The sequence below is a fragment of the Camarhynchus parvulus genome, chromosome 4 (assembly GCF_901933205.1).
Source record: "Camarhynchus parvulus chromosome 4, STF_HiC, whole genome shotgun sequence".
NCBI lineage: Eukaryota > Metazoa > Chordata > Aves > Passeriformes > Thraupidae > Camarhynchus > Camarhynchus parvulus.
This window is the reverse complement of record NC_044574.1, coordinates 24,476,279-24,548,367: the sequence shown is the minus strand read 5'-3', so window position 1 is coordinate 24,548,367 and position 72,089 is coordinate 24,476,279. Positions and strand designations below refer to the sequence as shown.

Below are 72,089 nucleotides of genomic sequence, written 5' to 3'. Positions count from 1 at the left end.
CTGGTGTCTGAAACCTTGATCAGACATTGTCTAGGCAATCTAGTAAGCCGTAAAAAAGTCATGAACCATGTTAACAGCTAAACAGTGTGTATGGTTATAGTGTAATGGCCAAAACCATTTTCTTGGTTTTGGCTTATTTAATGGCATGCATGCTGTCTCACTTTCCAACACAGACCAAGAGAATTGACTCCAGCTTAGCAAAGAGAAGGTGTAAGAGTGATCTTACCAATGTATATAAGTAACTCCAGGGAGGGTGCAAAGCAGCATGTTCAAATGCAGCCAGCATCATTTCAGCAGTGCCCACTCACAGAACATACAGCAAGGGGCACAAATCGAAGTCTAGGAGGTTGCCTCTGAACACTGGGAAATATTTGTTCACTGATAGGGGGTAACTGAGCACTGGCAGAGGCTGCTCAGGGTGGTTGCAGGGTTTCCATTCTTAGAGATATTCAGAAATCATCTGGATACAGTCCTGGAAACCCTGCTCCAGGTGACTGTGCTTGAGCAAGGAGGTTGGATAAGACAACAGCCGGATGTGCCCAAGCTTCCAACACCAAGCTTTCTGTGATTCTATGCCTTTGTTCTGTTGAGGGTAGAAAAAAAGACATATGTAATTTGTCAACCCCATACAAGAGTTTAATGGGTCATAAATGTCTTGTCAGCTGCATTTTGGTGAACCTTGACCAAAGAAAAAAATGTGTCTGCACTTGTGTGTTAAGCTCCAGAGAAAATCATATGTAACTGTATATTAAATTATACAAAAATTCTATACAAGATACACGCCCCATGAATAGTAATTCAGATGAAATATACTGCAAAAGACACTTTCCATCTGTTCCACATGTAGTTGATGAGTTATGTACAAAACTAAAAAGTTGAAAAGCATTTATCTTGCCTGTTTTCACCTCAGTGAAAATAAACAGTGATAAGAAATCAAGTATGTAAAGGGCAAAAAAAGAGAAAAATATCAATACTGGGAGAGAAAAAGTTTAAAAATTACTGCAGACCAGTTTTCAGCTAACTTAGAAAAAGGAACAATCTATAAAATCAGAGTACATTTGGCTGAGGGGATTTATTAGTCCTGTTATTAATAATTGTTCATATTAACATAGCTAATAACACCAAATCCTACTATGCCAGTGTTGGGGCTGAAATGTTATGCTATGCAGGTGAGGGACAGCTGAGGGGGGGGACAGGGTCCATCAAAGGCTCCCCAAATAGTGCAAGATGTGATGCAACAGAGCCACAGGCTTGCGAGGGACAGTGCCAAACTGCCCCCCTGCAGGGGAGGTACCTGGGCATTCCCACCTGGCCCAAATGTATATTAATCCATGGGATTCTATACTTTTCAGCAGGAAACTCTCACTGCCAAGAAGACCAGATGGGGAGAAGCAACAAGACATCATTTGGACCCATGGAGAGGTGATACGTTCCTACTTCATCTGTCTCTGTCACACCCCCTCCCCCCCCACACCTTTTCTATGTCCTTCTCTCTTTCTCTTTCTTTCTCTTCATCTCTTTTACAGTTAAATAAAACATATCATTTTTTATACCAACATTTAACCCCATTTAGTTTTAATCATATTTTGGGGAATATTGTGAATGTCAGGATTTGTAATCCACTGAGAGATCCTCTGGGATTAGGCTGGGTTGTAAGAGCTAGATCCTAGAATACATAGGACAGAGAAACATTTACATTGTAACAATCCATTTCTTTCATTTACAATTGTTGGAGTATTACATGATTAGAAGACCTAAATAAGAGTAGATTCCTCATTAAAGAAGAACCTAAACTATTTCAGCAACTACATCTCTTGCTTCCTCTGTCCCATCCCACACCTCCAACATACAGCTTTTAGAAAGGCCTCTCCAGTTACTGTGAATCCGTTCCTGGTATTTTACAGAACTATTTAAGATCTCATTCATCACTGTGATTGTTCATGAACTTGTGTGCAGGAATAATTCAAAGGCATGATGTCCTAAGTTTTGCTCAATAATCAATTGATGTTCTTTAGCCATAGCCAATGCAATATAGAAGCTCTTTCCTTTCATGTACCTACTCCAGCCTCCAATCCTTGATGAGTGCTTTACCAATACTGTCAAGAAGATAAGATTTCTTTACTAGCACAGAATTCAGATCTCTTCTCTAGGTAGTCAGACTTTATCAGTTGTTCCAAAAAACATTTCTACTCCCCTTTGCAGTAGATTTACAGCTTTTTTTATCTGATTGCTGCCAAGATCCTGACAGAAATAATTTATTAGCAAATTCTGCAATTCCTACATTATTTCTTGCACAGCTCTGCCTCCCAAGCGCTGTTGTTAGCCATATATATCTATGACCCCTTTTCTTTTAAAGTTGCTTTTCTGCATACATCAGTTTTGGTGGGTCACATGGGTTTAAAACTGTGGCATCAGTAAGAAACTTATATTTCATTGCAATAGTCTTATCAGTACTTAGTTTTACAGTAGTAAAGAACCAAAAGTACTTTTAGTTTTAGTAAGTTTTACCACTGGAAAAATAATACTGTAAGTTGCTTATTTAAGTGTTCCACTGGTAATACCTGAGACACTAGCAACTCCCAAGAGTAAATGTGGAATTTTTGAACCCAGGACCCTGATTCACTTCTGGGAGTTTCTACAAAGTCAGTTTTTGTTGTTAAGCTGTACATCACTTCTGCTTGACAACAGAGAGAAGTCAGTGAGTGCTGTGAATTAGGGAGGGTGTGAATTCTGAGTTTCTTCAATCCACCTCCTTATCTGCTCATCACAAAGGTTAACTTTTTGCTCAGAAGGACAGTAAGAGAGAGAGAAGCAGAGACATCTTTGTTATACATATGGCAGTCTCCTACTTTTTTGCTCTCCTAAATAAACTTATCTTTTTTTTATCCTGTAAGTGGTAGAGGGAGTCTGGGCCCCATGAGTATTCTCCCTGGAACATGTACAATTAATTTCAAAATAAATTATGGAAGAATTTGTCTCATAGATAATGATAAGAGGCAGAGCAGGTGAGTGGGAAAGGTATCATATCACTTGAATGGTAAGCTGATCTCCCCAGATTCTGTAGTTAGGAGGGGAGAGAGCAGTTCCTGTAGAGTGGAAATCACAACGTGTCTAACTCACACGCTCTGATGCTCTCTATTCAGGAGGCTCTCCAGGCAGTGCAGAGGCCTGGGAACAGCAGCAGCTGGGTGAGATGGATAGTTACAGTGAGAATGTTCTCACCTGGAGCCAGTGCTGAGTAAATCACATGCTGTAAATTCAGTCTGTAATTTATTGGCAACCAGCTTTTCAAAGGACAAGTCATCCATGGCTGAAAAGGAAACTGTGCACACGTTCTTTTGTAGACAATACTGCAATGTTAAACCCAACTTTTATGCTACACTTTTCATCCACTGATTTCAAGGAATTCACAAAAATAGATGAACACAAGTACTGTTATAAAAACCTAGACAGCGCATGATACAAACACTACTCATTCAGAAATTCTGTTGGAAACCTCATACAACTCTCAAATCTCTGGGTTTCCAGCCAAGATTTATTGTCATTATTCAGCTGACTTATTGTAACAAGGAAAACTAAGCAACACTTTACAGCATTGACTCCTTTAGAGGAAATTACATTACAGATATAACTAGGGATGGATGTATGCTCTACATAACAAATACACATCAAAACCCAGAGGAGATTCTGATTTATGATTAATTTCTCTGCCTACATTTTTATACTACATTCCTGGTATCTGAGAGCAATAATCACTAGTAAGGGTTCAGGAGTGGCCGATTTTTGGAAAAAATTTCAAAATACCAAAAATAGATTCAAATTTGCACAAGATAATCTCTTAAAGATAACTAAATTCCAGTTTGAATTTCAGAATCTAACCAATGAGAATTGAAAACCCAAACAAAAACTTATACATTTGTATGCAAAAACCATGGCTCATTTGGTTGCTGCAGTAGGCAATTTACAGTAAAATAAAAGTGTCCTTTCCATATCAGACATGCATATAACAAAATAATGCCTTACTTTATACCCACTGAAACCTCGTTCAAGAATTCAGTAGCCTATGGAGTCACTAAAGTGCTGAAGCTGATGACCTAAATAGGCAAGAAGGAGAGAACAGTGCAGCAATAAAACCTTACTTTCCATCAGCTGCTTGTCAGTGCTGTGCTGCTGTAACAATGACCAATGATGGCTTTGAAACTTTCACACACTGCTCTTATAATGTGCCACAATAAATCACAATCTAGGAACTGAAGAACTGCAGAGAAGGTACAACGTGATAGCACTGACACCATATATTAACTTCTCAAATAGCATATAACTCCCCTCTTATCAGGATGCCACCAGCATTTGCATACTCTCCTGTTGGAAAGTTAATGTCACAAAGAGAAAATCCTGGAAAGTTTCCTGAACCATTTTGCTTTCTTGCCTTCCTTCCCTTTCCCAGACTGAAAGTGTGGATATGCATGTTGAATCCCAAGTCTCTCAGGTGCTCTTGTCACGGCAGGACCACTCCAAAAATTGGCTAAGAACTCTGAGCATTTTCTTTTCCCTGCTGTTAGCCTCTAGCGCTGCATTGAAGTGGGGTTTGTGAGAAGCTCCCACCCTCTGTGCTTGCTAGTACATCAAATGGAAACCACTGACCTTGAAAACTGAACCCAGCACAATTGTCACACTACAGAAAGCTCTGCTGATCTCTTTGTGTCCCTCACGTGCACCCTTCAGTGTATGTTATGGCCTTCTGCATGTGCCAGATACAGCTCTACATGGACTATAGGCACTACAGACCTTCACATTATATCCAAGAGCCTGTCCTTTCCTTCCTTGTGGCCTTCATGCAGTAAAAACTCCTCTTGCAAGAAGAGCCCTGCAGGACAGGACCGGTTGACTAAGCCTGGGGGCAAAAAGGAGAAAACCTTGGTCTGAAGGGGAACTGTTGATGAGGTCCCACTGCACTCAGTACCTGACTGCTGGGAAGGCTGGAGGTACCTCTGGAGCCAAGAAGCATAAATTAATGATATAAAAAAAATTAATGGAAATTAATGATATAAAAAATGGAGAAAAAGCTAAATCTTTACCAATTGTCAGGCATCTCATGACCGCTCTGCTGGGTGGATGGGTGTTTCCAGCATGTCCCTACTTTAAAATCTCAGTGTCAGTGACTGCACAAGGCTCTTGTCAGAGAAAACAGCTGAAGTACATTCTTCAGGTCAGTACAAGCTTGAATTGACAGCAGACTCACGGACACGTTTTCTTTCTTACTGTGCTTCCATATGACCAACACATCCCATAAGACCTAAAAAATTTGCCACAGGTTTTCTGAATACTTTACTTTATGGCAATTTTTGAGCACTATCTATTACTGTGTGAGAGTAATAGTGAAAAAATAGCAAGATGTCATAAAATAATTTGGACACAAATGCAATAATTATTATTATTCTCAAGTTACTTTCCATATTACGGCACATCACTGGTTTCTGAATCACTAAGCTGCCCTCCTCTTATCTACCAGCACTTGATAAATTATAGGTAATTCCCTCTTATGCTTGCTACTTTTCTGCTAAGCCAAAAGAAAATCTTCACCCCTGACCCTGACATATCCCCAGCCACAGTTCTATAAACGATTCTGCTCATCTTTTTCCACATTGAGCACAGGTGTCAAAGATTGGAAGCACACTAGCTCCATCTGCTGAAACTCCTTCTGCAGAGCGTTACACAGATATCCTGGTTAAGAAATTTATTGTCATCATCCAGCTGATATAGAGAGATGAGTACTGAAAGGAGATAAGATTGCAGTGAAAGTTCCTTTGTCAAAGTTGACTCAATAAAAACATAATCTATTAATTGCCTCAAAATCTACTTTGTAGGAATGCAGTCTTTCACAGAGAGAATAAACAGCTTCATTACAAAAATGAATCAATAGTCTTTCAATTTCTTGATTTTGCTCTCTTCCATTTATGTCAACACTCCTATAATTACTATGCAATTTTTAACCAGATTTAAAAGATTTTAATCACCAAAGTAACCTTTATATTGTGATCATGTCGGGACAGGCTGAACTAAACTTTGATTCAGAGGATTGTGTCTTTTCTATCTAAAATAGGTTTCATGTCAAAATGAATACTTTTCTTGTTATTCATGAAAATTTTCTAAATTGACTGTGAAGGAAAAGTAAGTGACAAATTTTCACCTCCTACCCCCATTAGAGAAAGTTACTTGAAGTACTGTTAGGATGAGAGTTCTGCATAGAAATCACTAAAACTTCTCTTTTTGCAGCTTATATTAAAAAAATGGGGGGTGGGGGGTGGACCACAAGAAAATAAAGAAAAATATAAAAAAAGCAAACAGAACAAAATAAAGAATTCCTTCTTAGGCGATCTCAGGTTGATATGCAGCCAGTAATTCACATGACACTGAATCCAGATCAAGAGCTAGAGCACCAAAGATGAAGGAAGTATTTTTCTTACTGATAAGTTCTCACAGTTTGCAGAAATGCTAAACAATAATTGTTCCCCACTTTAAAATAAACTTTGAAAGACCAGACAAAAACCCAGGATCATTTAAATCCTAATGAAAGGCTTTCGTTAATCAACTGGAAGATATCTCAGTGAGGTAAAGCAACCCTACTGGCATATTGTTTTCACATGCAGTTGTTAATGAAACAATTCTGTTCTGTGATAGCCTTTCTGTGAAGAAGGCCCCAAGATCCAGCTCAAGTGTGGGAAAACTTAGAGTTGTCAAGAACAGGAGATTACTGGGCAGTGCAAATCAGTCCTGTGCTGTGGGTGTTCTGTGCCCAAGTCCTGGCTGGCTTCTGCCCACAAGGGCAGCAAGAAGGATGGAAAAGGCTATAGACCTACAGTGGGGAAAAAAAAAATGACAACCACAAAGGCAAAGGAAATAACATGCACAAAAACTGAATAGCAAAGTTTTGATTACTTCTGAGCAGCACACCCTTAACCACAGACTCTGATGTAGCTTTCCAAAGCTTTAGCCTTGCTAAGGTACATGAAGGGCTTTGTTCTGGCATCATTTCACTAGTGTATCTGTGAACTCACAGAGGTTATTAATATTAAACACACCCCACATGTAGGATTGGCTTATTAGCTCCTGCTGTACTTACTCAAGCTTCTAATTATCAAGATCTGTGCTTAGTGTCTTTTCTGTTAGTTGGGGGGTTGTGTCCCACAAGAGGTGATGAGAAACTTCTTTCTGTGCTCAATCTTCTCCACCAAGTTTTAAGTAGCTGTTTGTAATTTGTTTTTAAAGTGTGTTCTGGTGAAGTGTCTGATATTCTGTGAAGAAAAGTCCAGAATAAACTTTTTACAGATATTGACTTTACTATCTTTGGGACTACATGCATACTTGTCACAGCCCAGGTGTTAATCTGGTGGAAAATCTAGGGCATTCAGTTACACAGTTAATTAGCATATTTTACTCAGCCATTGTGCTAATTCTAATGCCAAGCAAGCTATATGTAGGGTGGTGGTGAAGCTTCTCAGTAACCTCTGGGTGTTTCCTTTCATGAATATCTCCTATTTAAGATAGAACAAGATTCCACACAGTGGGAGTGACAGCTACTCCCGAAAACTCAGTGTGGGTCCCTTAGGCTGCAGTTGAGGAAAAGGGACATAAAAGAAAATGAAAAATATTATCCACCAGACATAAAAAAACCCACAGTAACTGCTTTAAATATTCCTTCTGCAACTGGACCTTTCTAGGGTTCAGATGTGACATCCAAGGTATCTCCTGTCTTCCATGATTTCAAAGGTGACAACAGTCTCGCATCATTACCAAAGGAACCAGTTTCACCCAGGAATGGGCTCTGAGCTGTAAGGTGTCCCAAATGCAATTACTCTGCCATATTCCACAGCCTGCAGAGGTTACATCCATCCCACACACCAGCAGCACAACAAGTGAGGGTGAGAAGTAGTTTTGTTCCTTTGTCACTTATAGGAAGATACACATGGATTTAGTGGCTCTCAGCAGCCCAGCCCTTTTTATGGGGGAATGGCCTTTCTTGATCAGACTGTGAATAGATACCTAATGAGGGAAACCAGCATTTAGGCTTGGCAGCACCTTGGTTGGGAAATAAGTGGTTGAAGTTAAATATATTTAAGATCAAAACCTTTGTTAAATAAAAGCTTGTGATTCACAATGAAAAGAGAAAAATTTTAAAAAAAGAAGAAGAGAGAGAGAAAGGGAGAGAAATTAGAGCATTATGCAGTCTCTGTTAAGAGAAGTAATTTGTTTTGTTTCTGCCTCTGCTTGTTTTTGACAGTGCTCAAGCTATATGTAGGTTACCAGGGTGTAATGGGTTTGTTTGGTCTGCTTATTTAAGAACAAGCTTTTTGTCAGATAAAAATAAACCTATCCAAGCAGTGTGGTCTCGTTGTTCATTTTACATTTTATCTTGAGCATTTTTTAATGTTTCCCTATTGTGCACATTTACATCCTAGGCCTTACCAGGCATTTGTGTGGCCTTTATGTACTTGAAGATTTCTGTGCTATTGGTAGAATTTCTTCAGTAATGATGTTTAAAGGCGTAGCTTTTTAGACAAGCTCTAGCCAGTCTGTCTCTCCAACCTCAGTAAAATTATGACTAATACATAAAAGTAAGAATTTTGCTGTGTTTATGTTAAAAACAAACACATAAAAATGGGTCTAACACAACTTATATAACACAACTTATATATTTGACACAACTTATATATTTGCATTAATGGAGGCAAGTCATATTTAGAAGACTACTTGTATCAACTCTGAAGTCAAGTTTGGACAGTGTGGGAAATCAGTACCTGGCAAATGCATGAAGAAAGGGAAAAAAGCCATGGAATCAATAAAGCTTATGAGCAATCTATTTGCTGTGAGTGAATAATCAAAGCTAAAGATCTTGATGAAAAAAAGATAATTCATATCTGTATAAGGAGAACTAAGGTATCTGAAAAGGAATTTAAAATAATGATAAGGAAAAAAAAAAGCTAGAAACTTTAAAAAAAGCATATTCAGTCAGGACATGGAAGGGCAAATGTATTTGCAAGGAATCTGTTTGGTTTTTTTCTTTAACGTTTCTATTTTTCCTTGTGGTAGTATTTTCTGCTTCTACTTGAAGCATCACAGAATGTTTTTGTCCATTAACAGCAAAAATGTTTACCCTGACAAATAGATAAGTAAAACCATGGGAAAAAAATTAAAAAAAAGAAAAATAGCTGAATAGATTAGCGGATGAGTCAACTAAATTAGTAATTTAGTAAATATCAAAATAAATATCTGAGCAAGATTTAAGTATTAGAAACCAAGAGCAGGCTTCAAAGAAATTAAGGACCTGGTACATACCCGTAATAAAAAAACAACTCCACATAAACACTCATGTGATGCAGCGCTAAAAAAAGAGCTGGGAGTCACTTGATACTTAAATTAGCAATAGGTGTATGAGAAATGAATTTATTTTTAGCTTTGCCAAGACTGACATTAATATTATGAAACTGTGTTTAGTTTAAATGTCTGCATAGTAAAAAGGTAGCTAGGAAATCTCTAGATGAAAGAAACATAAATGATTTAAAGGCTGGAGAAATTGCCTTGCAGTGGGAGTTGGAGAGCCCAATCTGTTCAGCCCAAGAAGAGGGGCTTGAGAAGTGGCTTGATTACAGCTTGCAAGTGCCTTCCCAGTAATAAATTATGTATTAAGAAGATATTTAATATGGGGGGGTCATAATAAGAACATATGGACAGAAAGTAATGCCAGACACTTCTGGCATGATACTTTTCCAGCAATGAAGATGATTAATCATTATAGGGAATCTTAAGGGAAATGGTGAATTTTTAATTGTTTCATGTCTTTGTATGAAGACTAAATGTCTCTCCTAGAGATATAAATTTGTTAAATGCAACCTGTTTGGTGTCAGGTAGGTGAAAGAAAATTATTCAAGATTTTGTAATGTCTATAAATCCTGAGATCTATACACTGGGACAAGACCTGTGCAATGTCTCTAAGGCACAGAGTTCTGTTTTCTATCCTGAAACTATTAACCTACATGGAAGGATGTATTTGGCTATACTTGTCCTTCTTTGGGGAAGTCCAAAAACACCCAGTGATGATAACAGTTCATGTGTAGTACCAACGTTACATTTTGTGTTACAGTGAAATCCCCTTTTGAAACCCCCTTTTTCATTTGTGCTTCTCTAACTCTCCCTGCTTATCATAACAGAACAAGTTTTGTAAGTTATTATATCACAAACTTTCAGTTTGGAGTTTCAGTAAGCCTTGAACCTCAACAGATGGAGATAGATCATAAAAAATTAAATATCTTCCTAGCTAGTTACATGAATTTTATGAAGAGTTAGGAATGTTCCCTTGTAGCAGTCATTTTTACTTGTGCACTTCTTGTGTGCATGTGTGTATTTGTTTTGTTTTACAGTGGAGGCCTGCTCTAGGATTGCTGCAAAGACCAAGAACTATTCTCCCTCAAGACCTCTAGATACTGAAGATTAAGAAGTTAGCACTATTTATTTGTGTTTTCAAGTCATCCCAGGTGGCAGTAGGTAGTCTTGATTGATTGTGTGTTTATAATCAGTCTTCAAATGCTGATCTTCACATCTTGCTGCCATGGAATAAGGGTAATAAAATTCATTTCTTGCATGGATTCTGTGTTAATGGACAATGTTCTTTAAAACACTCCAGTGGGTTTCATGAGAAGTATCTTCACAGTATCTTTGGCAATGCTCAAGCTTACACAGACAAAAAATGCTGGTGGTTGAACTCAATATAAGGTAACTGATACCAGTTAAAACAGTCAACTTACTTCAGAGCACCACCAGCAAAAATTCAAGTAGATGACTGGGAGAAAGGAAGGAGAAAACTAGAAGACTGTTTCTGCCAGTAAGAGGAGGAATATAAACCTTCTACTGTCACATTTGTTCTTTAATTGATGCAGCATTCAACCCATTTCTGTCCATATGAAAGAGGTAGAATATCCAGACCAGCTTGCAAAGGGCAGAGTGCCTCTGGTGTCTTCCCTGAACTCTGTGAAGAATTTAAAGATGTTCTACATATGGACTGGGCTGCAGTATATCCGATTTTGGTTGAGATGAGGGGAACAGCAGAGTCTGAGGAAGAAAAGTAAGCAGACTCATCTGGATGAGAGGCTTAAGGCCCTGAAAATAGTGGTCATAAAGCTGTACAGCCAAAGAAAAAGTGTGTTTTGGAAATGGCTTGGAGAATGGGAGATTGAGTCAGGTATAAAGCTATGTGCTTCTCAGAAAACGGGACAAGAAGTCCTGAGTGTGTAATTTTGAAAGGAAAACATTGGAGTGCTCTGGAGATATGAAACACTGTGAATATACAGAACAGCCTCTTTTTAAAGGTTTGCTGGTATGAAATGCTGGTACTGTGGCTCAGTTAACTGAAAAAGAAGACTTTTTATTTTTCCTTGCATGCATAAAACAAGAAAGTAGCTGCTTGGGGGAAAACCAGCACATTCCTAGTTCTGCCTGCTGCAAGCAAAGATTCAATGGCTAATTGGGCTTCCGAGGATGTGAAACACACCAGTGGGAAATTACACTATGACAATCATGCTGCAGGAACACAGCCAGCTCTGAAACATCTGTCTTTTCCCAAATTTCTCCAAAGCCAATTAAATTCCCTCACAACCAGCTGGTCCCAATGTGACCCCACACTGACTCAGTCAATGCATGCTGACCTTTTTGTGCTGGGGCAAGGCAGTTCTCATTTCCACCCCTCTCACACAACTTGCCCAGCAATATCAGCCCTGCTCATGTGGAGTTCCTTCACTGAAGCGCCATTGCCTCCAGTGTAACACCAAGGCTGTGCTCAAATTGTCTTCAGTCTTCCTTTGTGCTTTACTGTGTGATCCAGATAACTTACTGTGCACAGCCAAAACCACCTGGTTCTTCCTGTGTTGAGCTACAGTTGTTATATTGCTGTCAGTGTCCTCAAGAAAATAAATGCTTGATAGGAAGCACTTTCCAGTGCTCAGTGCCAGCAAGGCCTTGATTTTAAAATCAGTCACTGGCACATGTGCCCTCCTATTCACAAAAACAAGGGCTGGACTGTGACAGTGGTCACAAGGGTTCTTGGTTGAGGGAAGAGACGAGAATGTTGACTCCATGTTCAGAGGGCTTGATTTATTATTTTATGATATATATATTACATTATGACTATACTAAAAAGAAATAGAAGGAAAGGTTTCCAGAAGCTAGCTAGGCTAAGAATAGAAAAGAAAGAATGATAACAAAGGCAGCTGGCTCTGACAGAGACCGAGAGCCAGCTCTGCTGTGAGTGGTCACCGGATCCAAACATCCACAGGAGACCAATTACGGACCCACCTGTTGCATTCCACAGCAGCAGATAATTATTGTTTACCTCTTGTTGCTGAAAATTCTCAGCTTCAGCAGGAAATATCCTAAGAAAGGATTTGTCATAAAAAGGATGTCTGCAACACTGGACTGACTGACCAATCCCCACCTAAACACCATTTTTCACTTCAGGTGACTTTCTGTGGCTTTTTTGTGGATTTCTGCTGGTTAAGGTCACTTGCCCTTTGACTGGCTGTCTTTTCAAAGTCATGTAAAAATCATTTGCAAAGGTGCTGCTGGTCATTTTATTTTCTAGCAGACAGCAAAATACTCAGTATAATGGCTCTGTTGTCTTTCTTCTCCCATGCATCAATCAATTAAGATCACACAGTACAGAAAGTCTCATAGCATGGTAATATTCAATAAGGTCATAGTCTTACATTGATGAAGTTGTTAACAAAAATGCAGGTGAATTTAGTCTGGCAAGGGATGAAACTGTTAAAGGCAAAATGTCCTCCAGTTCGTCCCTTAGGATCAGCAGGTTTTACACCCAACAGGTTTGCCCTACTCAGTGGTGTTTCAGTGGGAATTACAGGAGCCCAGTGTGCCATACAGTACTTTTTGTCTTTAAAGGGCTGTGCCTGGTCAGAGCAGAGTTTGGTGATGGAGGAAGGAAAAAAAAAGGAACATAAGTAACAATGCTGATTTGAAATTAGGAACAGAAACAACTTTTCTCCTCCATATAGGAGAGCCTAAAGTCGTTGTATGCCTCAATCTGAGTAATTACTATTAAAACATTTATCTGATATGAACTTATCTTCATTGCCAAATGAACCCTGCAGTAGCAGGATTTGTTTTTACAGGGGAAAAATAAAAATTATCATAAATATGTTATTCCATACAAGCACATTTTATTTTACCTTTTCATCTGTGGTTCATAATGTCATCAGTGATCAATATATTTTCACACTTTCTCTATTTACAGTAATTATTTTTATAGAGAGACAGTTCTACCTTGATAACTTCCTGCACAAACTCATCAACTTTTTTATAAGTGACCACATCTTCCCAGAATACAGAAATGCCCTGTAAGGATAATGTTTTAGTTTGGTTCTGTTTTCAGAGCCAAGTCTGAAGGCAAAATAATCTCTGTCTTACCATATCATGATCAGTCTTTTTTATTGGACTCTTAGAGACCACAGAAAAATTATAAGCTCATATAAATATAACATTATTTGTAAATATTCTAGTTATTTATTGCATTTTCTCCAGTAAATATATTTAACATCAATTTTAAGGGATGATTCAGTGCCCTAAAGAGCATGCACTCTAAATATGAGAATGATGATGCATAGCAAAGCATTAAAGGGAAGGCTTAAAGAGGCCGATATGGTTGCTCATGGTGTAAATTTTTTTTTGTTTATATCTGTATTCATAATTATAAATGCTATACCAATAGTATATCTATTTTATATATATATGTGTATTTATCTATAATTAATATACTTATATTTGCATATATTTACAGTTGTCCAAATACTATAGATTCACTCATACATTTTCAAACCTGTTTACATCACTCAAATAATCATGAGCATTTAAAAATTTATTTTAGTGCATTTCTGCTAGCCTAAATGCAGTAATATTTTCATGGGTCAGAAGAGAAAACACCACAACAACAATTTAGTTGTTTGCTTCTCTGGTTTGGAAAAGCTTGACTCACTGAAGAAAACTATTTCTTTGAAGCAATCTCTTTTAAGCTATGTCCTAAAAACACTGGAGTAAAAGAAGTAGTTCCCTTTTGAGTTTATTCATTATTTATCCCTTTAATCTCAGCCAAGGGTGCCTCTCTTTCTGTGTAACTGCTTGTGAATGAAGGTTCTCAGCTACTGCTGATGCTCACCAGACTTCTTGTCCAGTGGCAATGCTATTTGGGTTGTCTCAGTGTAATGTATTTCTTGTGAAAGAGAGGAGCCCTTTTCCACAGGCAGCTAATTACTCTTGGGACAACATAAAAGCACTGTTCCAGAACTGGAGGCTTTGTCCTCCACTTTAACCTTATGGTGTCCTGAAGACTTTTGGGGGACAACATATTCTCTTTCTTATTCAAACAGAAATTGTTTCTCTTATATTATTACTGTGCCTTTTTTCTTATGATTCATTTTTGAGCAAAGTGACACAAGCTTTCTGAATAGGGAAGCAGGGAATTGTGCTGCCAGCAGAGAAAGCAGCAGACAAGTAAACAGATCTTTCTCTCTTACATCATGGTACACAGATTTAGCCCTCAAGAAGCAAAAGCAGCTTTGGGAAAAGCAATGACAATTTTGCCATCACAATAAAAGAGAGTTTGAAGATAAGCTTACAGAGCTGAATTGCCTGGGACACGAACAACTGGGACTGCAGAAAACACTCTTAAGCAACCAGCAAGTTCAGGCAGTTTCCTGCAGATTTTTTGATTTTGTGCATTTTTTTATTGTCAGAAAAGACAAAAATATGACAAAAGTGTACTGTAACACTGTGTAAGAACATGTCCATGGTATCACTAGATGTCTCAGTGTGACCACAAATTTTGCCCAGCATGTGAACAATATAGTCATTAAGAAGCTTTCTAACCATTTTAAATTGCTTCTGGTATCTGTAAAACTCCTGACAATAAAATGCTTTTAGGAAAGAAGTTCACTGATAATATACAACATTTCCCACATGGACATCTACCTACTCTGCTGGGTTCTCATTTACAGCAATATTAGGAAGAACATTTTCCTGGGCTGTCCTCCAGGTGCTGTTTTCATCAAACTTGTGGTAACATTGCTTTCCTGTATATTGTTGGCAATATTTCTTCTAATCCCTGTGGTTCACTGCCAGCACTACAAGCCATGTATTTCTTACTTCCAGAAATGGCTGTCCTGATGTGAAAGCTCCTAGCACAAACCCTACAAAGGAGTTTTTGACTCTATCTCTGCCTACACACAGATTTGTGCTTTACAAGTGAGCAAAATCAAACATGAGGAAGTCGTAAGAAATGGTGCAGATTTAGAAGAGGCATTAATCTCCATCTTGCCAAAGACAGATTCTTTCCTACCTTTTCTCCACCTTAATAATTGAAGACAGTGGTGAGAAAGCAAAGGGGAGCACTTCAGTTCTCTTACGTCCTCACTTTGGACCTTTCTGAAAGGTGCTCCAAGAAATCCTTCAAGAGGTGCTCAGGCTAAAGACACTCAACAACTCTGCCAATAAGCCTGCATTTGCCAAAAGGTTAAAGAAGTGAGAAGGGCAACTTTGAGCTTTTAGAATTTATTAGATGGGGGGATTATTATTTTTCACTTTCTTCAAGCTTCTAAACTTATGTGACATATTCCAAATAATCATTCTAGTTCTGAAATAAAATCTCATCTTCTGTAATTAGGATAAGCTCTCCTTTTTACTGTGAACAATCAAATTTATTGCCCTACTAGTAAATCCTGTCTATTTTTTTCATTTTTGTTTTTTAGTTCAAGATGAGGAAAAGTAGACTTTGCTCGTAATACCTACTTATTTCACTATGTTTCAAGGATTTAGCAATTGACAAATTATCTCTTTTCATTCCCTGATTCTTACTATGTTATCCCTGAGGAGGGAAAACTAGCCAAATCCCCCATATATTATGAAAGATTGTTTTTGATTTCTAGGTCTGTAATAAATGTGTGCCAAAGCTGACAAGGTACATTAACAATTGAGACCAGTGTTAGTTTTGTTTTGTTTTGGTTTTTTTTGACAGTCAATATTTTATTTGTCTTACACAGACATCATGACTTGCTGACATAACGGCTCCAATGTGTGTCGTATTGCAGAGGCTACATAGTTCCCCTGTGTCATATTTCAGATTGATATACTGGGTAATGCAATAGGCCAGGGCCTGCTGTAAATTCAGGCGCTATGGCCATGTGAGACAAGAGGTGTGAAAGATTTAAGCAGAAAGTATTTTCTTCCAAGAAAATACACACAAATATTTAGGAACAAGTGATGCTATGATTATTTGCATAGCTTTGGCATCTGAGATATGGTACTGGATCAGCTGGAACCCTCTCAAAGGGGTTTTATTCTACTGCATCATTAAAATTCAGCCAGCTCATCCAACTTGTGATCTCTTGTGATATATGATATGCACTTAAATCATGAGTTTAGAGCAGCTGAAATTAGAGAGAGCAACCCCCTAGATTAAGAGAGGTGGAACCAGCATCTACTTTTCATCAAGAACTTAAAATCCAAAGGAAATCATCATCAATACAAAACAGGAATGGTTTCACTGCCTGTTCAGTCCTGCTCATCATACTTCCCATTTGCAGCATTCTCCATCCTGCTTATGTATATATCATGTAGCATGGTTAGAGACATGCAGTGACAACTTTTGGCTAATCATTCTTCCTCAAAGATATCTCTACTTTCCCTAGAATTAAATAACACTGCTGCCCCTTTGGTTGTAATGCCAATTACTTTAGGATTGCTTTATAAGTCTTTCAACATATTGTGAATTGTTGTGCTGTGCCAGAATTTCTGTTGCATTTAATCCAGGAGACATGTGATCTTTGCATGATTACTGTGTGCAGGCTGTCTTTTTCCAGCAATATTTTTCAGGATTCCATGACCTTTCCCCATGAAGTAAAAATAGACCAACAAATTACTACCTCCAGATCAAATAACTTTGAAGGCATCTAGGCAACATTTCTGCCCAGTCTGTCTTATCTACAGCTATTACTGTGTACAATCTTAAATCCTTTCTCTCCCTGAAGAACTCAGTGCTGCTGAATATCTATTCTAAAACTGCATTTCCATGTTCAGTTGCTGTAGATCTCCTACAGTAATACAAATTTTGCAGCAGAAGGTACAGCGCTAAAAATCTAAACTTGCTAGAAACTCAATAAAAGGCTGCATGGCATAACTTAAAGAAACTACAGTATCATGTATCATATTTTTTCCCCATTAAAATTTCATAATCTCACTGTCTCTTCTGGTTTGCCTAACAGACTACTACTAGTTTAGGGTACTCTACTCAGTCCTTTCCTCCCCAGAAACAAAAAAATTATGCATAAATTAAGTTATATTAAGGAGAAAGGACATGGCTTCTGGTGTAGCTATTATAAATTTCTTTGTACTGGATGGTGATTTGTTCCAATATTATAGGACAGAAAGACAAAACTAACCAAATAGCAGCACCATCATTTCACAGCAGGAACATTCACAGTTAATATTAGAATGCAACTCAACTTAATTGTTTTTTATTACAGGCAATCAGACCGCTGTGTCACCAGAGATGTGACTTTTTAGTGCAGTTGCACATCAAAGCTGCTTAAATGCCATTTTGGAGAATGGTCTTAGTTTCAATGAGCATTTAACATGATCACTGACTCTCAACTGAGGCAGCAATTTCCATTTGTTATAAGGTTGTGATAAATTTAATCAGGTTAATTTTCCCTGTTATTAAAAAAATGAATTCATTCTAATGGGAAGAAAAAAAAATTTGTCCCATTTACACAAGGAGACTGTGATGCCAGTAGTGCTTTGCACCAAAGGAACCTTTTCACTATTTAAACCATTAGGAATTTAACTGTTATGTAACTTTGATACAGGACACAAAAGTTTTGCTTCTTTAATTATCTTAGATGGATTACTGACACTGTAGAAATTAGAAACAAATCAAGGTTACCTAAAGGAAACTGGTCAAGAAGCCAGTGCCAAAGCCAACTTTCACCATGTACTTCAGAGGGACACTTTCAGAGTAGCAAGATTGACTTGGATTGTCTCATAGTTGCCTTCCAGAACAAAACCCAACAAATTAGGCAAGATCTCATCATTTCATATAATTCCCAACCCAAGGAGTAATGAGTCTGAAAGCTATCCTGCCCCAGCATGGACCAGAATGGCACTTCTTTGTATTTTCTCTCAAAAAGGGCAAATCCAGATCTCTGTGAAAAACTGAAGGTTCTTTGGCATAAAAGTAAGAAAATTAGTGAAGAATATCCATAATAGAAAGAAAACCTAAGAAGCTAGCAGACACAGTAAAATGTAACAGAGAGCCTTCCAGAATTTTAGAGAGGAAGGTGTGAGGTCAGTGTAAGACACTGTTAGGTTGTGCCACTGAGAACACAGTGGGAGAGAAAGCATTCAATTTGTTATTGAAATGAGATACATATAGGCAAGAGAAAAGAAAGGTTGTGAAGAATCTTATGCAGTGACTGAAAGCCTGGAAAACTACCAGATAAATGTATGGAAAATATTTGTAATGACATGATTTTTATTGCTATTAAATGACTGACATGAACTTACGCATTTGTGAGGGGAATTTTATTTGTGGTTATTTTAAAGATATATGAAAGAAAAACCTGAATACACAGCTTATGTTTGTTCAGGACAAGCTTTTGTTTTTTCATTTTACTTAACAGGCTGTTTCAGAAATTTAGGTGCTGAGTTGGTATAATACCTTTCATCTGTAAGAACTGGCATTTAAGCATTTCTAGGTGGAATGTTACTGGAGAGCACTCGAGGTACATAGCTGAACATGGGACCTTGTGAGAAGTATTGTCCTACAATGTCCATGAATGCACATGCTCCAGGATAAATCACTCTGACTGTTCTTGCAGCATATCAAGTACTACTAGAGATCTTTTACTTTGTAAGTATAAACACTGCTACTGATTAAATACATATTTTGTATAGATAAAAACGCTCCTCTGCACATTTCTTTCTGAAATGAAGTGGTTACTGAGAAAAGAGAACTGGAAATATACAAGCTCTGATTCTAAACAGAATACTTCAGACTGCATTTCATTTTCTTTTTATTTTCAGTTGTGAAGGTGTTTCTAATTTGAAGTTCTTTTATGAGCTGTAGGTCTATACACATTTACTAGCAGGAATTGCTAAGCTTAAAATAGATGGTATAAAGTAAAATGCTAAAAGAAGATACTTCAAAACTGTGACAGAAAATCAGGGTAATCATGTTTGGATTGGGTAACATGACAGGTAGTTGAGTTTATTTTCTGAAACACAGAAACCTCAGCTAAGATCTATCATGTGTTCCTAGTTATGGCACAGATTTTGGCCAATTCACAGAGGGACATAAGGAGAGCTGCCAATATGTGCTACAGCATCCAAAATTCACTCACAGTGGGCTGCACAAGGCATGGCTGCATGTAGGGCATAATACAATACCCAAAATCTCTGCTGAAGTGCTGCAGTTTTCCCCAAGTCTCACACAGGACCAAAAGTGCTAATGGAGAATGTGAACTAGTCTGCTCCAGTAGAGTCTAGAGAACACGTAAGTATTGTGCCAGGAACAGGTTCTTCCACTTCTGAGAATTTTGTAATGAAAATGAGAAGGGCATGTGGCATTGTGAGACTAGCAAAACAAATTCCTGAGTACAATGACTCAAATATTCAACTTATTTTCTTCAGAAACAAAGGAATAAAAATGGGGCTTTACTTTTATAAGTTTTGGTTTTAACTATGTGAGGGCTTAGTCCATAGCTGATGTCACCTGTGGTAAATATAATGGTTTCAGTTATTCATAATCTTCCTTCAAATGTAAGCAAACATTATGAGCAGATTACACATATAACAGGTTCTAGGACAAAAGTGCAGGAGAGTAGGAAGCTAAAATGTAGTTAGTTAATAATTCTTTATTTGGTTGATTTCATTTAATAGCAAAATGCATAAACTATTTCATCCCTGAGGGGTGGTAAATATTTTTCTTTCAACTAGATAAATTATCCAGCTAATGCATGTGCCATCATTAAGTTTCTTCTCTTGCAATCAAGGTGAGAGTTGTCCTTCACGGATAAGATGCATTTTCTAGTATTTGGTCAATAGAAAAAAGCACAGAAAAACTCTCATATTTCTGTGTGAAATGACAAAATATTGGCAGTCAGTTTCAATTGCATCTTACAGGAGAAAAAAAATTTATCAGAAGAGCAATGCTCAAAATTGAAAAATTTTCCAAAAAACTGTGACAGTCTTTCATTATTATGAAATGTAAATTTTTTGCTCCTGTAGACATAGTCTGATCCTTTCGCACTATCACAAAAAAAAACCCACTCAGAATGTAATGGCTGAAGATATTAATAGTTATTTCATGTCATAGAACCAAATACTGATAAACTATTACCAAACTTCCTACTAGCATGTCACTGTGGACATCTACCCCTAATAAGCAATGATGATGTGGAGAACTTGCTATTTCATGTTAAGAACAAATTTGTGACAAAAAGATAATTTTTAATGTACTTTGCAACACATTTCATTTTATACACACTTAGATTTTTAAAGCTAAAACAGATTTATATCTAGGTTTAAGATTTAATTATTTCTAGGTATGTAATAACATCAATAGAAGAAGGAAAGAAGGAAAGTTAGAGACTTAGGTTCTCAGTTATAAAGCTTTTGGAAAAACTTTATACTTAAGAAAGATAAATACTTCAAAGAAAATATTTTTAAGTGTAGAAGACTTAGTGTATTCCAGTTTCTGCCTGATAGCATCTACATTAATCTGGGCATCAATAAAAATTGTTTTTATCTGGAGATTTAGATTCTGCGCCTCTGAGGCAAGCTAGGATGTTAAAACAGGTATGTTAAATCTGATTTATTATTCAGAATTGTTGTGCTGGTGTTCTCTGCTTATTGAATACTTTCAGATTCACAGCCAAGTAGTCCTTTATCAGTTTGTAATTATTACTTTCATTGTCAATATGAAATGGCATGTTAGGAAAAAAATGCTTCATAGATCTAGTATAACTTGAAAAATACAAATCTCAGGTTAAGCTGATGCTGCCTGCTTTGGCTTTATGTTGTTCCTCTGTAGGTGTATTGGATGAAGACAGCTGGTTACAGTAAGTTAATAACCCCCCTGAGGTGGCTCTCAGGAGATCTGAAGGACAAAGGTGGCACCAGCTGAGGATTTAGGAGAGAAGGGTGGGAAAAACCACCTCTATTAAGCAGGACACATAAACAGTGTGAGGGAGAGGGGATGCAGCGAGTGACCTAGGATCAAATTCTGAAACCAAATCATGGCATAGCAAGGTGTTGTAGACCATAATTCACAGTACAGCAAAGACAGAAGATAGAAAACGTCCAAGAGAGGACAACAGGATTTGTGACTAGGCCCTGGGGCTATAAATCATACTGTAAGCAGATATACCAAGTTGTCTGAAGGCAAGCATAAAGTGTGGCATGACAAATCTGGCATTATTGAACATTAGATGCACTGCAAAAAGTATAAGCTGCAATAGGAAAGACTTATTGCCATCACAGACCTGACAAAGGAGTGGAGAATAAATGTGGAAAAACATTCCAGGGTTTTCAAACCATATTGCTCATGAAGTATGTCTTACAAGATGAGATTTGGTAGCTATAAAGAAAGGAGATGGTTTAATTGTTAACTTTCCTTTGATACAGGATGTGCACATTTAGTAAAGAACACGAGAAAAGACTGGAAAATTTAGGATCATTATGTTCCAAACTGGTAAAAGAACATGGGATGAGGGAAAAGGCAGCACAGCACCACCTGTCTCAGAGCACTGTGTGCACTGTTGGGGATCTCACGAGAATACAACATCAAATAGCAAGGAGCCCCACTGGGAAACTCTGCATCCCACAGAAAACACATTAATGCATCTCTCTAAAACACTAAGGAAGAGTGCTACAGACTAAACTTTCTGATAAGTTTGTCTGCTGATCTTGTTTTGGTTATTCAGGCATTTTCTGAGTGAGAGCCTATGTGATGGAGAGAATAATAACAATAATACTATTTTACTCTTGTTTAAAAGTATGGTCCTGATGCTTGATAATGTTCTAGTAAATTTTACTCAGTGATTATGTTGGAAAGGAAAACTTACCAGCATCAGCTATCACCATCAAGCTGTAATGAGAGGCAGCGTGATTTTCTTATAATGTTAAAAGCAATGATTGCAATGTCACAAATACAAGAGTAACGATGATGACTGTTTATTATCTTTGTGCTTATACTTAAAAAAATAAGTTTTACTGAGTGCTTTAATTTTACAGGCTGAAATATTGATCTGAAGTTCACTTTGTCTGGCTGGATCCCTGAGGCAGTATAAAGCATTCATTGCCTGTGCAGCTCCATTGATGCACAAGGATTAAGTATCTCATCCCACAGGTTTGGAGGAGTTCTGCTGGATTACAATATTCCTGTCCTACTGTGTCCTAGTCCCATACGCAATATGAGGAAAGGTATTTTGCAAATGAAGCTGGAGGGCAAGACAGTGTCTGGATGTTCTTCAAAGTCTCAGACATTGGCTCAAATCAGGGGCAGATTTCCAAAATAATAGTATAATATTGGTACAGGGAGTTAGCTCAGAGAGGATTCACATTTAGATGATGTTTTGTGTGTTTGTCATCCTCACTCATTTATAATTTACCTGACTTGAAATCAGAGAGAATTTTGTCCATATCGGACAGACAAAAAAGCATCCAGTAGATTAAATATTTATAAAGTAAAATAGCCACTTTTAAGTGGTAAGTTGATGGCTGCTCACATTCATATGGTAATGCTTGACGAATTTTTATTGATCATTATTTGCCTACTTAGAACAGATGACAATAATGAAAATAGCAACTTGTAGTCAACACTTCTCACTGTTCATATAACTGTTGCTTGTTTTGTGTTGTCACAACAGGCTTTTTCGCCAGCTCAAAATATAAATGTCAGCTGCCAAAGGGCATTACCCTGCAGCATATTTCTTTCAGGCCACTGAAAAGAAAATATTTTTGTTGAAATAAACTTCTGATTATTGGGACAGAGAGGAGTCTTTTAAATAAACCTTTATTTGCAATGATTTGTTTCCCATCAGTAGCAAAACTATGAGACCTCAAAGAGAAAAGAATAGTATGTGTCTTGTTGCAGTGTGGTTTTTCCTGAATGGAAAACTTATTGGTTTTCATAAACCTTTTAACTCATTTAAAACCAATTTTTCAAAGTAGAGCTGATAAGCTAGAAGAAGCTTAAACTGCAAGTGCTTTTTCACAGTCATTTCCTTCTAAAGCAATTATTTCCTGATCCACTATCCCTAAGCAAATTAATGCTAGAAGAAAGAAATTGGATTAAACAAAGATTTAGTTCTAATAATTTTTACTTTTCAAGTTATTGTTGGATTACAATGTCCTTTACTATCATCTCTAAATTATTTAAAGTAAGCTAAGCAATCTTAATTCTCCTTACTAAATTATTTAGGGCATAAATATTTCCCGTTAAATGCTTTTGTGGTCAAATAATATATCTCAAGGTAAGAGAATGAAATTCATTTTAATGCAATTATACAATAGCAATAGCTAGGAACAATACCTGAAGTGTCTTCCATTAGGTATTCAGTCGTGAAAATTGTGGAACTCATGTCAGTAAGAGTCATTCCTTATTTTCATTAATAGAACGCCAAAATTCTTAAGGAATTCTTGTTACTTTTTTCACAGGACACTAAAGTCAAAAGCAGAAAGCTTTCTTACAATGCATGTTTACTGGCAGGTGAATTAACTTGTCTTATTTCAAGACCCATCAGATCTTTTTCATCCATTATTATGAGTTCACAGGTATAGGAGAAATAAACCACAGAGTGAGTGAACACCTTGGAGGGCTTCAAGACACCACATTCTTACTTTTAAAGAGGAATTTATACTATACAGAATAAATTAATACAGCGAAGCATTAATTACATGATTCTATGTTTCACTGCACTTCACTTGTAAAGGGAAGATAGGCTAGACCCAGCTGACCAGGAATTTAAATCAGTAGGACTTGGTTCTCATTGATTTGACAGGACAAAGTCTGAGGTCAGAAAACTTCAGAATTAAGTGTGGAGGTCAGTAAGATCTATGCCTGATGTTGTTTTTAGCTTTAAATAAAAGGCAAAGCTTATTTTTGCAGCTGTGCCTGCAGAAACTCCCACCATTACAAATTTATATAAAATATTTTATTACAGTAGGCTGTTCATACATAAGACAGTCTGTCTGTTTTATGGATCTTTAGAAAGAATATACCATGGAAACAAAGTTTGAATGGAAAGCAACTCCCAGATGCACTATCTCATTTTGAAAACACCCAGATTTTTTCCCCACAAAATTAATGTCCATTGGTATGTTAAAAGAGCAAACTACTCCCCAACAGAAAAAAACCCAAGTAAGTTTATTTAATAGTGCAATATTAAATAAAATTTACAGTCCCTACTCCTTTAGTGCAAGTGAGAAGAAAATGGCTCTGAAATAACCCATTACAAAGAAAGAACACAGGAGGAGGATGAACACCCTGCTTTATGTGGTCCTCACTATTTAGAGCAGGAAAATTTCTTACCCTCTGCTCTGTCACAGCATATATCACAACACACAGAGCCTCACCAGACAATGTCAGAAAGCTCCAACCCAAGCAGAGCAACACCACACCACAGCAGAAGGCTTTCAGTATCTTTCTTCAGCCCAGCCTCCTATCCCCCTCATGTTCACACATTGCACTGTGTTCCCTCTGTTCCCTTTGGCGGTTGGTCAGTGCACCTGGGCACTCCATGGCTCACTGCTGTCAATGCTGCTCACCTGCTCCTCACAGCTGCACCCACTGGGGATGAGGCTCAGCCCAGCCCCACTCCCAATTACTACAAACTGTGTTCCTACACTGCTCCTGTGACAGCAACATTCTCTAGGGAGTTAAAAAACAGTCTTATGCTCAGATATGTAGTCCACTGGAAAGAGTGCTGCAAGGTACTGCACTGAAGACTCCAAACCATTCTTTTTCTTAAGATCATAAAGACTTTTTCAAAGAAACAACCCAAGGGTTAGCTTGCTCTCTGATAACAGCTCTCATATAGGCCAATATGCTGAGCTGTCAGGCAGAGAACATTTATTTGGATCCTTACTTCAGCCTTGTCATGAGGGCCAGAAACAAGAGAAGCAGAGCTTGATGCATCTAGAAATAGAAAATTTCCTATACAAAGATGCAGTTGGATGAGTCTTATTTGTTAGAGCAGAGGAGATGGCTGCTAGCTCCTTGGAAGCAAAGATGCAGTACTGGTGTAAATCAGAACAGACCTGCATACCTCATTTTACTTCAGACTGACTTAAAAGCTATGTTGCTAGCTGCCTGCTGCATCTGTTATACTAGAAACCATCATATCTCTCAACTGGCTCCTGGGCTTGCCTTTGTAATGCTGTCATTCTGCCACACTTAGCGTTTCTAGGATGGCTGGGGAGAGCTGAGAAGCCAGACCCAAAACCCTAGCAGAGATTGTAAACAATACAGTAAAAATATCTCCTAAAAAAAAAGTTTTCTTTTTCATGCAGGCTGTTACAAGAAAAATATAGCTGGAGAGAAAAAACTAGCAATTCAGTTGATGAGAGAGGAGAGAAAAAATCCTTTTCTAGTACACTGACAAATATTCAGCGTAGCCTGAAGAATACTCTGTTTGTCAGCATTAGGTGTCCTGTGTCTCCCATAAAGATCCTTGGGGGGAAAAAAGATTCTGCAAAACTTGACCTTTTGCTTTCATAATTTTTCCTTCTAAAAAGAAAACTAAGTAGGTTTCGCCTTATCTTTGCTCATTGGCATTAGGTGCCTCTGAAGTGTTAGACCCTTGGCTAGGACAGTCTCTCTAGATTTCTGTCACAGCCCCTGGAGATGAATCAGGAAAGAAGTGGGATTTAGTGTGTTTCATTCGGAGGGGAAGTCATTTCTGATTGCCTGAATGGCAAGAAAATCAGCTTCAAACCCTTCATCCAGGTCAATGAAGAAGTTTTGTTTTCAGTGAAACTGAATATGTTTAACATACTTTGTCAAGTCATAGTAATTTGGTCATATGGTGGGTGAAAGGTGATATGAACCATCTCATCAGGCAATATATCCTCTCAGGGGTGAAGGCTGTGGAATTACAGTATCACAAATGCACTGGCATTTTCTACACTAGTAATTTCCCTCAAGGGTGAATTTGAGTATGCCATTTTAAGTTCAGTATTCACAACTGAGAATGTTCTCACTCTCTAGATCCATAGCAAGTTAAAAACTAAAAAAGTTTGTTTTCATGCATCAGAAATGATGACTTTCTAATCATCAGTATTCTGCTTTATGCTGCCTTTCATTCTGCATCATACCTGTCTGGACTGCAATATTAGCCAGAAATAGAAGGTACATGGCTATTAAATAAAAGAAAGGTAATGTATTTTCTTTCTTCTCTTCCTACCCATGCTGTAAAACAGTAAGCACATCTGCAATTCAGAATTTTATATGGGGTGCTGCTAAGAATTATGGATGGCCTGTGTATAAAATTTAATCTCTTTCATGTTATGCCGAAATCCAGATGCTCCCTCTGAGCCTTAAGGTAGAATCTGTAGGAGCAGTAGGATTCTACAAGCACTTTCAAGCCTGCACATTCAACGTGCAATAGAATATGTATATCTCCCTTAGATTCAAATGTTGAAATAGATAAGTAAGTTCAACTTTTCCAACTCTTCAGCACCAACTACCACCTCTAGACACAGCAAGTGGAAGAGAGGTGGAGGAAAAATGGTTGTCTGATGATTCAGTGAGGAAAATAAGGCATCAGAAAAACAAAGGTTTTCAGAGGGTTTTGTTTTTGCAAGCCATGTTCTGTGCAGCTGTGGCTGTCCTGGTTTATACCACAGCTGTGCCGTGCCCAGAACACTGAAAGAGTGCCTGAGTTTTTCATCACAGAGAAATTAAGGAAGGTTATATGGGAGAGAGGAAAGGGAAATGGGGTACCCAACCAGAGAAAACAACATCTAGTAAAGCAAACTGTAGCTACCTAAACCCCAGTCAGCACAACTTTACAAAGAATGAGGAAAGACACATAAATTACATGGCTCAACACTTGCTAATGCACCTTGGGCAGGGTGAAATGTCTACCAGCAGAGCCTTTTCTAGTGAACACCAATCTCAGCAAGGTGCTTTCTACCACCTTTCTACTACTTGTGCCAGTACAGACTGGCAGCAGGAACATGAGGCAGATGTGCAATGTCAGAACGAGCAGTTGGTGATGGCTGCTAAAGTTACCTGGTTAAAAAGTATTCTGTTGAAGTGCATGAATGGTAATGCACTTCCAAACTGGAATGTAGTCAGTGTGGAGAGCCCACAGTCCACTGAGACTAATAGCTGACTAATCCTCTTGTGCTTGTGTTGGGGAAACCCAAAAAGTTTTGGGTTTCCCCAAAATTGGCAAAGGTATTTACAGTTCTGGAGTTATCTGGCCATAGACCTGGGCCTTCCTGGGGAACAGATGCCCTGAAACAATCATGCCAGGCTGCTCATCAAACCTCAATTACTAAGCTGAAAAAACTGAAATCTCATCCTCAATTACTTTATATGTAATTTATAAAGCTGTCAGGTGTTCTGACTGAATCATTATAAGATCTACTGAGACATACAGAATCATAAAGCTCTGAGATACTATCATGGTTATGAACATCTACCATATTAAATGTTTATGTAACTTTGTCTAACAACAATAATTTTGTAACAAAGAGAAAGCAATACTAAAAGAGAAAGTTGATTCATGGGACTTTCAAGAAATGTTTCTATTCTTCTGTTGCCACACAGAATTCAGAACCAAATTCAGCCCTAGTGACATTTCAGGGAAGTGCTGTGTGGAACAGTCTTGGGCAAGTACGCATTACAAAATCTTTATTCTCACTGAATTTGAAAACAGCACTGCTCCATTATCTGAAGTTTAAGGTGCATTTTGCTGTAATTTTGAGTGCATTACACAAAAACATATATGACTGCTGATGATCCCATATAGAAAAAGAAAGAATTCATATATGTGATGTTTTCCAAATGTCTCTATAAGGAAACTAGAAAGATGTATTTTAGAGTTCATGATATAGTCAACAGTCAAAGATTAAAAAGCTCAAACGCTCAAAACAGAAGTATACAACAAATGGATTTTTATTTACTCTTTTGGATAAATGGAATAATTAAAAAAATTCATATTACAAACTGGTGCAGTACCATAAGGTTTGTTTGAACGTGCGGAGGTGCCATTTTTAGTCAGCACAGCTCCTGCAGCGCTGGAGCCCGTTCTCGTTGCAGGCAGTGCACTTGAGGGCTTTGAAGGAGTCCGTAAAGCAGTTCCGGAGCACGGACATCTTGCTCCCATGGCACGCTGAGCACGGCAGGAAACCAAAGCCCCCACAAGAGAGGCACTCCTGAGGATGCTGCACTCTCTGCTCAAAGAATGAAAGAAAGACAAACATGTTACCTCATCAACCACCATAAGGTCTAGGACAATGAGGACTCCAGGACAGCTGAAAATACACATCCTGGTTCCCATTTTGGGCAAGGCCCACCACCCCATCCCATGGCAAACCACCATGGAAGAGCACTAAGTCTGCCTTTTCCTTTGGCCAGATCCACATGCAATGTCAGAGAGGCTCACTGCAGGTTCATTGGTCACTTAATGCCTCCCTAGCCTGCATTCACACTGCCAAAACAGCAAGCTAAAGAATAGCTTGCATGCATTACTGGGATGTTGTTTGGGTCTAGATTAAATCTAGGAAGTATTGAGATGACTGAATCCAAACTCCAGGCAGTTTATGCTGATGTTATATTTCTATGCTGTACATTAAGATATATATTATGACTTTTAGCATTTGCATGCTCGTGCTGAACATATTATACCTATTACAGTTAAAGCTGATGATATCAAAAAGCCATTCATAGCTTCTGACAAGTGGTACTCAAGGAAAAAAGTGGTGTACTCAAATTTATGGGTGTAGAATGCTGAAGCTTTAAGAGTAAAGAAGAAAGATCATCAATGTCCAACAGTTATATCCAGAGAAAATTACTTCAAGGAAGGCTTGAGGCCTCTCAATTGTCCCAATTCCCAAGTAAAACAATAAATTTACTCTATTTTTTTATTGGATTAAAGACAGTGGTGCACAGAAGAAGAGATTTCAAAGACTCTTTTATGTTCCACTTGCTGAAAATTTGGCTAGTTTATTTAACAATTTCCTTAAAGTTCAAATCAGAGAAAGGAAAGATATGCCACTTTGGGTACTTACCACCACATCTTTTAGCATTGAACTGCTGAGTACGGACTTTGCAGGTTTGTTCACAAATAAAGAACAAAAATCCATACAATTCCTGCTACTGTCAGTCTGAGGAATTATGTACCACTACAAATTAGTGACAAATTATTACCAGAGTACAGTAAAATACCCACAAAAAATGTAATACTTGGAGCACCATCAAGAAAAATGAAAATATTTTGCAAATCCATTGATAATAGCATTCACCTATTGAAAACTCAGATGAACATGCAAACAAGGCATTTTTTCTCTTTGTTCTGTAGCTCATAAACTTGCTGCTCTTCTTTACAAGGCAAACAGCTCCTATTACTATCAGCTCTTCCAGGAACAACAATTGGAAATTTTTAATGTAAAATTAACATTCTTTTTATCTTAGGTGTGCTCCCATCTTATGTAATTTTTGGTGATTGCTTACTTTATAGAAAATTATTGCAAATAATCTCAACATTTTAAGAGAATAATATTTTTAATCTTTACATTCATTATTGCTTGTTGGGCTTGTAAATATACAGATACCTTTAGATGTAGTTAAGAGAACTAACAAAAGTTACAAAAACTAAGCAATATTGCTTTAGCTCAGTTTCTTGAGCAATGGCCATGTCCTCCTTGAACAGATGGCACTTTGTGGAACCACTTATGGCATCTCCAGCAATGAAGAAAACAGTCTGCCCCTTGCAATTGTAGTAAACACATTTTTGAGGAAAAAAAAATGAGAGGGAAAAAAACCCAAACCAACCAAACAGACCCAAAAAAACCACCAGAAGGCAGTGAAGCACTGGTTGTATTCAGTGAGAAGTTATCCGTTTCCTGTAGTGTGACATTGTTTGTCCTATATATGTACTTTTTTGACCCAAGATTAGGAGACACATTTAGCTTGAGAATAACATTTTAGGGCCTCCACCCCAGAACAGGGTGTAAAAAAGAGTAAAACAAAAAAAGCATTTGGGTTCATTAGTTTATTGTAGAAGAAAAGGAAATAGTAAAAAAGAAAATCTACTTGATTACAAATAGTAAATGTATATTCCCTATATTTATTTGCAGAAATACAATTACCTCAATTTTGGTTAAGAGATCCTGCAGTTCCCCAGATTCATTCATTAGTAAAATTTTCTCAGCACCCTATTAGGAAGAGAAGATGAAAAATGTCAGGCATTTTACCATGCAAAAACCAGAGATGATTAGAAGATTTGGACTTGAAACTTTAAACAGGCTGAGGACAAATTTGACTCACATTAATTATACTGCAATTAGGTCAACCTTAGTAAAGCTGGAAGGAGAGGAGAATCTAATCACAGGTCTGATCGTAATGACTAAAGTTTGTTAGCAATGTGACGTATCGCACTGCCTTTTCTGTAAAAGGTGACACAGCTTGGAAATTCTGACTGTCTTCCCCTTATTTTACAGAGTATGTTTCCTGGCAGAATAAAAAATATTTCTAGTTATTATGTCAAAAAATTACAATTTTATAAATATACAACACATCAGAGAATGCAGCAAAATGAGAAGAGGAGATTGTATTTCAAATATTCTGGCAGCTGAGCATTGAATGAAGACATAATGTGCCTAATGTATAATAAAAAGAGAAAAGGACTAATGAAAAAACTCTAACAACATTAAAGTCAGACACAACAGTATGTAATAATAATTTATTCTGACTCCATTAGGCCTCTTAGGGTTTCTGTGTCCTGAGCCAAAGCTCTATTGTAGTGTTAGGGATTTTTTCCTCTTGAAAGTAAATGCTAAGAGATCTGCAGACAAAATTCAAGTGTTAGGGAGGATATGGAAATCTTGTTCCCTTCTCTTCTAATTAGAGCACCACATTTGAATGTCTATACTTCGCTTAGGGAACGAATTTCATTGAATATTAAATATTTTGAAATACTTGCAAACACTTTTAACCAGAAACCAACAAAAGGAGAGGAAACTGAGGCACAGATACACAGGCCTTACTTGCTGCTGGGGCAATTGGCCACACCTTCACCCATGGTGAGTTCATGCCATTGTGCTGCCCCAGTTTGCAGATCCCTGCATTTCCAATTCGTTAAATTTTGTCTTTGAGTTTGCTTCCAGCCTTAACTAGAAGGTGTGGTGGGACAGTGGCACTGGGCTGTGGGATGCTGGCACACATCTCAGATGTGCCATTAGTTTGAGCTGCCCATGGTCAGCCCCAGCTCCTCATCAGCATCTCTCCTGGACCCTGGGAGGTACAGGAGGAGCTGCTGGTGAGCACAGGGAATACATGTGTGACTCCAATGCACCTCCAAGTGTCCAGCCACTCACAAAACCGTGCTGGGGACTGCTGAGGCTACAAGTGTGTAGCCCAAAAGCCAACTAAAGGCAACCAAACCTTTCAAAGCTCTTTTTGTGACACCCCACTAAGGTTATTTTCCCTACAGAAAGTCTTTTTGCTTAGGTTTGTGAAAAAACAGCAGCACTTTTGACTCTGTGTTTGATGATTTTAGTTAAAAAGGAAAATGATAATATTTTAGTGGATGTGGAAAGCCACATTTTCAGCGGACACTACTCTTACAGTGTTATACTTTCAAAGAGAGATATTTTAAAAAAAGCATCAGACAAGGTAATTAGTTGTAGTTAATTAGTCACAGAAGATGACAGGGGCCTGATGAGCCAGACTTATTGTGCTGACTCTTCTACTGAAATCCATTACAGATCATGAGTGCAGAGTGCACCAGCTCCAACACGTGCATGAGGCTGTCTGTGTCCCCAGCAGAGCAGGTTTAGCAGTCTGTTGGCCTCTTTCATGGGAGCAATTGGCACAACGTGGCCAAGGCAGCCCATGGAATATTAACTTGGGGTTTGAATACACTGCAGCAGCTGAAGACAAAGCTTGTGCTGCTCCTCAGAAGTAGAGACATTAAGGATTTGCAACTTTATTGATGATGGGATTGCAGCACTCCAAATTCCTTAAGCTCGACAAGCCTTAGTTTGCCCCCTTTAGGAAAGGCTCTTCTCTGTTGCTGCAGGGAAAAGCATTCCTGTGACTTCTGCCCTATGTTTCTGTGATGTTGTATAATGCTAATTGGCTTTTACAACACAATAATTAAAAGTTTGACAGGTTTCCCATTATAGATTTATATTTTAAAGGATTTATATTTCTGATGACATTCAGTCAGTCAGTTGTGTCCCTTACAAAGTAGAAAGCTATGGTTTTTAAATTAAAACCCAAACATCAGAATGGCTATCAATGTTTTTAAGTGCCACTCTGTCTTCTCTGATTAACGGTTGCCCTAAGTGAAATATAAGTAAAAGTCTGTAGAGGCTAACCTTCTCTCTGGATCTTTGAGTCTTAACACACAGAATCCATAATTAATATAGATCCATAATTAATAGAGTAATTAACACAGCTGTTAAGTCCAATAGGTGCTTTCTGACCAGAAAGTGATGCCTTTCTTTTTCTTCCTAGGTTGTGCTCAGTCCAGAATTACTCAGAAAGGTATGTGAAGTCTTAAATAGTCTGTCCCTCCAGAGAGTAATATAAGGAGTATGAGGGACAATGGGCATAATCTTCAGTGAGAAGTAAGTTTTCAGGGTTTTTTACCCATTTTTTAAAATTTCAAAGTAGAAGCTTGTGCATCCTTTATCTACTAATTTTGCTGAATCTCTCTTTGCTGAATTTTGCTGGAGGAGTCCCAGGGTTGTAGCCAGATATTCCATTGGCAAGGAAATGCCACAAACTTGGCTAAATCACTCAGCATATTTTACAGATCCTTTTAATTATTAAAATTATCTTCCCAATTTTTCCTTGAGAGCATCCAGAAATTAGCATCATATTTGGAATATTAAATTTCCTTTAACTGTAGAACTAGGACAAGGTCCACTAAGTTTTCTACTGCCCCAACTCTCTCTGGTCAATAAACCTGTCTGTTGCTACCTATCTTGGATATAAACCATTACCATCTCCACCATGTAACTCCTCATCAAGGAACAAACACAGATTTATGGCTCTGCATTTGGCTTTACTAGAATACCTGCAGCTTTCGGGAAGCAGCCTCTCTTCCACATCATTCCTTATATACCGAGAAAAATTAGCGAGGGCCCACACCTTCCCTCTTGTGGAAACATTTGCAGTGCAGATAAATTGCATGCCCTGTTTCCTGTTTTGCTAAGCACATAAGCAAGGCCTCTTGTTAAGGCAGCAAAAATGGGCTCACACACTTCACCACCACTGGCCCACATTGTTCACTGGGATGTTCCAGTGAAGGAGGAGCTGGGCTGTGTGTGTCCTCTCTTTGCCACAGCTCACGCTCCCTTCTGCCCACGCCTCTCACAGCCAGGGCCCCTGGCAGCAGGGACACAGCGGTACAAATAACTGCCTGGAAATCTGCCCATAAACTGAGAAAATTGACACTGCAGTATAGTAGCAGCACCAGAAAGCCCAGATTTGGTATGGAAAGAATGGGAAAGGTTGGTGTGTAAAAAGCAGTGGAACCCTGAGTTTCCTGACATGTTAAACTGCAAAATGGAGGAAAAAAGGGGGGAAAGGCCAGGTGACTGAATGCAATAATTAAATAAGTTTTACTGGCACAGAGCCATTCATATCCTCCCAGAAAGTGAATACCACAAGAATGTATTTAAAAAACCACAAAGAATAACTAAATATATATGGCCACTGGAAATAAGATAAAAGGAAACTGTTAATTCCTGCTTCACAAAAAAATATTTTACACACATATTTTCTAAAAGTCAGTTACAAAAACAGTCTCATTGTTCTTTGGAAAGGATTATAACCAATGTGTCAAATAAAATAATTTCACTATAAATCTAATGCTGTTTTGGATTCATTCTAGCTGGGAAAACTAAACAGGAAATATTTTCTTCAGAAAAACAGCCTTAAATTCACATATCTAAAAAAAATCAAGGTTCACTATGGCTGGAATTCAATCATATATTTCAAGTGAAAAAACAAATACATGTATTTTTAAAATATTATGCGCTGAGTTAAGATATTATCAAATAATTACTTATTTGCCTGTTTTATTTACACCCCTTTTCCAGGAGTATATGAGTTTATAAGAGTAAATGACTGTTCCATTATTTTTTTTCTGTGTGGCTTTCTGTTTTCTGGAAGCAATTTTTTATTCTGCATTGGTATCCCAGCAGATGGCATAATTCCATTTCAGATGGAGACAACTTCAGGTGAAAAGAAGGGATTAGATCAGCCAGTAAAGAGCATGCAGCAGAAAGAAACAGCAATTTCCTGACAGACTGATATTTAGACAGTGTGTGTCAAGAAATACAATGGTTCAATCCTGAAAAAAAAAGAGAAGATTAAAAGCCCTGCTGTACTGCAGCATGCAGTACTTTCCTTGACAGGGGCTAAATATGATTTTTTTTTTATTGCTTCTGCCCAAGTCATGGATTTGTTTCATTGTCCCTGTGCAGGCAATGATAAATTCCACAGCACTGTGAATATTTATCCCCACAGCCTGCAATGCTCAAACAACTTTGTCTGTGCTTCTGAATAGCTTGGGTACAATATATTCTATCAGATGTACATATGCTGGGTTTTGGTGCTTTTGTTACCTTTATCTCATTAAGAATAATCTTTCATCTTTCGAAACTGTTCATATTTTATTTCAGGGTTGGGGTTTTTTCTCATTATGACTCATTGAAAGCTGTATAGCTCAATATAGATTCTCCTTTGTACTGCTCCATGCAATCTCCTTCAGGGAGGGATTTCTCAGGAAACAAATATTCAAAATGAAAAAAAATAAAAAAGAGAGAGAAATAAAAGGAAAATAATGCATGATTTATTTACTGACACACCAGGCTTTGGGATTTCTGTGTTTCATTTGCATATCAGAAGTTAATTATTATAAAAAGCATTATAGAAATATCCATGTTACCAACAAGACCAAATTCTGTAATTAGCTCTCAATTGCATTTGAATGAAACACAAGCCTGGCACAGGTTCCAGCCAACATACAGCCTTTGGGGTCAGGATGCACTGTCTTCTGAAGGTGAATTGTCAGAGCTGGGCTGGGGGGGAATACTTCATTGCCAGACCTTCTCAACATATGCCCCTCCTTATTTCTCTAAATGAACGAATTTCAGATTATTCTCTTGTGAAGACATATAAGACAGGGAAATAACTGCCATGAAATAGTGGGGCTTGCACATTTACCAAGCAGAATGAGGGCACAGCTCCTTTCAGGCTGTCCAAGTGACAGGCTCATTCTGGGGCTCTCCTTCCCCAGCACAGCAGCCGCAGGTGCTCCGCTTGCAGCCACAGAGCACTGCCCATGTCAGCCCTGCTCACGCTGAACTTGGCTGTCTCACCGTGCCAGAGCACATCTCCTCTCAGCTAAAGCACCCCAGAGTGCTGCTGCAGCAAGCAGCAGTGCCTCCCATGATGATAATTAGTGGGGAGCGTGGAGGGCACAGACCTTGTGCAGGAGGAGGGGTGAGGCACACGCTGCCATGAGCTCTCTGTGAGCAGAGGAGCTGTCTCATGCATTGTTCCCTGCCTGCAAAGCTGCTTTTCCACAAATAATGTCACTCTTACGTGGAATAACTTTAATTAACTCATTAAACTAAAGTTTTTTTCCAGCTAACTACAGTGTACCTCATCAAGTTAAGAGAAAAATAAAAGGAAAATAAGCAGGAAAATACACCTCATATCTGAGAGTTTTCCTGCTTTTTAGCAGCCCAATGCTTTTAGTTTTCTTGTGCTAAACAATGTAAGTGTAGTTTACTTGCTGCAATAAATATTTCTAGATCAGAGCACTAAATTATTTCATTTTACTTTACCTATAGAAGGTAGATTTGTCTCTTCCATAGTAAGCTATCTTCCTAATTCACATGCCTTCTTTTCTACACATCTCTAAAGAATCTCATACAGTACTTAGAGAGTTTTAATGAGATTTTATTGGGTTTTATACTGTCACTCCTCTTTTAGAAAACAAGTTTTTCACAATCTTTGAAAACAAACAAACAAAAAATCCCCCAGCTGGCAGTGACTTATTGGGCCATCCATGATGCCAAAATGACCGTATCCAGGCATTTCCTCCAGGTATGCAAATAATTTATTTAATCAGTTTCAGTATCTTATCTGAATTCTTTTGACAAATTGGTCATATGTGGACTGAGATTTTCTTGGAGTCAATCATAACTCACTACTTACACTTTTAACATAATAACTGGATGAACAAATCTTCATGTGAATCCTGTTGAATTTTAAACTGGTCTTGAATGTAGCACTTTTACTCATGACTGGCTGGAGAACTCTCCAAATCAGAGTTTTGATAAAAGCATATTCTACAATGAATTAAAAATCAGTGTCTGATAATATTCTGCACACAGGTGGTTTTACAGCTGCTCTAGTGGTCTGGCAAGGCCTTTGACTGCAAATGCATCTGTTATAATGCTCAGGGAAGCCTAACCCATGCAGAACACATGGAAATCTTGGAAGGGATGGGGGAAAAGAGGAGAAAGTGTTCATACAGCCCCAATAGTTATTATCCCTGATTGTTGGTTACACTGCATTTTGTTACTTAAATGTTTTGTGAAAATGAAAGCTTTAAGTGATGCAAACACAGTAACCTCACTGTGTTTAAATATAGTTTGCCTTCACAAATCACAGCCTCACAGTTGGCGCTAATTGCTAGCTTTTCATCAGTCAAGTCAAGTACCTTCTCTGACTTTTCAAACTGTTTTCTTTGTGCCAATTTCCAGAATCTTTTTATTTTGATTTTTTTTTTTTTTCTGTTTATGAGAAATACATTTCAAATATACAGGTTCAATGAAAAGGTGATTTCAAATGTCAGGAGGCTTCTAGACCTAGAACACTAGTGTAAAAATTGGGATTTTCCATTTGGAGTTTATGTCTTATAGTAGGACAGTGTTGGACTCTTCTTATCTCTCTTCTACAGCTAGGCTTTTTAAAAAGTAAGTATTAATCAATTTTGTATCAAAATATGTTCAGTTGATTACAGATCCTGATACAGACTACATAATCTAAAATTCAATGTGTATTTAAAGTCTGACACACCAAAGTGTTAGTCTCTTATTCAACACAGATATTAATAAATGACATGTTTATGCTATGTGTATCCATCTTCCTGAGTGAATCATACATACAGGTTCTCATAAGGAAAAAACTCAATTTCTCTAGATTTTCATCATTTCAACTACAAAATAAAATTTTTTTTTAAGAAGCAGATGATATCTTAGATGTATTATTGCCTCTTACTCTCTGGTTATCTTTTGCATCTTCAGATCAAACGTATCAGTGAGGATCTGTGCAGTGCATACTAGAAAAGGATTGCTGTCTTAGCTTGTTACCATCATTGCAGCATTGTAGGTAATTTTCTAATAATCCTGCTTCTCATTCATCAAGATTTTCATCTGCTCCTCCCAACTGTAGAATAGAATATAGGTTCATGCTTTACTTACCCCAAGATAATGGCCATCAATAAACACAACAGGGAGTGAGGGGACCTCACAGACACTTCTGCATCTTTCATCTAGTTCTTTTCCATAATCACTGTTCAGAGCAATGTTTTTTTCTTCAAACTTAACTCTGTGATTTTGAAATATCTTTCTAACCAGTTCACATCTTTCAAAAGTGGTTCTCACCACACGAAGACTGGTAGTATAAATTACTATGCGGCCAAACTCTGGGACTGCTGAGACCTGGAAAAAAAATAGTTCCCATTACATTAAGCAAAGGGTTACTATTTTCCAAGTATTAAGTAATTTTATTTAAAATATTATTTTTTAAAAAAACAGCATCTTAAAAACACAATTCAACTTTCTACTTTTATTCAAATGTGAAGATGGAACAGGAAGAAGGAAGATCTTGAAAGCAACAATTTAAGGCAATTTAAGTTCTTAAAGTAAGGTGCAACTTGACTTTTTTGGAAAGTCTTAGAGATGGTAAGTTAACATATATTTTCAAGAAACAGATATATTTTAAAACCTGATGGACTTCCAAATGGGAATAAATTGACCCTGCTGTGGTGATGTCTGATTCTGTTAATACAGTCCCTTGTGTTTGCACAGAGTTTGATAGTACCCAGACTAAGACTAAACTTGCTAGCTTAGATGTTATTGACAATCTGCTTCAAGACAAGAGCCTAAGCTAAGCCTTAGCACGTCCATGACCAAAGATTAACTTAGAATACTTTAGGTCTCCATGCTGAATTAGATTATGACTGCAGAAGGTACAGAAGTATCCCTAATTTTTAATATAGTTTTTTTAATATAGTTGGGTTTTTTTTGTGTATTCAATGTCCAATCAAAAACCTGCTGCAACTGGCTGGAAAAAAGTTTCACACTACAATTCAGATTTTACTTTTTACCCCACTTTTCAATACATAAAAGTTTATGCTGTTTCTTTCCTTTCTAGGATGACAACAATTAGATAGTGTAAATACTACTAGGATTAATTTCCCCAAGAGAGTGTGATAGATTTTCAAGAAGCCTGAGAATCATTCTTCTAAATAGAGATATTATGTTCAAATATATAACAAAAATCCCAGCTTTTAAGAAGGGTGGTAATGCATTTCCAAGCTTTCCAAATTATCCATTGTATTCAGCATATTATATTATTTCATCAGTATTCCAGGATTCAAAACACAAATTAGAAAACAAAAAGCAAGGATACCTCTACTACACTGTAGCACTGTATTGAAAATGAACCTTGATGGGTGAGTAGATAATTTTTTACCTATCTCATTAATTAACTATAAAAACATAGCTGTTAAATTGGGCAGATGTTATTGCAGATTTTGTGATATAACCAGTCATGATTTAACTTACTACTTAAATACCAAAAACAAACCCTTGAAAAAGTATATTCTGTTTAGAAAGGTGTTTACAAGGTTCTTCATATAGTATAGAGTTCTCACAGATCTCTTACAGAACACTGGAGGTGTAATTGCCAACATATGTAGACATGGCTTTCATCTCCCATTCAGAAAAAGAACAACGTTGTGATAGGTCAATATTTTTTCTCTTAGAATGGATGTCAGAAATTCAGTTTTAAAAACAAGTTTTATAAAAATGCGATACTTTTCTGCAGCTCATTTTTAGGTTGAAAATCTGTTGCACTGCTACTGCAGTATGACTCTCCTCCAGCATCATTCACAGATTCCAAGCGGGAGAATTAGCTCGTTCTCTCCATAAAAGACAAGTACTCTACATAAATACTGCAAAATATTTTAGTAACCACACATGGGTTGCTTGAAGGAAGAGGAGTTTGTTGTTTTCATAAGTAACCAAAAGATGTTCTTAAAATATTACTTAAATAGAAAATTTCACATATTCCTCCTTTCTTCCTCTTTGGAGTGACAATACATGTTGAAGTGCGAAACTGTTCAACAGGAGGGAAGCTCTTGCTCCTCAATAGTTCTAATCTCTAATGCTGCTTGTTCCCAGACACCAGAGGCTGGCAGCATGGGCACAGACAGTCATTATCTGGTGAAGCATCAGGACTGTGGTGTCTCTACAGCATACAAATAAGCAGCTGAAGAGATGGAAAAATGGAAAGTTGTAAAGTGATCTGGGAAGATATCAAGTGGAAGGGGTGTACAAAGAGTCACTTTTATGTTTATTCCTTTCTTTTTTCCTAATGTGGCAGTGAAGAAATACCATTGTTTGCCCTGCAAAGAAGTATCAAGAACACTGATTAAACAATTCTTCAGGGAAATTTTCATAGAACCCTTGTTTTCTGTGCTACAAATGTACACAACTTGTCCTTGCAAGGACTTTTGCCATGGAAAGGTATCCTTCTTGCCACCTCTCTGAAAACCACATTGGTAATGAACAACAGAGGGGTTATAAGCTATATTAATTCTTATTTTTCTAAGCAATATAGAGGCTGAAAACTGTCATATTTAATTAACCAGAATGCACTATTGAAGTAAACCAGTAAATGCTGTGCTTTTCCTTCCTAGGTTGGAACTGTGGCAAAACCATAATAAATAACAAGCAATGTAAACAAATGAAAAGAAAGACATTTTCGAAAATGAACTTTTACAATATTGCTTTGCAAATTTGAAATTCAAATCACCTCATGTAACTCACAAATGCACATAAAACTCTAGGTGAAATGAAACAGAAGGCTATTCTCTGGTTAATGGGCATGACAAAACTTTAATAAAGCTGTGGAAGTTGGACAGATTAATACATCAAAAGATTTGGAGGAATTTATATTAACCTCTTATTTGCACTTCTTGTTGGTGAAATTCTCATTGAAGCAAGAAGCTTATGATCCCTAAGCTTTCTACATATTTTTCACATATTTGTAGCTTTTCAAATAGCTAATACATGGCTGTAACTCCAGTACTTTTCCTACCCTTTCCCCCTAGATATTAGAACAATAAGGTAACCTTGTAATACATCCCTGAAATAGTGTTTAGTCTTATTGTCAGGAAGAAGGCCTACAAGAAGAACATTTTACTTTCCAGCCAGAATCTCAGACATCATAACAAGAAGGGGGGCAAAAAACCCTTGGACCAACACCAAGGGGTTGACCCAGGGCTGGGTTACTGGGGCAACTGAATCTCCTATTGGGCATATCCATTAGATATCCTAATTAATCAACCTTGTAAAAATTGTAGAAATCCAGCCGGGTGTGCCCATCATCACTGGGACACCTGGAAGCTTCCAAATAAAGGTCTGCTTTTTACTTTACTATTCTAATATTGTTGCAAGGCTTTTTTCTCTTTTGATTGTAAGCAATACTCATGGATACCATTTGGCCTAAGGTGGCAACTACTGCGTCGTATTCTGGAAAACCCCGTGCACATGGGCCAGGGTTGTGCTTCAGAGAAAGTGCCTGTATGGAAAGATTGCCAAGGAAGACACTTAAGTTTTCAGGAGGAAATAAAGTTGCTTTAGCAGTAGTCCTCTACATCATTTACAGCCCTTAGTTTAGCAGCCCAGTATTACCATCTCCCCAAGAGTCTAAGGGCAAATTCTGCTTTACTGCCTCAGCCTGAAGAGCTTGCAATTTCCTTGGGAGAATCAAGAAGCCAGCAACAGCAGCAGCATGACCTGCATCACTTCACAGCAGAGCTGGCACTTCCAGCCTAAGAAACAGCTGCCCTTTTCTTCTGTCTAGAGAGAAAAAGTAATTGCTTCAACAGTTCAATCCCGTTTGTGATTGAATATGAAAAACCACAATGTTACTTACTTTGTTCCTGACTCAGTCTTTTCCCAGACTTTTTTACCAGGTCAGTCAGGGCTTTTGCAAATCATAGAATAATACAAATTGTAGAATCATGGTTTGGGTTGTAAGGAACCTTAAGGATTACCTACTTCCAACGCCTCTGCCAGGAGCAGGCACACCTCCCACTAGACTAGTTTGTTCAAAGGTCTGTCCTGATGTACAACTGGGGGAAATCTATCCCTCGGCCATCCCTCTGGCACCCATCTGGCATGATTGACTAAATATAATCCTAACTGGGAAAATCTTGAGGTATGTCATCCATGAGGCTAAATGAGCTAAATATAATCCTTAACTGGGCAGATCTTGAGGGATGTCATCCATGAGGCTAAATCTGTGAGCTCATTATCAAGTGGCACCACAGAAGAAAGAAATTGATGATGAAAAAGAGAAGGCTAAGGCTTAATAGAGCAAGAAGATGAGGAACAAAATGAAGGGATTCTGGGGACTGGAAAAGGGCTGAAAATACAGAACTAAAACCAGATGATAAACTAAAACCTAAAATGTCAAGACATTGAGAGAGCAAGAGTAATAGACACTAAATGTAGAAATAAAAATATGAAAAATATGACCAAAAAAACCCCCAGGTAATAAAACAAAGTAAATGATAAAACAGAGAGAAGGTCACGGAAATCCTGAACCTTTTTTAAAAGAAATCCCAGTAGTCAATGTAACTGTACAACAAATACATTACAGAATATGTGAATCTCCAAGTTGTTTGAAAATTTTGGAGCGTCTTTTAAAAAAACTGGTTTGTATTACTAGAGCTTCAGAAATATGAAATATTTGAGAATCATACTCCTAAAACTTGTCTTTGAGAATTTACCTTTTTCCTATAACCATTGCCTCAACAATAATAACAACAGACTTCTCAGTAGCTCTGAAAAAACAGTACAATAGTCAGGTGTTTCCATGGAGCTTCTGAAAGCCAAATAAATACCGTTAATCTCATTAATATTTTTGGGTTCAGACTTTCCCCACTATATCCCTGATTTTGGGGTCCAGCTGCAACTGAAGCAGCAGCAGAAGTGTCCATGTTTTTCTATTGGTCTCATAGTTACCTTGGCCCTGACCAGTCCTGACAGTCTGAGCAGATATTTCTCTTCTGTTTGGGAGAGGAATTTATTAAACTAACAATTGAATAATGATACCAAATTAATTCTTCAGTGTATTTGCCATGAATCACTCTCTAAACACTACAGATTTTGTTTAATATATTTTACAGCATTTTTGTCTGTTTGGTGACTTTGAGTAGCTTTTTATCTTTGGACCAAAACCCTTAACATGGGTATCTTTGCAGCATGACTAATAGCTATTAGTGGTCCAAGCCAATGCTTTTCTGCTTGTTGTGTAAGAACTACTGTATCCCTTGGGGCATAAAGTGATTGCTCCTAAAACAGTGGTGAAATTTGCTCTTTGAAAACCTTTGTATATGACTATGTCTGTAAACAACTAAACAGACAAGTCCATCAGTGAGAGGAATAGTGTATTCATGATGTTAGCTTCATTTTTATTTGGTTGCAAATGAAAACCATGAGAATAACACTAGCAAAGTAGTCATTCCATTTTTTTTAATCCTCCCTCTAGAAAGAAAATATAAATGTTTTAACCCTATCAGTTGAAAAGAACAGTTACAGACAAAGATCATTAATTTCAATAGAAGCATCATCCATAAATTTACATTTGATTCTTTTAAAGAACAAAACAACAAATGAAAAAAAATTATAGTACTTGTACTCAATACAAGGTGAAATGTTTATCATATATGACGTTTTTAAAGGTTTTTACTATGTTCAGGTATAACACTCAACAAGTTATTTATGCAGTACTGAATTGCTTGTGTGACCTAAGTCAAGGGCTGATATACCCTTCTCTGTCTCACAATATCATCTTTCAACATCTCAGAGAGTTCTGCTGAATTATGCACCCCTTGGCTCTGTAATTAGATACTATCAGACTGGCAGAAGTATCTCCTTCACTAAGTAGGCTGAGGCAGGAATCTAGAGCACATTACAAACCTTCTGCCAGAGATGCTTCAGTGAGTAAATGCAACACTCATGATCCAACAAAAATGTTGAGCAGAAGAAAACTAGTTATACATAAATATACATACATACATATTTTATATGTATGCTTGCATATCTGAAAATTTTGAATTAAGCTGCTTACTTCATAATTGGCATTACATCATTTATAGCTTGAATTTGTATCAATAACAGAGTGGTAAGACGAATTGTGGTTTAACAATAAACTGATCACAATCTGGTTGAACTTTCTGGTTTTATTTTACACTCAGAAAATGAAGGGAAGAAAATAGATATGAGTTTCTTGTTGAAGAAGTTCTGCAGAAAAAAAAGCGCCAAACTTTAAGCATTTAATTTCCACAATATTTAAAAGTTTTTGCAGTTTAAAAGACTTCTAAAATATATTCTAAAATAGTGAATACTTTCTGAAAGATAATTTAAAAGTCAAAAACTATGACCAAAATGTTTCAAGTTTTTTCTACATGATACTCCATAAGAACATACATGTTTTCAAAAATGTACAGCATTTTATGAAAAACATATTTTTCATCAAGTCGCTGTTTATTTGAAAACATGCAACATTTGAATGAGATGGCTGAAGATTGCAGGTCTATGTTCAAGCAAAAACCACAATATTTGCCATCATAACCACACAGAAGAATGCTAATGGTGTTGTGAACCAGTCCATTCTGTTTGTTGATTGCCTGGTTCAAGTTAAAGTTTTAATGCCATTTTTCAGGAAAAATTTATTTTCTGGTCAGACGACCTCTTCCAACACACAGACTTCATCTACCAAGTAAAATGTTTTTCTTTGGCAAGTCTGTTTACACACACTGAAGCTGTTGCAAGCAGTCCCCAGCCAAGGTGTGAATTCTTCATATGAAACCCCATTCTCTTCCACTTCACTGTTTGCAGCCCAACCCTTTATGGGCTCTCGCACAGCAAAGCAGAGTACACATGGAAATTTGAATCTACGCTGTCTCTTAAGTACTTTAATGCTATAAGACTGCAGTCCTGTTTGCATTGCCTTCAAGGACCCAGCACTACATCAATATTTGGTAAAATTCAGAACTTTATTAAATTCAGCATATTACAAAAGATTGATAGAATGAAGTCTGATTTCTGCAACACAGCACTCGAACACTCGAGTGAAAGCATGTACTGGCCTTCTCTTAACACTATACTTTTCCTTGTGCAGTTTTGGCAGTTAAAGGGACTATAAACTGTAGGACTTGCCACCTTTGACCCCTCAGGGAAGTGGAATGATATCACCAGTAGCCGTCCTCAGGACTCATGGGAAGGTCCATGGAGAACAATTTATAAGTGAGGCCATCGAGAGCTGCACTCCTAAACAAGGTTGCTAGAGAGTTGGGGACATTCCCAAACAGATACTGCTACCTTTGCTTTCTCCAAAAAAAAGGGTCAGATCACTGCTTTTCTCAGCTTTTAAAATAGCACAAATACTTGTATGGCTTTGTCAGGCTGTGTGCTGTAACTCACCTCATGCACAAACAGCAGCCCCAGGAATACATCGGTTTCCAAAAGCTATGTAGGAGCCCAGGCTCTTCTGCCTGTTGTAACACAGGACAAGAAACATCTCTTTTGTTCCTGTTTGCATTTCATAGGTCTAGATAATTCTGAGGAGCTGGGCATAGGTTCAGGGAAGGGCTGTGATCCAGCAACAACTTGAATTCCTTGATCTTGTAACTCCTGGGCTATTCTTGTCTCTCTTATCTACAAACACAACATATTCTGCTGATTGTAAAATAGCACAGTTTTACCTCCTGAAGGCTGACATCCTCGAAATTGTTCAACTGTAGTGTAAAATAGATATAGAATGCAATTATACCTCAGATATTGGTATAGCATATTTATAAATATTTGTAATTCATTTCTACTTTTCAGACTGTACATCAATATTGGGGATGTCAGAAGAAAATATTTATACTCTTCCTTTTATCCTAAAATCATTTGGCAGTATACTAAATTATGAAAAACCAAAAGGAAGTCTTTCCATCCTCTGACATCATGTGTAGTATGTGTGTTGTTACCCTTTCTGTTCCTCAAATAATACAATATAACATCATGTCTCTTTTCCTGCCACTACAGGTTTTCCCACGTATCTTCAGCACAGACTGCTTTTCAAGGGATATCAAAGGGCTTTCATTTCAAAGCAGAAAAAATACTTATAATACCACAGCAAAGGAGTGCAGGGCATGACCTGGCCCCTCCCTGCTCTTTGTAGTGCTCCAGCTATGGGCAGGCTCAGAAGGTACAGAGACTACAGCTGAGCTCACCCTCAGTGTCCTTACTGCTGCTCATCCAGCACATGCTCACAACCAGGTTACAGCCTGCTCCCAGGCGACCTGAGCTCTGATAAGGGAGCAGGTTATCTCCCCAGGGCTCATGGTCTCTGCTAGACCCTGCTGGCTCTGCCCTGCAGCCTCTAGAGTCACACCGTGTGATGCACATCTAGCTCTGACTCTGGGGTAAAAGCAGCTCCTGTCCAGCAGGGCACAGCAATGCTGTGAAGTCAGTCAGGGCAAAATTTATTTCAAAGAAATTAAAAATATGTTCAAATTGGTTGAAAGAAGATCACTATCTCTCCATGTCTAATCAGATTTTATTTATCAAGTGCTGAAAGTTCTATCAGTACTTTCTTATTAATGTATTTATGCCATTCAGAATATGATAGGACAAAATGAAATATTTGAAAATCAGAAGCAAATCTGTGATTAACTCTAAACTAGTCTGCACTTCTCCTGGGAAGAAATGCTGTGATACAATGCATGTTTCTCTTTTGCTTACTCAGTCCTTATTTCCCTCTCACCTCATATTTACCAAGTTGACATCTCCAAGAAATTCTTCTCAAATAAAAAAGAGAGCCTCTGGGAAGACCCTTTGAAACGTTCCTCTGGCTGGTAAGAGAGGAGAAGCATTTCTTTGCTCTGCAAGGACACTCCTTACAAAGATTTAAGGGGTAGAGGCAGTAGCTACTAAAAACAGTTTTGTTCTCAGCAGTTTACATGAGACACTAGAAACCAAAACAAGGAGGGTCCAACAATCTCCTTTCCCATTGTGCAGTTCTTTGAAGCATTCCTGTATTCAGCAGAAGCCAGACAAGATGCACCTAGACTGTCCTGTGACATGTGTATGAAGCCCCTTCAGGTAGAGCCTCTTGTGTAGGGAACAGACTAAGAGAAGCAATAGCTTAGCTGTTACCATTATTTTAATACCCCTTATCTGTTGCAGAGAGCTGCTTGATTCAATTTACTTACTCACATTAACTTTATGAAGGCACCAAGCAAAAAAACACTATGGAGCACCAAACAAGTATCAATACAATATCAGAGCCAGCCACATGGTCCAACAGGTAATCTTCCTGCCTGCCTTGAAATAACCTTCCTGCCAATAACCTTGAAATTTCCACTACCAAAGAAAATCACAGAATCATAAAATGGTTTGGGTTGGAAGTAGACCTCAAAGTCTACCCCTGCATTATGGGCAGTGACACCTTCCACTAAACCAGGTCACTCAAAGCCCCACCCAGCCTGGCCTTGAACATTTCCAAGGATGGGGCAGCCACAGCTTTTCTGGGCAACCTGTTCACCATTGCCAAAAGTAAGAATTTCTTCCTAATATCTAATCTAGACCTACTCTCCTTCTTTTGGAAGTTATTCTCCATAATCCTACCACTACATCTTTATGACTTTCACATCAGAGAAAAATTCAACACAAAATTCAGCATAGTACAATTTTCTTAACAGCATTAACACAAGAAAATTATTTCAGAAAATTTTCATCAACCATCACAATTGCCATGCAAAAATAATGTACAATAATTTTCTGAGGACAGACGGGTTCAGTTCCTTGCCATTTACAGCAGGAACTTCCCAGTGCAACATTAAGGCAGCAGTCAGAAAATATCTAAGCCAAGTCTCAGCAGGCATATGATAACATTCCCTTTCATTTTCAATGGGTGCTGTGGGATCTCACACCAAAATATAAAACTGAAACCTCATATACAACCTTTCAGCCTCATTATGATCTCTCCTACAAAATATGTCTCTTTAGCCAAATATTTCCTTGAATAAGTTGCACTTCAAATCAAGAATTGGGTGTTGTCCCATTGCTTTGGTTCCTTTGAGTTTATTAATCATTGTAAGCTATGGAAAGAATTACTCTGGGGTTATTCTTTTATATTCATTTTTTGGCTAACAATACACATACACTTCAAGGCCTTTAACCCATTCTAATTGGTAACCAAGATTCAGCCTTGTAAAAGTAAATGTGACAGAGAGAATGCTCTGTCTTTCACATGGCATTCACTAAATGAAGTGAGCAAAACAGCAGTGTTTCCTAGAATACACTAGGCAAAGGGAATGTATTTGTCATTATGAAGGTTGTCTGGAGGCATACTTCATAAAATTAGTTTCTATTTCTTGAAGCACAATTCTTTGGGAACACATTAGTGGCTATTCACCTGGATAAAGTTCCATGGGAGTTAGTAGAGCCTTTTCCCAAATACAGTGGTTTCTTGTCAGGTGAGCAAAATGGGCTCAGACCACACGGGAAGTACACTTGGTTTTTTTTCTGACACTGATCTTCATTTCACTGAGAGCTTGAGTGTTTCTCAGCTTTCAGTGAGAGGGCCATGGCACTTTCTGGCCTTGTTTTTTCACCTGTTAGTTTAGTAACTGAAATTTTGTAATCTCTGTAACAAACTTATCAGGAAAGGAGAGAATAAAGTCAGTTGTTGCTCTGATGCCGTTGATCAAACAACCTGTTATTGTATTACCCTCTTCTTCCCTCATCAGTTTATTTAGGAGTAACAAGATTTGCTATACAAGAGACAAGGTGCTGGGATTACTTTTCTTATGAGTACATTATTTTCAAAATGGTTCCTTTGAGACAGGAAACAACACTAGACCATAAAACTTTTTTATTTCCAGCAAAACAAGCTCAGTTTTTCAGTGGGAAAATGCTGCTGTTTCTGATAAGTACTTTTTGCTTTTCATGGCTCTACATTTAATATGCTTAATATCTACCTTGACCTATATAAAACATGACATTGCCCAGAGAAGTTGTCAACATGGGACTCTGGGCAACCTCGTCCAGCAAGTGGCATTCCTGCCCATGGCAAGGGAGTTGGAACTAGATAATCCTTAAGGTCAATTCCAATGCAAACCATTCTATGATTCTGTGATTCCACATTTTGCAAACTCCAGTCAACATCTGTCCTAAAAATGAACTTTCTTTGGCATTGGCTTATGCCATATTTCCCCTTTGTGCCTACTCTGTATTGCAATGCTGATTGTAGTGTTCTGTAACCTGGCATCCAACCAGGGAAACGTTTGTTTTCCCCAGGTGCAGTGCTAGTAGGAGATTTATAAGTTAGCGTTCCTGATGTTTGATTATCTGCTATGTTTGATAAATGGCTTTCAGCTGAACAATCTGAGTGGCAATATAAACATTTTTTCTTTGTTTGATGTAATCAGTGGATCAGGAAATTGAAACCCATACTTCTGCACAATTGTGTAGCAGTGTTATATGATATATTAGCCCTCTGATTTGCTTCTTGGGTCTTTGACTGCACAAAATAAATGCTGATTGGAAGTGCTTATTAAATTTTATTACCACCTCTTAAGAACTAGACTGTGCCAGTCAGGTACAGATAAAGAGGGAAATTCAGGAAAATTAAATGGTAAAAAACAGCACAAATTTGGCAAAACTTCAAATTACCTTGTGGTAAGAACTGAATTTCTGATGAAAATTACACTAAGGTTTGGTCTTTTAGTTTAAAAAAGTTACAAAGATAATTCACCATAGGATGCAGATAAAATAGAGGTATTTTAAAGCTGTAATCAAAAGAACGAACAAAAGGTTTAAACTCAGTGTTGGTCACCAGCAAGTGTGGTTGAAGTACAGTGTTAAAATAACCTCCTACATACTCCTGTTTATCTGTCTTTGCTGAAACTTCTGAATTCAAGTTGTAATTGAAAACTCATGTTTCCCTCATCCCTTTTTCTTTCTTTACTTCAAAGATCTCACCAGATTGCAGAGTAAGCTTCCCCTTTCCCCCCAGAAAGCCTGATTGCTCTTCATCTCTCTTCCATGTCAAAGCAATTAATTTTTAAATAAGTTTTTAAATGAACACCCAATTTCGCCAGGCCTCCAGGAGTGATTTTATTTCCTCTTACACTGCCAGCATGTGAAACCCTTTTTTCTGCTGCTCTCACTTTTGGCTTCATTCTCTTAAGACAGAGTACTTCACTGCCACAGTTGAGGTTTCTGACAGCTATTAAGGAACCAATTTAAGTGAGGCCCTTACATTTTCATAAGATTTACATAAGGTCAAAATTACAAACCTGTGCTCAGCTGGGCTGCAGGGGTGGCTGGGAGCTGATTTCCATCGTGCCAGCTCAGAAGTAGATGGCCCCTCCTTGTTATGTTTCAGTAGGGCTGAGCATGTAATGAATCAACCAAAATGGGACAGAAGCCCACCAGAGGTCTCACACCACTGAGCAGAAAGATGTCCCCAGATGGAACCTGGGGCATTGTGGTGAGCACAGTTTCCTGGTTTCTGGACAACTATACTCACTGAAAGCATGACAAATACCTTGCCCTTTTGTATGAAGATCATCACCCTGCATTGCCATGGAGCATATACAATGCCATCATTTCAGATGAACTCTGCCCTTCTGGCACTTTCTGTTAGTTGCAGAATTCAAAGCTGTGTCAAATTCAAAGTATTGCTTCCCTCTCTGGTAGGTTTGTTGAGGAATTCTCTGAATCCAAGTGAACACACTTACCTAATCATCTTAACAATGAAAATACAGAGCACTTAAAATTATTTTAGTCTCTCCACAGCCAACACATCAGCTTTTCAGGGTCCAAAACAATATTTATAAAATCAGAATGACAGCTCTTCCATTTGCCTCCAAGATATCTCTATGAATGCAGATACCAGAGAGCTTTCTCCAGCATCTCACAGGCAAACTCAGTTTTCTCCACAAGCATTTATCTCCTGAATTCCCTCTACAATATCAGTGTTCCCATTTTATTTCCCTCCAGCCAATTCCCTGTATTCACAGTCACAGACCTTGTGTAATTACCACTTGAGATTTTGTGAAAATTAATTACTTTACCTCAGTATCTACAACCCAGACAGCATCATTTGCCCTGACCTTGTTTTCTACTAGTTCTGGCTCTTGGTTAGCTTTATCTTTTCATGTCTACAGAAAAATGAGGGGGGGGGGGGGGGAAGGGAGAGGAGGGGGAAGACCTTTGCTTCCACCAGCAATAACCTATTGTGTTTTACCCATTAAATCCCAATATCCACTCATCATTGTTTTCTATCTCATCTCCTGTACTGCTTGATGTAGGTTAATTTCTTTAAAAATCATCAAAATTCATAAAAGTTTTGAAGTACTTTATTATGTGTAAATAATTTGCAAAAAGATTCATACCCAGTCCAGAGAAACCTGCTACGAAGCATTGCGTATCAGTGGTCAAACTCAAAGTTCCCTCTTCTGCCAGAATATTATTTCTGGCAGATATGGTGGATGTTGTGAGAGGATTGCTCACAGATCTGATGTCCACACAAACATTATGTTGTTGCATGAATCCTGTGAACATTTGAAGATATGTTAATTTAGGACTTAATTTTAGCTTCAAATTTTATTATATATTAGACTCATTTTGACTATAGTAACCTGTCTGATCTATGTGAAACTACGGAGATCCAGCTTTCAAATTATCCCAGGGAGGGTTTATGACTTTTTACATGAATGAGAAAGGACAAGGAAAGAGCTGAATTTCCACTTTCTCTATTTTCAGCTGTTTATCTGGAGACAGTTTACTGAAGACTTTGCTCCCAGAACACCAGCATAACAGTTTATGCAGTGTGCCTCAGACATGAGTAAGATACAGGCATTTTAAAATGGCTAGAAATTGGGAAGTCAAACTAAATGTGAAAGTAAAAATCATTCACAGTTTATCATTCCTATATGTTTTCTGTGTCCACTAACAGACAACACATAGTTAGAGAACAGGCAAACTAGAAGGTCATTGTTATTTCAGTGTACCTTGCAAACAGAAACTAATTAATGTAAAAGAGGGGGAAAAAGTGTACAGCATGTCACCTAAGGAAATGGTGCTATCAGTAAATTAAAAATGTATGGCTTGAGCTGCATCACATCTGCCTACCTGAAGCTGTGCCTGTAAGTAGTGTGGAGAACCAGAGAACTGAAACAATGGATCCCAGATGGGTCATGAGAAGAATGTTAGTATTAATTACACAATTCTAAAAAAACTACAGTCCCAGAATTCTGAGAATAAGTCTCTGCTCTTAGAAGATTTGTCCTAGATTACATCATTTAATTTCCTACTTTTTAACAGTTATGAGTTGCCACTTGGTGATAACAGTTATATGTAGGAGTATGAAAATAATTATTATTCAACAGCTGATCAGTGTTTATTTCACTTCTATCTTTTATCGGTAGCAATAGGAATAAACACAGAGTGAAATGAAAATTGAACTTTGATAAAATGGAACTTTTTCTCTAGTTTAAAAATATAATTAAATTTTTGATTTTTTTTTCTTCTGGGCCTTTCTGTTTTCTGATTCTATTCAAAACAAGAGGGGTTGGAAACAGAAGGAGGGAGCATGTAGGTCCACTTGAAATTGCTCTGTTTAGTGCTTAGTGTTTGGTTGCTTGACCAAAAAGGACCTTTTAACGCCTATGGACTTTCTTATATTTGGATGTATGTACGAAATATTTGAATAAATGACTAGTTATTTTTGTGGCATAGTTATTTTCCATACTGTCAGTTGACATTTTAAGTTACTTTGGGGATTTCTCTCTAACAATATGAGTAAGATTTTTCAAATATATTTACTTCTCTTGGCAGGGAATGTTTAATCCTACTACATATTCAGACTTTGGTGATAATTCTGCTGTTTACTTATGTACCATTTCCCACAATGACACCCTGAATTGTTAAAAAAAGAAACACAATACATTTGCCTGAAACAGCAGTTGTGGAGCCTAAATCCTATTTTCTCCTGTCACGAGCAACTTTTCATTTTGCTTGCTATTTATCACACTGTTCTAGGTGTTTGAACCTATGTTGTGTATTTGGGGACAATCATTGGCCACAACATATTCTCTTTGAGAATATTCTGTAAGTAAGGATGGCTTTAGTCAGAAGTGAACTAGAACAGGACTTGTTGAGGACAGATAAAAATGAAAGTGGTATCTCAGCTCATGTGGAAAACAAACAGCAAACAGCATAGCCGTGAGTGAGTCCTGGTTTTTGAACCCTGACCCCATCTGTCTGTAAGCACTGCTGCTTCACTCAGTAGAACATTTCATACTGCAGAGAAACAGACTTGTATGATCAGCAGCAAATGGCTGTCATGAAAAATGCAATGTCTGCTCTGGCCCATTTATTTTTAACTTGGCAGTAGCTCTGGAATACTCTGTATAGTGTTTTCTGGCAGGCAGATGAAGTTTAAAAACAAGAAGATTTCTATCCCTTCCCTCCTTCTCTTTGCTCCTTTCTTTCACTAATTCCTTATTCTTTCTAAAACAGACTTAGACTGCTGTAGAGACTGATAAATGCTAATAACAACATAATAGTAGCACATACACGCAGGGATCTCTGACTCATTTCAATTTAAACCTTGTCAGGTGCAGTTAATGCATGTGGTGATCTCCTTTATAATTCCCAAATTCCAGTTAGTTTGGTTAATTAATAGGCATTAGAGGTCTATGAAAATTGTATTCTAGTCTGTTGAGCTTCTTACCAATGCCATTCATTATATTTCTGAGTGGAGAATAAAACAGTTAGCTGGTGAGATCCTGCTTATGGCTCTGCCTTTTTTGGTTGGCTATGCTTTGTGTGGTAAGTCGGCCTGTTTTCCCAATTCTTACTTTCAGTATACCAGACTATCTTAGGAAACAACACAATAGTCCATTACTTCTTTATATTTGCAGCAGTGTTGCAACTGGTGATTTTCCTAGTGCTAGAGAGAATCGGCAAGTAAAAACTGGTATTCAGGAAATCCCTAACAGTCACACTTAGCTCAGCCAAAAATATATTGCAGTTTAATTGAAAAATGTTTCAGACTTTCATTGATTAATTACAACCTAGAGTCAATCTGTCATATATAACAGAACTGTTCACTCAAAAACAACTGAAGAAGGTAATAGCATAAATGAAATAAAGTGTTATTCTCAACTGCAATCATCAGCAGAGAAAATTCAAAAATTGCTATAATTTGTCACAATTTACTTCCTAAGGAATAAAACAAGTGGAAAGGGTTAAACAAATCCTGGTTTTGATTTGGGATACACCCTGGAGTTTTCATGTCAGCCGACAACAAGCTTTCTGTCAAAAGTTATTATACCTTTTACTGTATTCCTATAAACAGAAGCTGAAATGAGATGCACTAAAATCCTGAAACTCCCAGGGAATGGTGATCAAATCAGAGAAACCACTGCTCCCTCTCGGTTTTCAGTTCCAAACACCTGACATATTATGTAGTTTTTCTTTCCTGACACTTTATACAACTTGAAATCTAGCTGAAAATGTTACCCATGTGGGTGGAGATAAAAACAGGGTATTGTGTAAAGGTTGGAGCTGTCATTTGCGCTACACTAAAGTTAAGGAAAAGGAGAACCATTCCTCAGGTGGACACGGAGCATTGTCTCACCTGGGGTCACAAAGCCCTCTGCAACTGGTAATGAATTCTGCACAGGTCTTTGAAGGAGGCAGAGATCAAAGTTATGGTGTGATTAGTGCACCAAAGTGCTGATTCAATCCTTAGCTCTCAGAGAGCCCTATCACTCAACACATGGAAGTGCTGCAAAGGGGTGTATTGTAGTTGTAGCACTCCTTTGTCCTGCACTAGCATTGAGTGATGAACGACCTTGTTTCCCCACTATATTACTTAACCTAATTGGAACTATGCTCTCAGCTATCTCATTACTTAATAATACCTAGAAATTTGGTACCTTCATCTTCAAACCCTGAGTGGTTAATTATTACTTATATACTCAATATCCATTTTTAAAATTAAAGATCTGTCTACATTGCACACTTTAAGTGCTTCATTTCCTTTTTTAAGCAATAGATTTTCAAAAAAGGCAGAGAGCTCAAGATTTTTATGCAGATACAACTCCTCGACAGCATACATAAACCAGCTCTGCCCTAGAATAGCCTGTACTGTGGCTGCTGGTCTGATGTGTGAAAGGGGACAGATGACTCATCCACCAGCTCTTTATAAGCAAAATACAAGACAACTTCATGAAGCAGAATTATAGACGTCATTGCTGGAAAGACTCTAAGGTGTAAGCTTTTGTTTTCTTTTGGTTTTTAATGGTATAGGTATAATGTCTGAAAATCAGAATGTAGCAGGTTGTATGCTTTATGCCAGCTCCTAAACCTGTTGGGCAAAAGAACTACCAAGTTAGTTATTCTGTATTTATAACATCTGCAGCTGGACGAATGTTTTACCAAGGCTAGTATAAGCAGCTTTATGTTCTAGTCTGATTCAGGATTTTGCTCAGAGGTGTTTATTTTTTAAATAAAATATTAATATAATAATACTTTTCATATAATAATGTTCTTACAGTGGGGCTAGAATCTATATCGTGTCATAGAGTTAAATGTGCTGTGTTCCAGGAATAAGACTACAAAGAAGCTGAGATTATTGAATCATCTGTCTGCCTTTCTTTTGGAATGACATTACAATGACTTCTTTGCATAGATAATCATTTAATACTGTGCAGCAAGAAAAATCAATAACATTTATTCTAATTTCATATCATGTCTTCAAACGTGAAACTTCATATTTGATTGCATTTCTGCCAGCTGAATAACCTTCTTCCAAAATGACAATTGGGACTGCACAAAAAAACAGGTCAGAAATTTCACTAGACCACTCTCCTGTTTTGAGACCTCTTGCCCTTATTTATTGTGTCTTCCCATGAACTGCTGGAGTAGCTGATAATGAAACCACCTGACTGAAGGAACTGCATGATTCAAGTCTGCTCCCAGTCAGGAGCAGCCAAAAAGAAAAACATCCTATAGTATTAATTATCTGCATTCAGGGGTAAATAATGGCCAGTGAAAGTGTCCTTCTACCCCACAATCTTCCACATGAGGATGCAAAATAATATCACCCACCAAGCAGACAGGTTTGCAAAAGGCTTGACCACCCAGTAGATACAACAACAGCTGCCATGGCAATATCTTCCAGATTTAGATTAAAATAATCTATTTCCTGAACAAGTCCTTTAGAAATGGAGCTTTTTAAATCCTTATGACAGTTTGAACTTGAAGGGTCTGAGTAGGTTATACATGTGAATCATTGTGGGATTTGAAAGAACAACCAGATTTACCCACTGCATGTGAGTGAATCTGATTGAAAGCATCATAGAATCATAGAGTACATTGGCAGGAAGCTTTCAACTAGACCAGGTAACTCAGAAACTCATCCAATCCGGCCCTGAACACTTCTGGGGAACAGGCATCCACAGCTCCCCTGGGCAAGATGTTCTAATGCCTCACTACCCCTACAGAAAGAATCTTTTCCTAATGTCTAATCTAAACCTACTGTCTTTGAATTTGAAGAATTCCATTCCCCCTTGTCTCTCACTACATGCTCTTGTAGAGTCTTCCCCATCTTTTCTCTAAGCTCCTTTCAGGTACAGGAAGTCCACAATTACATTACTCCAAAGCCATCTCTTTTCTGGGCTGAACAAACTCAATTCTCTCAACCTTTCCTCATAAGAGAGTCTGATCAACTTGGTTGCCCTCCTCTGGACTTGCTCCAACAGGTCCATTTCCCTCCTGGATACAGCACTGCAGGTGGGGTCTCACCAGAGACCTCATCAGCCAAGACCTGGAAAGAAAAGTTCTCAAGGTATAATGTGACAGGTGGAAAGAATCAAAAATGCTTAAAGAATTTAAGCAATAATGCTTAAAAAAAATAATGCTCTCATTTTTCACTGTGTCTATCAGTCTGCCTCTTAGGACATTCTCCACTTGAACAACAATGTTTCAGAGTTGCCTGCAGGGCTAGGAGGGAGAGTGCTTTGCATTTGGATGTAGTAAACAAATAGCAAGACATGAGCAGCTGGGCAGGAAAATATTGCATTTTCTTTAAAAAGCTGTTAGTTCTTTAGAGACTAAGCTCCTTCTGTGTTACAGAATTTTCAAGGAGAAATTTTCTTAAATAACAATGCATGTCTCCTTACAATTCCTAATAGTTTTAAAGCTTGTTAGATAATTAGCAATCAGTAGTTCCAAAGAAACTGTTCTTTGCCTTTGTACCAGCATTGGCTGATTTCTCAGTGCCGTTCGTAACACTGCATGGTGTTATAAATGTGTGCAAATATTGGCCAGAAAGACTTTTTATATTTCTTTTTGAGAAATGGAGGAAGAATGAGTCCTTGTGGTTTTACTGCAGTACAGAAGACATGCTCGTCTGACATTGATGGATGATGTCCCTAGATAAAGTTCCAAAGCAAAATGGTACTAAGGTTGTTAAAATGCTTTCCACAATCTGTACTAGCAATGAATGATGGTTTTTCTGTCTTCTTTCTTTCCATGCGTGAAATGAGTCTCTACCTCAGTGACTCCAGCTGCTCATCTGTGACCATTTCTGTTGCTTTCTCTGATGGAGGCTATAAAGAGTCGGGCTGTGGCAGCTTCTCCACAATATAACCACTGCATCAAGCAAAACCACAAGATTGCCTGTTTGGATGGGGAGATGCAACTTTACACCTTCTTTTCAAAATCAACAGGCTGGGGATGCTGTGTGATCTATTATTCCTCTTACAAGCTTTGGAAAAATTCATTGAGGTTTAATTTACATGTTTTGTACTACCTTGCAATGGATGTTGCAGCAATTAGAAAGATTTTCATGCATGAAAGCCATACCTTTTTCCCTCTGGTTGCAAATTTCATTCTAAAGAATGTTTTATTATATTTCAGCTGCAAAATTATGATGCCACAAAACATTACAGTTACAGGGTAAAGTTCCAGCCAAGAAAAAAAATTGTCCTTTTGACCATTTCTTTCTGTCAAGCTGTTAATCATGTACCTTGTTTTGGTGCAGTGTGTAATAAACTGTAGATAAATATCCAACCCGAGTAGATAAATATCACAGCAAGTTGTAGACAGACTGGAGCAGTCTAGCAACAAAATACCTGTGGCACATATACATTTATATTTACTAGCTTAGTGTATTTGCAAATCCTAGTTCAGAACTGAAATAGTTTTGAGATGTGTAAACTAAATAATGGGATTTTAATGCTCTTAACTTGTTAGAATTTTTTAAGTTTTAATAAAGGGATTTTATCTTCATTATTGGTTTTTATTTTCATTATTACCATATTTTTGCAATTGCACAGCGGTGCACTTTGGTGACAAATTGGCCCAATGTAGCCAAATATTTGCTTCCATGTTTGTAAAGTTATAAGTAAAAGATTAACTTAACCTGAGACACTCAAGTGTGAGAACTCTGAAATATTTGGTGTGTTGAAGGCATGCAAAGGTTCAGGGTAAATGAATTAGCAGGCAGCCTGTTGTACCATGTCAAAGAAAAGCGAATAGCCCCAAATTTTCTTAACAGTCTTAGTTATAAGAATACCTCAAAACACATTTTCTCCTTATTTTCCTGCTGAGTTACAAAGTTGAGCTTCACAGATAGCAAAAGACAAGAATTATTGCTACTAATTAATGATTAAGACTAATCAGTTAATCTTTTTAATCTCTGTTGTAAGAGGCCAATTCAGGAAAAAAAATCTACTCTTAGAATAAGTAGAAAAAAATTCGGTGCTAGAATCCTAAGATATTTTTGATAGGCTGCTTGTATAACATGACCCTTTTTCAAGTTAGTTCGAAGCAAGATGAAGCATTTTCCAAGTTAATTCAAAGGCTGAGAACCTTATTGAGCAGTCCCACAAAGGGACATTATGCAAGAGTCCCAGAGCAGTACATAGGATCAGACCCAGTGCTCGTCTGATATTCCAGGTCATCTACCAGACTGATAATTAAAAGTAGAAGTCTGGAAAGCATATATGGCATTTCCTACTAATACTGTTTCATTTTACGACTATTTTCAGCTCAGAAAATTTCCTGAGGCAAATATGACTTAGGAATCCCACTTAGTACAAGCAGGAAGCCTTTTCTTCCATTTGGCAGTTGCATTCATTCTTTCAAAAAGAATTTTCAGATTTAAAGAGAGAGGATGAAACAAGGCAGCACAACATGATTATTTGCAATCTCTCATGTCTTGAATACCAATTCTATCCTTTATCTCCTCTCTATCTCTTTCCTTACAAGCAAGTCACAGGCTACAAGTTTTTCTAGGATATCTCCATTCTGGAACACTGTGATCACTATTGTGCTTAAGAGAAGGAGGGAAGGAAGGAGGGAAGGGAGGGAGGGAGGGAGGGAGGGAGGGAGGCTGACTCTTGGTGCCTTTGAGGCTAGGTGGCACCAAATGAGATTTCGATAATCTTAGTTTTTGAGCTTGATGTCTAAGTCCTTCCTCAGAGGGCTGAGTTTTTTGGATCTATACCTGAAGTCTTGATTCATTCTAGTACTACATGTTCTACACTTACATATTTACTGCAGTAGCACCACTCCTTCTTTGCTATGCTCTTTCCCATGCAAGGGACAAGGCCAGCATCCCAAGAACGCTGACCTCATTTATGGATCCTTTACAAGGATCAAGACTAATCAGGGCAAGAATAATTTTGAGGCCATGCAGTGCACTGGAGCATTAGACAGATGTCCAGTACATGCTGGTCAGATTGCCAGCAGTAAAGCCTATAATTTTTTTTTTATTTAATTATTGATTCAGTCCTTAGAAGTGATATATATAACCACAGTTTTTTTGGTAAGCCACCCAATGTTGAATGTATTGAGAAGTTAAGATATCCCATATCTACACTTTCTGAAAATGAGACTGACAAGTCTTTTCTAATTCAAAACTTTTATATCACTTTCAGAGGTTTAGATAGTTAAAAATCGATTTACTCATCCTATCAAGTATATGTCAAATATGTATTTCAAGTCCAACAGGAGAAAATCCTAAAATGTCCTGAATAGTCTAGTAATAGACCTGTCTGACCTTAGTGCTTTACAACTGATTTCTTCAACATGTGAACAATAAAACCAATATCTTAAGTACTGACCAAATCCAGGTTCCAGTTAAAAGCTCAGAGACCTGACCATCTCCCTTTTTAATTCAGTGTGTCTGTTCAGACATCCACTCTGGAAACCACTAGAACATTATTAACAACATCAGCAGAGTCATTGTCCAATGCAGTGTGGTCACAGATCAAAGCCCTTCTGAGGCTACAAAGCAAGAGGTGAAGCAACTCTATGCCCATTCCACTAGTGATCTAGTTTTCCATTCAACTCTGAATTTTCTGTAAAAAGCAAAAACATGCTTTTCATAATCACTTGATCCTCCATGTTATTACATTTTTTCCTGTTCTCCAGTGGATTTCAGTGCAACACTGTTCAATAATTAGTTTTCCAGACTTAATGACACTAGGAAAATACACTGGAAGTTTGTAACTCAGATACTGCATCTCACTGGTATTCATCTCTATCCATATAAGGGACATGACTATATCAAATGTTCTTCACAAGCAATCCATTGTTTTCTTTTGTAAGCTATGTCCATTTGGGAGTCAGAACAGTGTGGTGGAGGAGAATACGAAGGCAAAGATCTGGACAGTTTTTACAATCTTTGTCCAGTCCTAGAAGAGGTTCTGAATTCAAATAGTCCAGGGATTTCTGGAGTGTCAGCACTGATCATCAGCTGTTCAGCAAGAAAGAGACTTCGCTTTATCAAGAGAAGTTGGGGATTGTAGTGATATATGCTCCAGAGGCTGCAGTGGTATACAACATGCCACCCACCCTAAAAACCTCTGCTTGTACTGCTACACAAGAAACTTTCTTCAACATCACTTTGCAGCCTCTGACTTCTTTGGAAGATGGTTGGTTTTTCTGCTGTACTTCACTTTATTTTGTTTGTGGTATTAGCTAGCCCTATCAGTTTGTAAGCTCTGCATGTCCTGCTGTATATTCACTTTTCCAGGTCACCTACAAGTAAAGAAAGATGAAAGTGCTCTTAACCACCCCAAAAGCTCTCCTCTTAACAAACTTCCACATGATTCTTTATTCTTTCCCACCTTTCTCTCTTAACATTAATAAGCTCATTCTTCATCAGGCTGAATAGTGACTTGCATGTGACAACCTTACATGTGAGCTCTACCTGAGGAACTGTGCTTGGGAATTTTGTAAAGACTGTGTGTGTTATGTCTGACTCCTCACCTGTATCCTCTCTGACACAATGCTCACCAAGGCATTCATCAGGTTTGTTAACCAGACCTGCCCTTTTGCAAGAGACGTCAGGAAGCCCTGCCTGAGAATGAGTTCTGTGGCTAATTTAGCAGAACCTGACCTTTCAGAGGAGGCTGGAAGGCCAGTGGAGTGTGTTGGTCTGGAAATGGAGGAAAAATACCCATGCTGAAACATGGAAAATGAGGAGAGACCTGTGTAAAACCTTTGGCTGAGCTTCATTACATTGCACATTGAGATGGAAACCCAGTTTGGCATAAAATGATCATAGCACTACCTAGTAATATATGAGACAACCCAAGGATTTTTGCTCTGTGTGACTCAGCCATAGCCATAGGAATGGCTTAGTCATAAAAATTGATTGTGAAGATAATTATATTTATTTTAAGGAAAAAATAACCATTCCTCTACTGCTTTTTACAGAAAGTTACAGGAAATATTAATATCCATTTGCATTTAAACAATATTGTAATATTAGAATATGGAATTTTTGGTAGTATACTGAAATCAAACCACAATTACTTCAGATATGTAGAGAAGGGGCTTATGCTTCTGACACAATTGGCAAGTCATGTCCCCAGCTTCACAGCTGCCAATGCTGTCAGCTTTAGAGTCTCAGCAGGAGAAGTGCATGAACAGGGAGAGTGGGAGCTCCAGCTCCCTCCTGCTTTTCAGGATTTTCAGTAGTGTGTGTTTCTCACAAATAAACCGTTCCCAGCTGTCTGCCGCCTGCATTTCCAGCACTGTGGAAGGCTATCCCCAGGTCCAGGTTAGGTGCTGGTGGAGGCTGGGTGACACATGTGACTGTCCCTGTCTGCCACAGATGACCACCAGTGACCTCCCTCCCACCTTCCTGACCCAGAGTGGTTGTTATGTCAACACCCATCACCACCCCACCCACCACTCCCTCACCCTGACAGAATGTGGTTGCCATGTCAACAGCCTGTTTGTGGCATCCACCCCAAGGAGGAAAAGGCTGGAGATGTTGCCATGGAAACCATGCTGTCCTGAAGCATCAATAGAGCTGGTCTCTTCGCCACCTTTCTTCCCCAGAATGTTCTGCCTTGAAGTTGAGGAAACCCCTGGATGTGTCCTGCTCCGTCCCACAGTCCTTCCCCATGGCTGTGTTGGCCCCCACTCACCTGGCAGCAGCTTGAACAGGGGATGACCTGGTGTGCAAGGGTGACCTAGAGGGAGACCTTTCACTGTCACAGCACTGGAGCAGCTCTCATCTGGGGACACAGTCCTCAGACAGAGTAATGTGAAGGACTCAGCTTCCCAGGGAACAGCGGAAACGAGAGGTCACAGATTGAATGGGTGAGGGAAGTGCTGAGTGCATGACTGTGGGAAGATGCAGCAGGGGATACACAACTAGATACACATTCTCAGACCAGGCTTGAATCATATAGCAACAACAACCAAAAAGACTTTTTCATCTAAAAATGCTTCCTGCCTTACATCACTCTCTCAAAATTGAAAAAAGCTCCAGAAGGTGTGATTTTTTTCAGATAAGTTTGTTGTGGGAAGAAAGTGTCTGAACCAATTCTGTAGAAAGGCTGTAGTAAGAAAGTGTGAAAAAAATATTCACAAATCCAAATATTTCCATAGAACATTAAAATACACAAATGCTTTTAGCACAGGTATTTGAACAGAGAAAATCAAAGGTCTTGACTGCACAACATAATGAATCCCTGCTTATCCCTAGAACATCTGAACGAAGTGATTTGCTTTAAAGGATCTCTCCTCTACCAAAGGGAGCCTCTAAGGGATTTGGGGAAACTGTATATTAAAGGAATTTGCAGATAATCTGAAGAATCAGAATGCTGATATTGCAGAAAAAAGCCACGCCCTAGTTTCAGGGTCACAGAACACTCACACACACTCAATATTTGGCTTCTTACATGCACATTTTAGTTAGACAGTGATATAGTAAATACTAAAAAAGAAACATTCGCATATAAGAATATATCAGTGCTTAGAATACAGGATTGGCAAGAGTTCATGTGCATACTCTGAGATTAAAAATACTGACTTGACACTAACGTTGAGAAATGTACAATGTATTCATGTCCTACGAGTTCCTCCTGTTGAATCATTCAAGGGCAGAGATGGATTCTCCTCAGGGAGGAGCACTCTTAACTGTTAAACATTTACTGCTGCTTATCTAAGAGAAACATGTAACTGGAGATGACTTCATATAATCAAGAAGGTAACTTAGGAAAATGCCCAGATCGAGAGATTTTGTGTTGTACCTGCTAACAAAGACATCTTTCTATCTTACTTAGCCTTCAAAAGAACTCTTACTGTTCTCTAACTGGTATTACAGCTCAATTAATTGTCTGGAACATGCTTACAGAAAATTAGAAATCATCCTCTAATCTCATTCTAAAGGCCATTATTTCATTTGTAATTGGATGGATTTCAATCATACTTCTCATTAGGATCCAGCAGTTTCAAATCCATCTCAAAGCTAACCTTTGTGTTTTGCTCTCCTCTGTGCTCAGCATGTGGCATACAAAATTGGCTCAGAGCATGACATAAAAGATATGCAAACTATCATTCTTTTTCACTAGACTTAGGGCTCTATCTCTGGGGAAATCTGAATTTGTGTAGAAACCTCAAATCATTCTATTCTCTGTATTGTTGAATGTATGTCTTAATCAGAGTATATACAGTTTTTTCTGGACATCACTCATATAGACATGCCTAGGAAGAAGCTTCTCGGTTCCACATGTATATTCCTCATCCACTTTGAAAACCTGCCTTTTCTTTTGGACTTTGCAATGCCTGTAGCAGAGTTCATTGGAATTACATGCCATACGAAAAACTCTTTTCATCTGATAATTTATTTTTTCCCCTTTCTTCCACAGTAAAATATTGTCAATTAAAAAATCCTTACCACCTTTTAAACCAAGTCATTATTTTACAGGTTTTAATTAAGGAATTCTGTGGCAGACTTGGACACATCTACTTTTCTGAAGTTATATATAAGATGGATATACCTCCTTTCAAGAAAATACTTTCTTCTGGCCAAACACCTCATGGAAATAACACTGGTCCTACCATTAACTCTGCTAGGAATACAAGAAGCCTTGCTATCAAAGTACATTGATCTCAGTCACTGGGCCTTTCATGAAGAACTTCCAACCTAAAACTGGGGAAAGAAAAAGCAATAAGGCAGGGACACTAATTAAGGTGCATATGTCTTCAAATGGGTCTGTTTATTTAGCTGATTCAAATTTCTTAGCTTAGTGCTACTGATGTAGTAGAAGAGAGCTTTTAGAAGGGAATGAGGCTAGTGGGGTGAAATTGTGTACTCTGTGTAGTGAAATAGCATGGAACAATGGAATTGAAGTTGGAGAAGAACCCAAACATGCCTCAGTTAATACTTACTAATTTAAATCTACTTTTAAAAAGTGAGTTTATTACAAATTTTATCAGAATAAGGAATTAAAGACAAACTCTTCTACGAGTAGCTTGAAAGAAAGCAAACTACTTGAGTGCTATGTGATGTGATGTAAAGAATGAAAATGAAGAGGAAATTCTTCTCTGAAGCATCAGCTTCTACAGGAACATTCATATCGACAAAAAGACTGTTCATTTAGCTACAATACAGAGGATAAATTCCTATCCAGAACAAGAGAATGTTAATCTATAGCCATTTATTAATGTAATATGAAATTACCTCATTTCAAAGTAATTTCAAAATGCAAAAAGAATCATTATTAAAATCAAATTCCCCATGATTTAAAACTGCATAAAAAGTTTTAAAGTAATGCCCTGAAACCATCACAGGATAATTTAATTGAAAAGCATCATTCTGGATTTTAAGAACTTCAGAAAGAGTCTGGTTGCACATTTGTTGCTGTCTGTGTGAATATTAATGATTGAAATGCTTGAATAGCATATACAGATAAATTATATATATGAGATAAATATTTTAGAACTTTTATCTTGATTTTTCTGAAAACCTGTGTTTCTCTGACTAAGGCATTAGTGTGGCATATACTGTTTCAAGTACAGATATTCTGCTCCTTCTACAAAATAGATAGAAAACAGACATTAATAAAAGAGACCTCTGACTAAGATTTCATTCCCCTGAAATTTTCATGTGGGAAAACCGTCATTGCTGCCACCCTGCACCTACTTTGATCTGCTCTGCAGATTAAACAGAATGGAATTTGCAAGTATACATATTTACATGTAGGGGACAGCAGATAACATCGTAACCTCATTAGAATTAATATAATAGGAGAGGAAACATGACACGTCCCTGTACGGGAGACCTGTACAGATCTCCAGCAAAGCCCCAGTTAAATCATCTGGCACATTTCTTTCCTCATCCAGACATGGGAAGCACAACATACATATTTATACTCAGCAAATATTAGGTCAATTTTGAAAAGCAAAGTTCACAGTCAATATGGAGTGTGGAGCTGTTTTATACTAGAAGGACCAATGAGCCCCTCTTGTGCAAGTAGACAGCAATGGGAATGAGACAGAATATTGAGAAATCCTAAATGACAGCAGTCTGAACAAAGGGAAGAATAACGTGTGGAGTTAAAAGGGACAGAGAAACAGCTTACAGCCAGCAGATCTGCACCACCTACCTGAAATACTTGTGCCAAATTGTCAAAAAGGACTTGACCTGCGCTGACTTTATGCTTGACTCCCCTGACTGTGCCGTTTTTGCTGAGGATGTTGACTCGCTTTGTACCAAACCCCTTCTCTTTAGTGGCTCTGACCAAAATGAGCAAGTCATCCTGCTCATTATCATTCTCATCGCACTCCGACCCCGTGTGCCCGTTCTGCTGCCCGTCCACCTCGCTCAGCCGGCTGGTCTGGTCGGTCTCGGAGCTGCTGGCATACTCGGAGTCCAGCGAGTCGGTGGCCTCGCCGTCGGCGTACACCTCCTTCAGCACCCGCCCGCTGTGCGAGGACGCCACGCGGAACCGAACCTTCCTCAGAAGCCGCTCGCCATCCGCCTTGCCCTCGCCTTTGAACATCGCCTCTTCCATGGAAATCAGCAGCTTGCATTGTTCCAGAGTGGTGCCCATTGCATTCGCCAGTTTGTCACACTTAACAACAATATCAGCACTGCTTTCTGCTGACAGGGGTTCTCATATTAAACTAAAGAGGGTTCCCAAGAAGCCACTGCCGTTCTGCAGTTAATAATGGATGCATTTGTGCTATGGTTACCTTTAAACTAAAACCTGTAAAGTGATCTCATTAATTAAATATTAAAAGGACATTGTGTACTTTTTAGCACTAAGGAAGAAAGTAAGAAAGGGAGAAATTATATTCATTGGTTAAAATAAAAAGGAAAGGGAAGGGAAGCATTTGGACAATGCTCTCAGGCCCAAGATGTGACCTTTGGGGAGTCCTGCACAGAGGCAGGAGCTGGACTTTGATGATCCTTATAGGTCCCTTTGAATTCATAATGTTCTCTGATTCTGTGATTCTGTAATAAACCAAATAATAGCAATTACATAAGTTTATGTGAAAGCAGTTTGATTTGCTAAAAAAATGCAAAGAGAGAGAGTTTTTCACAAGATCTACAAAGTCTAAACTGTTTATGTTCATTTCACCTGGGGAAAAATGAAAAACTTCAGCACCTGAATCAATGATGAGTACATTTCTTTCATCAAAACATTTAACTTCCCTACCAGTCAAACTTCATTCACCAAAGTCTGCTTTTTGCACAACCTTATGGAGATTCAGCAAGGAGCTGCTACTTGATGGTTTTCAGTGCTGACCTTTTCACAGACTGGCAGAGCAGTGGAGAAGCAATTAGTCAGAATTTGTTGCACATTTATTTAATAACACAATGTTATTAAATAAAACTGAGTCGTAGGTAGTACCACACAGCAACCACAGCGTATGTTCTGCTTTGTCAGGGACTGGGCAAGGGAATCTGAACAAGGAGTAGGAGAAAGCTAATTAATTGAGGCAACAAGGATCAACAATAAGAAGTAGGGTAACATGGATTCATCCACAGGGAATCACATTGCCCTATCCTAGCAAATCACAAGTGATGGCTGCCACAGTGTTCAGCACCCAGCTCTAGATGTAAAAGTAACCAACCCACACTTGAGGTTTCCAGCTACGTCTACTCAATATCATGTAGTAGCACCTTAAACTCCCAAGCTGCTTCTGAGTTTGGATGATGATTCCTACTTACAGTGCTATTTTTGTGTTTTCTTCATTTAAAGAAAAATGAAGCATTAAGACCTCAGTCCCCTTCTCACTTTCCTGAGAAACATTCCCTAGACACTCTCTACAGCTTCATTTTCTCTCTAGGCTCATGCATACTGAATTGCTTTCCAAAGGCTGTGACCCCTGACAGGTGTAGGCATGAAATGAGTCCCTAGATGCTCAGCCAGCCCAGAATGGTAACACCTGCACTCACAAGCAGCTGCAGAGCTTCAAGCATCTGAGACTTTCTGGTCAAGATTTTAAAAATGCAGGTTCAAATCTTTCAACAATTATGTGGGGGTTATTTTGACTTTATTTTGAACAAGAGGCATGAAAATATTGTTCTTCAGCCCAAATGAAATCACGATTTTTCAAGGCTGAAATCTAAAATTACTTATTTCCCATCCACAAAATGGAGACACAATGATTAGTGGCATTTCATAGCACTCATGTTTGCCACACTTCTTTCTACATAAAGTGATTCACTGTATTATTAATTACTATAATTAATGCAGAAAAAATAGGTAAAAATAATGAGTTACAAGAATTAAAATACATTGTTACTTATCTTTCAAAGAGGAACATCCAGTATCAAAGTCTGTACTAATATTGAATACAGTTATAAGAATATTGGTGAAATTCATTTGAGGAGGAGGATGCTGAATCACACTGATTGTCATAGCCACTTGCCCACAGGAATTTTGACAAGAAATATATTTCATTATTACTAAAATGTGACTCAGAACAAAGAACATTCTGTAGGAGAATGAATAGTTCAAAGTATCTTTTATGGAGTTATCCAAACAGGGCTGCAAGTACCTGGAGAAATTACTTAGCCTGCTACCTATGCTGAAGTTAACTGTATCATAGTATTTCCATGATTATCTGAGTGGCTTGGAAACCTGCAGTGATTTACTTTGTTCATATTCATTTTTATTTAAACAACACAAACCAACTGTCTTTCAATTAATTGCCACACATTTAAAAAATCAGATCTTCTATAACACACATGTTTTGCACAAAAATTTTGTAATATTTTTATCTTCTCCAATTGGCACTATATATCCTTTAACAGAAACCATTTTACTGCTGTTGCAGGCAATGAGTAAGCTTGTGCTGTCTGGAGCACAAATAACTTGATGCTACCTGAGTGACTTAGAAAGTTAATGTAGCATTGAATAAATGCAGAATTAATCAGTACCACATTTTAAAAACACTCCAAATACTGTTCACATCTTGTACTCTGTTAGTAGGAAATTAGCTTGTTGTTTATTTTCGTGGCAATTCCATTATTCACTGGGAAATATTTTTATGTCTGGCTATGACAGATAAGAAACTGTATGCAGTTTTCTCTGCAAAAAAAAATAATTAAGCAAAGTGGAGTATGGCTCTTGACAGAAGCATTTACATGTGTAAGATTTCATCTTGGTGTTCCAGCTGTGGACCTTCTGTGAGCTAATTAGTGACTTTGGGGCTAAGTGCACATATTCAGTAGTAAACATATTAAGACTCTAAACAGGTTGTATACATGACATAAGACATTTGAGAGCTCAAAAACGTGAGATGCACATATTTTTACCATCTGCCTGGGTGCATGTTCTCAGCAACATCAGAAAGGATAAAACTTGACTAAGCATCTCAGTTCCTCCTGTAGACTAAAATTGTATTAAACGCCTAAACTAACTCCATTTGTGCAGTTTGATGCTGCACCCTGCCAACTGTTTTATTTCTGTTTACCATTTTTAGCTTTCCTACACACACTTCTGTTCATTCAAAGGCTTATCTTATTTAATGGGCAGTATCTGTTAAAAACTCAGGGGTTTTGCAGTAGTGAGATATTTCTTGTCCATAATTGTTATTACTCTTCCTGAATCATTTGGCTATTGTAAGATTTTGTTTCTGCTTAGTTTGGTTCTAATGTTCTGCCACTGATTAATTTGAGGACAGGGGTTCCAGCAACCATAAAGTCAAAGCACACAGGAAATAAAGTGTCTCTAGAGAGATCTTGCTTGAATAGAGAAGCACTCTCTAAAAAAAAGAGCAAACATTTGTAAATAAGCTATTTCATCCATTCCTTTTTATGTTACTGTTTCATTTCACAAGGAACTGGACCAACACATTACACTGATGCTGTGATAAATAATATGGGTGCCAATAAAATGCACAGATTTATCATCTTTAATATATCACTAAGTTGAAAGAAACCAAGAAGATGCTTCTGCTAATTGTTGACTTCTGCTGCTTCTGCTTGACATAGAACTAAGATACCAGTACTAGATGAAGACCAGGGATCAGATGCTGTACATGGCAAACAGAAAGACAAACATCTACTCCGAGAATGACATCTGAGAAGCCACACTCCATGAAAAAAGGTACCTGCAGAGGGAACTCATTTCATCTTTCATCCACAAAAAAGTAGGGAAGTCTAGATAATAAACTTAGTCTCAATATTTACCTTTTAAATCACTCATATTAGGTCAAGCGAGGCAAAGCTTTTAATACTTTTATAATGAAAAACTAAGCTAAAGTAGCAATAACATTATGCCAAGTGAGACCCTTATAGCTGTACCAGGAAGGGAAAAAAACCCAGAAGAGAACAGAAGGAAACGCTAATCTCATTTATAATTCTGATGTATTTTCTTTAGTATATAGGTAAATCTTGCTGTCAGAGTTCATCATACATATACATACTTCAATTTCTACACCTTACACAAGTAGAGAGTCTCCCCTAGGTGCTCAATTTCACTAAGTTTGGAGCACTACTTGCTTCAACTCTGGAAAGAACCACAAATCAACAACATTAAACTGTAGCAAAATGTTTGAAAGAATATCTAGACATGTATTAAGAAGCAAAGATTATTTGTAGTTTGCTGAAGAAGTTTAGAGTGTGCTGTTTGAAATAACTATAAAAAAATGTACCTTATGACATTCCCATGGATCAGAGAATAAAAGGTATAAAAAAATAATAAAATTTCTGGCATTCAAATAGCAAGAAATGGAACCTGAATCCCAAAATGAGACTTCAGGAGAGAATACGTCAAAAAAAAAAAAAAAACAGGCTGAAATCAACAACTCCCTTCTTCATTTCTGAACATGTGACCATTTTAATAGACCAGTTTACCCTGTGACAAAGCATTATATGCTCTGCTTTGATGCACAGTGTTTGCAGGGCCATTTTGTGTGATGTATTTGCAGGTTACTGAGTATATATAACCAATCTGTAGGTTGACTTGATACCAACCACACTGGTGTCATTCATCATTAGACAGATGGTATGAATTCACAGTGACATGTCTTGTGATACTAATTTTTTTTTCACTCTACAAAGGACTGTTTGCAACTGTCTCCAACTCTATTACACTGGCAGTAATCAAAAGCACATTCTGTAACCTCTAATTCTTAATACAAAATTAGCAGAGTAATCACCAGGACACAGACATTCAAAGGACCTGGATTTCCCTCCTGTTGATGGGGAGCAGGTTTGTAAAGGCATGTGTAGTAAGCTGAATTTGTTCATTTTGCTACCAGTAAAGTTTGTGAACAACATGCCCTAGGCCTTAGAGATTACAAAAGCAAATAATTTGAGTAGTGAATGCTAACCAAACTGTTTCTATCTGAGACAGATTTAGTGCATTTCCCACTTATTCAGAGAAGGAATAGTCCCATTTGCTAAGTCAGCAAAACATTTGTCTACTTTTCTGCAGGTCCAGAATCACTTTTTGACTGTAGTAAAGTTCATAAGGACACTCAGAGCACGTTCAGGTCCCCATCAGAGAAGTCTTGCATCTGGCAATTGTTTGTCAGGTTTAGCAGCTGCTAAATGCAAATAATACAGACAAGAACAAACCAAGCATATTGTTGCTGTTGTAATGCCTAATTATTCATAGAGTAAGTGCTTTACACTGTCATTTCATTTTATTTGTAGATTTCATTTAACTTCTGTTAAACAATTGTTAGACAGAATGTCAAGGGTTTTGTGCTTTTATTTCTATTTACATTACTGAATTTGGTGCAATTTTTGTTCAATTTATATAATGAAGGAATAAAATTAATGAGGAAATCAAGATCTGTGTCTAGGCCATGCACACAAGTGCACAAGGACCTACAGAGACATAGGAAAACTTTCTGCTATCCTTTTTGCTAGGGTGAGCAGAAAGCATCCATTTCCAAAATCTTTAGATGCTCTACATTGCATTTGGAAATGCAATCAATTAGTATCCTGAACTTGAAATTCACAGCCATTCGAACAGTTCATTCATTTCTATTTTTCCCACAGTAGGTTTTCATAGAAGTCAAGCTGCTGAGCTGAACACAGAAGCAGCAGTACATGAAAAGCTTCTGTCATTATGTGGTACTTCCAGACTTAATTTGTTTATTTACTCTGGACAAAGTGAAAGGTCAGCTATTAAATATGTTCTATTTCATCTGATTCATGCAAAGCAAAGACCAGTTTTCCTTCAGGAAGGCCTGGAAAACACTTACAGCCTACTGACTGTAGTAGTAAGAACAGTGGCTGGAAATTTTGATCCATACCAGATAGCTGATAACAAGAACTATTGTTTGTTACTTCTCTTACCTAGCTGGTATAAAAATTTATTGTTTGTAGCTCTTTCTTTTTCTAGTCATGTAAGTGGTCACCATAACAGATATGTAAATGTTAGCTGTTTCTCCAGAAGCTCTAGCCTGTAGCTAGATGCCAAAGTTTTTAGTGGACACAAATTTTACAGTCTAGATTAGAACTGAATTCCTATGCTGAGCTCCATTAAGACCTCTGCTGTATCTTCTGCTGTGTTCCATTTGAACAGGAAAAATAATGGCAGAAAAATATTTCCATTAGAGCAGCAATTTGTAGAGGAAAGAAAAACTTTGTTGGGAAAAAAATATTGTGTAAATAAGAAGTG

The 72,089-nt window shown here is 37.8% G+C and overlaps 1 protein-coding gene across 1 annotated transcript; it reads right to left on the bottom strand.

Annotated features, from left to right (window-relative positions):
* Positions 1 to 28,338: 28,338 nt before the first annotated feature.
* On the bottom strand, positions 28,339 to 66,050 carry GRXCR1 (glutaredoxin and cysteine rich domain containing 1). Its single transcript, XM_030947481.1, has 4 exons — positions 65,604 to 66,050; positions 37,798 to 38,037; positions 30,436 to 30,501; positions 28,339 to 28,518 (listed from the first exon to the last, which is right to left on the bottom strand). The coding sequence occupies exons 1-4, from the start codon at positions 66,048 to 66,050 to the stop codon at positions 28,339 to 28,341; spliced, it is 933 nt and encodes a 310-aa protein (XP_030803341.1).
* Between the last annotated feature and the right edge of the window lie 6,039 nt (positions 66,051 to 72,089).

Bases quoted from the DNA above. Each gene is read 5' to 3' on its own strand.
- GRXCR1 (XM_030947481.1), bottom strand. From the start codon at position 66,050: ATGGGCACCACTCTGGAACAATGCAAGCTGCTGATTTCCATGGAAGAG. The intron at 38,038-65,603 runs GTAGGTGGTGCA...TTTTTTTTCCAG, and splicing joins ATTTGGCACAAGTATTTCAG to GTCTCAGCAGTCCCAGAGTT. The intron at 30,502-37,797 runs GTAAGTAAAGCA...TCTTCCTAATAG, and splicing joins TTGATGGCCATTATCTTGGG to GGTGCTGAGAAAATTTTACT.